Raw genomic sequence first — 72,089 nt, 5'->3', positions numbered from 1 at the left:
CTAGAGCTCGAAAGATGAAATTTTTCATATAGCCAAAGCAAGTTTCAACTTCCATGCTTCCCAAAACTCTCACACTTTGAACTTTCAACAGTCAGTTACTGAGTGCTTCATTCAGGTAAAAGAAATGAACGCTCACCTTTGACCTAAGGAGTGCCAAACTCAGATGTGTCAAGTAGTCAGGGTTTTTACTCCGGTATCTCTGTACCTGTTCTCTCAGCACCTCTACAAAGTTCTTATAACCATCCGGGGGAACATCCTGAAGGGAATGTGGGTTCCACTGAGGTTTTATTCCCTCAACAGTACAGAGAAAACACTTCCCTCCTGGGGTCAACTGAGAGGTGAACACATTCTGTGCTTTCTGTTAATTAGATCCTCGGGTCAGGGAGAGTCACTGCTGAGCAAGATGCTTCCAGATCCTGCTGAACATTGTCACACCCTTTATCAGTGCTATGGTTTTTAAAGTCATTCTCCATTTAGATATGACACCAAAAACTGCTGTGACAAAACAGCCATGGAAGGATGCTGTCATTATTCTGTGTTGTAGAAAGAAAGGAGAGCTATATTGAAGGTGATTTTCTGACAAGGATCATGAATAAATTAGTGAATAAAATAGAGAGAAATTTCTATTAAAAATTTTACCCATTAGAAAACAATGCATGTTTCAAAGATTAAAATGAAAAAAGTCACTTTTTATTTTCTCAAAGCCTGCATGAAGTCTGTCTAACTTTGTCTTATTGATCAGCTGAATGCTTCCTGACTCTAATTTTTCACCAGAAATTGTGTCAACTGTTGACTTCTGTTTCCCCTATTCTAGAGTGTGTCTTCCTACTCATTTTCTTCTTTTACTTCTAGATCCCCACCCCACTATTTTTCAAGAGGAGGCAGCACCAACAAGTTATGACTGCACTAAATTACCATCAACAATGGAATTGATTTTTCTCCAAGGGAAGAATAATTATCATAAAACATTATTTGTTCTAATAATGACTACTGGCCTTCAGAAGCAAATTCAATAAAATTGTGTGTGTGTGTGTGTGTGTGTGTGTGTGTGTGTGTGTGTGTGTGTGTTGGGATCAGTACTTCATAAAATAATTGGAAGAATTAGAGATCAGGTAGATGACTCTGAGATAAAATGGAAAACTATGATGTATTTTATAATAAAATAGTAGCAGAGTATCACAGGGAAAGAGGACTCATTTCCTACATGACCTAAGTAGGTAGCAATAGAAACATAGTAATAAAACATGTTTGTCTTTCAGCATACCTACTACTTTCAAAAATTAAGGAACAATGAGACAAAACAAAATCATAATTAATGAAAATTTAGGAGTATACATAAACATGATTCAGGAAAGAATATGTCTGCCTGTATGTCTATCTGTATACCATGTGGGCTTATCTAAGGCCCATGGGTTTCCTGTGACGGCAATTATAGACACTTGTGAGCTTGCATGTCGGTGCTGAGACCTGAACTTCCAGCCTCTAGGGGAGCAGCTGGTGCTCTGAAATGCAGAGCTGACCCATCTTTCTAGTCACGTGTGTTCTGGTTTGTTTGTTTGTTTGTTTGTTTGTTTGTTTGTTTGTTTTGAGATCCTCTGTGTGACCACATGATTAATACTAGCCACTGAAGCCTGGTGGGCTCCTCAGTGGAAGTAAAACTGAGAACCATGACTATTCCTCTGCCGCAGTCCAGTAGGCAATAGTTCATCAGGGATATTTAGGGAATTAGAAAAGTCTCTCCAATCTATGATTGATTGTTGATAGGTCCAATCTCGTATAGGTCCATTGAAGGTATCCACAGATCCTGTGAGATCCTGACAGCACTGGCTATGTCTTACCCATAGCATAGCATTTCACAGTTCTTTTGCTTGTTGTTTTTTCGATCTTACATTCTTTTTTCTGTGTTTATTCCCTGAGACTTAGAGAGGGTAGTGCAAATGTCACGTATAGGAATGAACACTCAATTGTCTTTTGTTCTCACAAGCATGAGAAGCCAGGGATCTTTGTACTACTAACACTGTACACAAATACACACTGCTGCTCTCATTAAAGGTTGGAAGAGCATTTGTCTGTGGCTATAAATATAAATACTTGTAAAGCAGTTTGGCACCAAGTCAATTTAGATAAACAGTAGTAAATTTGCTTCAAGGGAACAAATACTTCTTCAGCAGGTTTTTTTTAAACTAAATTCACAGTAGTATGCATGAATTCTCTCTTGTGTGCTCAAATTAAATCAGATGGTGGCTGGTTACCCATAACAGTCATGCCACTGTTAAATCAGTGGATGTGCGTGGTGTGGCAGGTTGCTATGGTAGTTTCTAGGGTAACAGTTGAGTAAAGTTGTTTATGCTTATGCTGTCCCAGCAGCATATATAACACATGTTGTCAGTGTGAAATATAGACAGCATGGAGCTTCCATGTGTGATAAGAATTTAAATTATATCAATTTTTCTATTACGTGAATGTAAGATTTTCCCCTGTGTTTGTGTATGTACTCTTAACTTTTCTTTTTGTCCCATTTATCTATCTATCTATCTATCTATCTATCTATCTATCTATCTATCTATCTATCTATCTATTTCTTCACTTTACATTCGGATTGCAGCTCTCCTCCCAGTCCCACCTTCACAAGTTCCTTTCCCATGAACCACCCACCCCCCAACCCCCGTCCTTTCCCTCAGAGCAGGGGAAGCCCTCCATGAGAACACTCTGCTCTGGGACATCAAGACACAGCACGTCTAACTACATTCTCTCTCACTGAGAGGATATAAGGCCAGGCAGCTAGGAGAAGGCACCAATAATATTTTGTGCTTTTTTTTTCCAGAAAGGAGCTTTTACTTCCTTGGTTACATTTCTTTCTTTGTATTTCAATCTTTTTAGTTGCTTGGAACCATATTGCTTTTTACTAATTTTTATTTTTGCTTTGGTTTTGAGAATTGAATCCAAGGTCATGAACATACCAGTCAAGAGCTTTACCACTGATTATATTCCACTGTGCTTCCCAATCCTTTCATAATTTCTTGTCGATGATCTAGATTTAAGAATTCCAGATTAAGAAATGACTGAGTGCAATAGCAAGGAGAGTAGAAGGATATAAGAAATCTGTTTAGGGAAATGGGAAAAAGGAAGCTCTAGTTAGGGATGTTAGAAGAAAGTAAATACAGGAGGAGGAGAGGGGCAAAGTTAAAGAAAGGATATACAAAAATATCACAAGTAAACATACTATTAACTATCTCCCATAAAAATACCTAGAATATACATTTATAGTTTAAATGTAATTTTCTCATTTGGGCTTACAAGATCCCTCCAAGAGCCAAGACCATCTAACAAAACCTCAACACCAGGTATAAGAAACTCTCATTTGAGTTAGTGCTCAGACTTGTCCAAGAGACTCCCAAAACATTACAGACCATTGCTATTCTCCTTTGCTCTCCCCAGAGGTGGAAGGTGAGTCCTTATTGCTGACAACATAATACACTTCAGACCTTAGGCCCAGAGGCCCCTAAACTGGAACTTACTGAATGCCTTGTCCTTGAAGACTAGTGTTCATGGTAGAAGAAGGCACCATGCAAGCTTGCAAAGGAGAAAAGCAACCAAAGTCTTATCCTGCATGCTGCCTAATAACCACAATGACCATCATTACACTCTAACTCTAAGGGTGCAAAAGTGACAAAATCACTTCTTTGGAAATGAGCGCTTTTTAATTGGACTTACGACTTGCTCAACCAGAAAGAAATCATTCCTGTTACTGGAAACCTAGCCAACTACTCAGGGCAACTGATGCCGTGCATCTTTGAGGAAAATTAAACTAGCACAAGTAGCATAAACTAGCATAAACTAACTATATTCTAAATATTCTTCCTTATACCCACAGGTAAGTATAGTATTCACTCATAACCAAGGAAATGTCTCTTTATAGCACATAGAAACCCACAATCCAACAAAGTGAAAAATGGTAAGATCTAGTTCCCATAGATAGATAAACCTACAAACCAAACTCCTGTAACTAAGGCTCAGGGAACATTGCAGAAGGAGGGCCAGAAACATTGCAAGAGCCAGATGATCAGGGGAGTTGTGAGATTGATTCTGGGCTGGAGGGATGGCTCAGCAGTTAAGAGCACTGACTGCTCTTCCAGAGGTCCTGAGTTCAAATCCAAGCATCCACATGGTGGCTCACAACCTGTAATGAGATCTGATGCCCTCTTCTGGTGTGTGTGAAGACAGCAACAATGTACTCACATAAGTAAAATGAATAAATCTTAAAAAAACAAAAAAGAATCCAATGAAGAATTAATAATAATAAAAAAAGTCAGAAGATACATCCATGAAGTCTCACTATCATGACTCCTAAACAGAAGCAGAGTCAGGGCAACAGTAGACATGCTAGTGGGGACAAGGAGAAGCCCAAAAGACCTCAACATTACACATAGAAATAGAGGCAACTAATGAATACAGAAAGTGAGAAAAATGATGTTGCTCAGGGACAAGCATACGAATTGGTTACCCAATTCCAAATGGTCATTCCTGAAAATACACTTACAGGTAACATTATACAGAAATCATGTTCTATTAAGAGATATATGCATTTATTTATAATTATGCATTATTTATAATTTACCAAAAGTTCATGAGTTTAAAAGGGACCAAGGACGGGTATGTGGAAATGTTTGGTTTGAGGAAAGAGAAAAGAAGAGATGAGATACCTAGATTGAAATCTCAAAAGTAAAATCAATAATAAAAAGTAAAATATAAAGTATGCATTTAAAATGACTAAATGAAATTATAGATACTCTAAGAAAAGTTTGTCTCCATGTAGGAAACAAAATAAAAATGAGTTACACAGGATAAATAAATGTAAAGTGTTTTTTCTTAGTAAAAGCAACGACCAACCGACTGTAGAATGGGAGAAGATATCTGCCAAAGACTTAATGTTTATATTACATGAAGAATTGAATGAAAACAAAATTACAAAAAAGCAAGCAATCTAATAAAAAATCAGAGAATATATAAACAGCTAACAAAAGAATAAAATTAGCATAAAAGTACATGAAGATTCTCTCAATTATGAGCAAGATGTGCAAATAAAACTTCAGTTTGATACCATGAAATCCCAGTTATAATGGTGATTATAAAAAAAATCACAAACAATTAAGTAAATGCCATCCTAAAATCCCTGCTGATGATCTACAGAAAAAGAAACATCACTGCTTTGGCCATGGGAAAATAGTTAATACAGCCACTAGGGAGGTAGTATTGGAGGTTTCCTAAAACCTAAATGTATCTGCCTGTTTGTCTACTTACCTATCTATCATCTATCTTTCATAATATTTATCTATCAGTCAATCATCTGTCATCTATCCATCTATCCTCTATCAATCATCTATCAATCTATCACATATCTATATCTAGCTATCATTTCTAAATCCCTCACTTGTCTTTATTTATCTATTTATCATGTATCTATTTATCTATCTATTGAGGGAAATAGGATTCTATATTGTGTTATTACCTAATGAGGTAATTCATGACTCATAAAGTCTTTTTAAATCTTAGATATATTGCAAGAATGGAGACACCATACCCCATTGTACAGTAGTAGAGTCTAGTTAAGCCATATAATTCTAATCTCAAAATCAATGAACAAGGTTTTTAAGAAACATCCTGTAAACAGAAATTAAAGTTACTGAAACACTTAAGATTCCCAATCATATTCAGAACAAACTTTACAGTGATGACGCAGAGAATAGTAGTCTTCTTTTATATTAGTAAAAGACATTTAGTTGACAGATTTCAAGCTAACAAAGAGCTAGGTATGGATAAAAGAATATCATGTTCTATAGTTTAAATAATAACAAAGAATCTGTGGCTTAAATTTAACTTTCAGATGTGTTCAAAACTTTGTGAAGGCAGAAGAGTCTTTTAATTGCATTCTTCATGTTCTTGTTTCTAGGACTATAAATGATGGGATTGAAGAAGGGGGCAAGTACAGTAAACATCAGTGCAATTGCAGTCTCTAAAACTGGGGGATAAGTGACATTGAAACGCAAATACATGAGTGACACGCTACCAAAGAATATCAGGAAGACCATGAGGTGACCAGCACAGGTAGAAAAGGCCTTTCTCCTACCCTCAGCAGAAGGAATTCTCAGGATCACGATGACAATTCTTACATAGGACAGAGCAATGATAAGAACAGTGATGATAATGGCTACTGCATGGATCACGTCCTCAATGACAATCATAGAAGTGTCTGTGCAGGCTAAGCTCAGCACAGGGACCAAGTCACAGAAGATCTGATGGATCTGGTTGGGTCCACAGAAAGGCAGAGTGGAAATCATCACAATCTCAGGAAGCAAGATGAGAAAACCAAAGGTGCAAGAGGCTGCAGAAAGCTGAACACAGAGCCTGGGTGTCATGATCATCTGGTAGCAAAGAGGGTTACAGATGGCAATGTATCTGTCAACAGCCATGGTGATGAGCAAAATCCCCTCTGAATTCCCCAATGAATGAAAGAAATACATTTGTAAGAGGCAGCCAGTGATGGTGATGGACTTCTTTTCATCGATGAGATTGGACAGCATCTTGGGAATGGTAGCTGTGGTATACCAGATCTCCAAAAAGGAAAAAAATACTTATAAAATTATACATGGGATTATGAAGATGGCTGTCTAGCCTTACAGCAAAGAAAATCAACAGGTTCCCAATGACAATGAAAGCATAGATGAAGAGCAAAGGGAAGAAATACAGTAGACTGCCATACTGGAGTCTGGGGAAGGTGGTGAAGATAAACTCTGTCACGGCTGAAAGACTTCCATTCTCCATGTCCCCAGGAGAGCTATCTGCAGAAGAAGAGAACACACTTCACTCATGAGAGACGGAGAAGAAAATAAGCAAAATGCCCAGCTAAATGGCTTGAAGGAATCGTTGGGAGTAAGCTGAAGTGTTTGTGCACACTTTTCCCACCTTCTTGCTATTCTGCATAGTGACTGCTATCTGGTATTTCCTTTTTTACTCCTTGAAGAAGTAGAACTTCAGGCCAAAGTGTTTTCAAATATTTTAAGGGCATAAAAATTAATCAAAGTTATCTCAGCATTTCCTCTATGTATCCCTATTAACAATTTACATATGCTATATTGTATTGTATTATTGCATTGTTCTGTATTATAACACATTTACATAACAATATTAATGATATGAAGCATAAATTAAAGATAATAAAATAAACATCTTTTTATGTGCTTTCTACACCAAACTATTTTTATACACACTAATTTGATATATTGATTCAAGCAAATTAGAGTGTAAACTTAATTTTACTAGTAAGACAGGTACAAGTATTTGCTATGCAAGCTTGGTAACCTGAGTTCGGTTCCAGCAAGTAGTAAAAATCCAGGTGCAGAAGTACACATTCCTAATTCCAGTATGCCTATGTTGATATAGGAGGTATAGAAATTAAAATGATCAGGATGTTGGCTTATACAACACCCCAGCAGAAAGTCAAGGGGATTTCTACCTCAACAAAAGGGGAGGTTGTCCTCTGACCTAGCTAGACATTTGACATGTGGGCCATGTTATGAATGTGCCCCCTACACTCTCTCTGTCTCTGTCTCTGTCTATCTGTCTCTGCCTCTCTGTTTCTCTGTCTGTCTCTGTCTGTCTCTCTGTCTCTCTGTCTCTCTGTCTCTCTGTCTCTCTGTCTCTCTGTCTCTCTCTGTCTCTCTCTGTCTCTCTCTCTCTGTCTCTCTCTCTCTCTCTCTCCCACACACACACACACACACACACACACACACACACACACAGTGTTTGGAAATTACTAAATCTCTCAGTCTCATTTACTCATTTAAAAATGCTATTTAATGTAGAATCAAGGGATTTGAACATAAACATAAATGTTTGGTGTTGTTTTGTTGGTGCTAGGACTTTTGTTTGCTTGTCAGTTTGTTTCTGAGACAGTTTTCCTATATAGCCAAGGATGCCTTGGAATTCACTATGTAGTCTAGGCTGATCTCAAATAAAATATCCCTCCTCCTTACCTGTTCAAATGCTTGGGCTGCAAGTGTGCTAGCACAATGGGCACTGTGGCTATGGGTGTACCAGGACATTAAGCAGTGACGTAGACTCCTGTGGAGTAACAAGATTCAGATCACTTTCTTTCTTATGCACCTTAACCCTTTGCTACATACTTCATCCCTCAGCATCCTGCTGGTGCTATTCTGCCAGTCACTTGTGGTTATTACTCAGTCCTGCCTGGCATGTGGCACACTCCATTTCTCTTCCTCACGTACTATTCCTTCTCTTTCAATACCTCCAGCTCCAAATGCCTCTCAAAGGCAGGCCTGCCTTGTTTTGTTTGTTTTTAGATGCAACTCCCGTTCTCACTCTGCCTCTTCCTTCTTACGTCAATAAGCATCATCTTAAAGTCTTCTTCAAGAATCTATTTCCTAAGTTACTTCCCTAATTTCTTGTTTTGTACACTGCTTGCTAATCTCACTAACTTATAGGATTTCATCTAGAAATGCCTATAAAATCTACAAATGTTTTGTTCTACATTTTTTCTCATGTGCTCTAAGATAACGTACCTGACCCATTAAGACTCTGTCATTTCACCTAGCATCCGCCTACTCTAGTCTTCCTTCTAATTTCAGTTTTCTATAACTGCAATGACTTCCTCTGTGTGCTGGAGCCTCCGACTTATATATACCACGTCTCTATCCTCTGCTTTGTCTCATAACATAAACCAATGCATAGCAGTGTTTACATTTTGGACATTATAAATGAAATGCTAGCACTTAAATCCTTGCTATCATTTGCATACCAGTGACATTTCGAATTATTCAGCTTCATTGTGTTTTAAACCTGCTCCAGTTTCTAAGAGGGCAGTGTTCATATTTGCTCATAATGTTCTGACAATGAGAGAATATGTTGGTGATAGCACTAATTAATTAATGTATATTACAGTATAACGATTGGCTGCAGCGGACATCGCCCCAGCACACTATATACACTTGCAACCTGATTCTCATGAAGTTCTACAGATAAGACTATCATTTTCATCTCACAAGCGATGAAACTCAGCCATGTGATTTTCTGTGGCACATATGCCTAATTATTCTTCCTTTGCAAGCATTGGCAATGGTACTTACCTCTGACCCAGAACAGAGGAACGCCTCAGTCTCTCTAGGTCTCTTATTGGTCTTTCTTCAGCACTCAAAGGGGAGTTATACTCACACCACAGTCATCTCAGGGAATAGCAAGGAGGGGTCTGAACTCTGTGAGGAATTCCTCCCCTATGGTACCACAAACTTCATTTCTCATGAGGTTAATTAGTTAACTCCTCCATTCAGATTTCCAGGCCAAACTTGTCAATAAATATATTTTTCCAAATTATGCTCATCTTAATAAGCACAGTAGGCACTTTCTGCAGTATTATTTCAATTACTGTTTCTTGTTTTTGAGTCTCCCAGAGTGCACTGCAACTAAGTGATCATTCTGGATTTCCCCCTTTACATGTGCGCAGATAAAGGTGGTATGGTAGAAAATCTGAACAGAAAATTACACCGAAAATCTACACAGAAGAAAATAAGAGCATTTCATTCAAAATGTGTCATTTGGTATTTTGTGAATAATAATAAATATTATATAATGTTAAATTATACATATTAAACATGCATGTTTAATATACGTAGTTTATGCTGTAATAATTTTTATGAGTCCCTCTGTGCAGTCTTTCATGCTGTATATTTGAATGTAAGCTTGGTATGTATAGTGCTGGGTTTATTACCAATTGGACACTGTCTATGGCTTGATGATAATTAAAAACTTTAGATACAATGAGTAACATGAAGGAATTGGAACAACCGTTAGCCTCTGGGTAGAGATAGTAACATGACTGGGGCAGGTATATTGCAGACAGCAGTAAGTATGAAGCATCTTGTGTGCCTTTGGATGTTAGTTATGAAACAATCTAATTGTTTTTAGAACAGAAAGAGTCAATTTCCTAAGAAACCATTTAATTTCAGTCTCTAAACAACTTTCTTTTCAGTAGTCCAATTAATGATTGTACCCTTTGATTGGACTGAAAAAGTTAGTAATATTAAACCATGAAGTTCTATGATGAGAGATTAAGCTCTGTGTGTGTATACCCTGAGAACGAAGGGAGAAAAAGTGGGAAAAGACAGACAGATATGGGACAGAATATAGATTTATGATTGCAAATGTAAGTGAATGTCAATGATCCAAATGCTCATAGCAAAATAAAAGCATGTCCCAAAGTCTAGCAAAGAGATTACTGTTGCGATGTTATACTTTCCAATGTCTTAGAATCCTAGGGGCCACATCTCTAATGTGTGTTTCAGTTTCTCCTTGGACTTTTCCCTCAATAAATCCAAGCATACAGGTCCAGTGTGACCTGGGGAATCCCATATGAATGTTGACTTCATTTTCACCATCCATGGTTCCTCAATAGACCATTACTTCTCGAAACTTTTCTCATCCCTTTCGCAATGCAAGTATAGTTTCCCATCTGGGATCCTCTTCTCTTTTCTGCTTCAACATCTAGCAGATTCCCTTTACCTATTTACATCTCACTTGTATTTTACCTAAAGAAGTAAGGAAAATTACTCGAGGGAATTGATTTCTTCCCTAGGGGTGATAATATTTTGTTTTTGTTTCACTTTGTTATTTGGTTATAATGTTGTGGATGTTGTAAAGTGTATACTTTTGGTTATTAGTGGACCACATAATAGACAGAATCAAATAATTATTGGTTGCATTGTCCAAAACAAACTACTGTGGTTTCCTTTTCTTAAAAAGTGTGATATTCAACATGTCAGAATATTAAAAATCCACAAGTATCCTAGTGAAATTTTATATTTATTTCCCTCTTTGTTATTTTAAATAATTTTCAATACTTATAGTAATCTTAACTTTATGTTCATTGAATTTGGGGAGAAATAAAGTTATAATATATGAGTTTGAATTGTTTTATTAATACTGACATCTATCCTTGAACTGCAGAAAATCAGTTTTGGTGACATTGCATGAAACACATTTCAAAGGACACAAAATAATGCAGTTCACAGGAGGTTCCTATTATCTATTAATAATCAGTCTATCTATTTATTTATTATGTCATCTAGCTACCTATCCATCTGTCTATCATCTATCACCATCATCTAGCTATTATCTATTTATCTATTTTCTATCTATCATCTATCTCTAGTTTTTGTGAATATGTAAATATCATTTTGAGTAAAAAAATCCAATTATTAAGTTTGACAAAGGAGTATACATGGACAGACCCATGGCTCCAGCTGCATATCTAGCAGAGGATGGCCTTGTTGGGCATCAATAGGAGGAGAAGCCCTTGGTCCTGCCAAGGCTGGACCCCCCAGTGTAAGGGAATGTCAGGGTAGGGAGGCAGGAAGCGGTGGATGGTTGGGTGGGGGAACACCCTCACAGACGAAGCGGGAGGGGGATGGGATAGAGGGTTTATGGATGGAAAACCAGGAAAGGGGACATCATTTGAAATGTAAATAAAATAAATCCAATAAAAAATAATCCTAGATACTGGATATATCTCAATGTCAGTTGTCTCAATGTCCCAATAATAAAACACAGAGTAACAGAATGAATGTAAGAACAGGGACTCTTCTCCTTCTGTGTCCAAGAATTACTCCTCAAAATCCAGGATAGACTTTACCTCAGCAAAAAGCATTAGAAAAAGATATATCAAGCAAATGGACCCAAGAAGCAAACTGGCATAGCCATTTTAATGTCTAATGAAATAACCTTCAAAACAAGGAGATGGGGAATGACACAGCATACTCATCTAAGGAAAAGGTCCACCAAGATGACCTTTTTCTATTGTTGTTGTTATGAATTAAGTGCCTGGTAACACCCACCGCATGACACTCATAATTTATTTTTATTGGATTTCTTTTAATTTAAATTTCAAATATTATTCCATTTCCTGGTTTCCCAAACATAAGTCCTCTATCCCATCCCCCTCCCTGTCTTTGATAAGGGTGTTCCCCTCTCCAACCACATTTCAATACTTACCTTCATTGCCTCAAACACAAGGGCACCAAAGTTTGTAAAAGAAACACTCCAGCTTATATCACATACTGACCCTCACACCCTGATAGTGGGAAACTGCAATATTCCATTTTCAATGATGGACAGGTTGTTCAGACCAAAACTAAACAGAGAAATGCTGGAGCTAACAGACGGTATAACCAAGTGTACCTAACAAATATTTACAGAATATTCTATCCAAATGCAAAAGAATACACCTTCTTCTCTGCTCCTCATGGAACTCTCTCTAAAGTAGACAACATAATGGAGCACAAAGCATGTCTTGACAGAAAAAAATATAAAATAACTCCCTGCATCCTATGAGACTCCCATGGATACCAGAAATGACAGATATGTTAGAAAGCTTATGAATTCATGGAAACTGAAGAATTCACTACTGAATGTAAAATGGCTCAATAAAGAAAAGAGTTTTTGGAATTCAATACAAGTGAATATACACCATAACCAAATTCACAGGACACAATAAAAATGGTAGTAAGAGGAAAAGGAGACATATCATAGACGTGGAGAAAATCAGGAGAATCATTTTACTGTATTTTATTTTGTTGTATTTGGTTGTTATCCCTTAGATGCCTATTATTTTCTTTTGATTGACAGAAAGGGAGTAGAAACAAAGACCAGCAGAGGTGAGGAGGAAACGAGAGGTGCAGATGGAGCAGAAACTAAAATGAGCTTAGATTGTATGAGAAAATAATCTATTTTCAATAAAAAGAATAAAACCCTATTCAAAATAAAAGGACAAAAAGTTAAAAACAAAATTAAGTTGGATAAATTCAGTCAAAAAATTTAAAGGGAATGAAGATGGAATTTTCCTTACTTCAGATAAACAGTAGAAACAGAAACTGTGTAAATAATAACCACATGTAAGATTTCTAAATATATGGTTTTAATATATTTATATTATAGCATTTCTTAAAATATCCAAACCCTTGTCAATGGCAAGTAACAACAGCTGACAATTGGCTTTTATTGGCCTTTTATAATATTCCAAAGGGGTTTGCATAGCTCACTTAATTTTAAATTGATGTATGAGGTCTTAATTTTAAAATATATTACTTTTAAACTTACAGATTTTAAAACAAAGAGGCAAAGAATTAACTAGTTGATTCTTCGAAGTCACAAAGTTAGTGTGTAGTACCATTTCAGAGTAAACTTTAACAACTGTAGATATTATGATTCTAAGTACTATATTTCACAATCTGTGTTTGTTACTATTGCTCATATAGATTAATCATTTTATATAAATTCAAGTTTACAAAGCATGAACTGCCTAAATATTCATATTTGCTTTGTATAGTTCACCCCTCACTGTAATCTAGATGCATATTTTCTATCTGATTTAAATATGTTCAACCAGAATAAATACAGTTAGATCCCCAATAAAGACTTGAAGATTATCAGTGTACCAATGAATAGTTATGTGCTAATTTTATGGTTTGATATGTTGGAATAAGGTCTACAGAGCTATAAGCAGTTTAGCTTGCAGAGGTAGGCAGCATCGTCGGAGAGGAGAGAAGCTTCTTAATTGCGGTCTTCATGTCCTTATTTCTCAGACTATAGATGATAGGGTTGAAAAAGGGTGCAAGAACTGCAAACATTAGTGCAATCGCTGTGTCTAACACTGGTGGGAAAGTAGCTGAGAAACGCAGATACATGAGAGAGACACTGCCATAGAACATCAGGAAGACACCGAGATGGGCAGCACAAGTAGAGAAAGCCTTCCGACGCCCTTCACCAGAGGGAATCCTCAGGATCACAGTGATGATTCTGATGTAAGAGAAGGCAATAACCAAGACAGAAAAGATGATGGCCACGGCATGCACCACATCCTCAACCAGAATCATGGAGGTGTCCGTACAGGCTAAACGCAACACAGGTTCAAAGTCACAGAAGATCTGATGAATTTGGTTGGGGCCACAGAAGGGCAGTGTGGAAATCCATGCAATCTCTGGAAGCAACACGAGAAAGCCAAAGATACAGGAGCCCGCAGAGAGCTGAGCACAGAGCCGGGGAGTCATGATAGTTGGGTACCGGAGAGGGTTACAGATAGCAATGTATCTGTCAATAGCCATTGTGGTCAGCAAAATACCCTCTGAATTTCCAAGCGAATGGAAGAAGTACATCTGTAGCAGGCAGCCAATCAAAGAGATGGTCCTCCGCTTACTGATGAGGTTAGAGAGCATTTTGGGAATAGTTGCAGTGGTATACCAGATCTCCAGAAATGAGAAAATGCTGATGAAATTGTACATAGGGTTGTGAAGACGGGTATCCATCCTGACTGCAAAAAACACAATGAGATTCCCAATAACAATGAATACGTAAATGAAGAACAAAGGAATGAAGAAGAGGAAACGGCCATCTTCAAACTCGGGAAGCCCGGAGAAGAGGAATTCAGTCACTGAAGTGGTTCTGTTAATTCTCATTATACTCTGGGTCAAGTTTGTCTTCATGGGGGGAAACACACAGCTCAAATCCTAGGTGAAATGTACAACGTCAGACATATTTGTCATACAAGAATCAAAAGGCAAACAAGTTTTAGGGAAATCATGTGTTTCTCTTTATCCTAGAATTAATGAACAGACATTCATTTAGAACCAATAATATCCCTAAGGTATCTATGTATCGGTTGTTTTCACAAATGAAGAAAAGAGACTCTCCATAAACTTACTCCCTAAAGAAGAAGACAAATAGAAAACAGAGTGTGGATGTAGCTCTTTGGTTTAGCATTTTTCTATCAAGCACAGAAGCCTGGATTCAATCCAAGCATCACAAAACAAACACACATATGAAATTAACACATCAAAAATGTCAGTTTTGCTGTGCCATGGTGGTGCATGCCTTAATCCCAGAACTCAGAGCCAGAGCCAGGCAGATCTCTGAGTTCAAGGCCAGTTTGTTCTACAAGGCAAGTTTCAAGACAGCCAGGGCTACACAGAAAAACCCTGTCTCAAACAACAACAACAACAACAACTCAAAACAAAACAAAACAAAACAAAACAAAAACAAAAAGAAAAGTTTATGAGCTACATTAAATACAATAAAGTAGGATAATTTGAGCACAATAAAAATTGCCTTTTATATTAATTTTAAGGTTGTTTTGTGCTACATATCAAAGAATATTTTCTGAAGGCTCTTCAAAGATTAGATAAATTACATGCTTATTAAAAAGTGTCAGGGTGGGGAAGCAGGATGGGGTTTGTTGGGGAGGGGAAACAACCTTACGGAAGAAGGGAGAGGGTGTGGGATAGGGGGTTTATGGACAGATAACCGGGAAAGGATATAACATTTGAAATGTAAATTTAAAAAACTATCCAACAAAAAAAGAAAAAACTGAAAATCGTGCAAGTCTGAAGATTACAATTTTCATAGACACAGTTCATGAAGATGAATATTCAAATGTATGTATATTACTTTTACATAATACACTGTGTTAATTTTCTCATTCTTATTTGTTTAAATTACTTTTATAATGAATCCCTTCAGTGTGGGCTTCAATTTCTTTGTACTACCAGACTTGTAAAATCTTTGTATTTTAATGTGTCTTTGTAGCACACAAAACACATTACTGAGGGTTTTTAAGAAAGTTTATCAATATCATATTCAATGAACCAGTTTTGAAAATTATTATTTTAAATATACATTTTGAGTTGAAACCTGATGACATAAATTGAATTAGTGAACTTTACTTAGCCCATGCTTACTTCCATGAGAGAAAAGATACACAGGTGACTCTGAGGATTCGGTTAAAAGCTTTTACTGATTACAAGGTGATTTTGCAAGAATTAACAGTTTATTGATAACCAAAAAGAAGAACATTAATAATTCCAATGGATACAGTCAAAGACTTAATTTTGATTCTTTTCTGTTCTGTTTTTCTTTTGTCTTTTGTAGAAAGTGATAGCTAAAATTGGGCAAAGCATATCAACAGTTGCTTCATTAGTCATTAATTAAAATATCAATATTGTATAACTACAAAATGACTATTCTATAAGTTTTATCAAAATGCCTGATAATACAGAGTCTGAGAGGAGCACAGAATAAGCAAATCTCACGCACTGCTTGTAAGACTGTAAACTACTCCAGCCACTACAGAAGCAGCTTCTTATAACATTGCATTCATATTGGCTATTGATCCACAAACCCGTTTGAAGGTATTTTTCCAAGAAAAATGAAAATTTATGTTTACCTCCAAGCTTGCCATAAAATAGCTAAGATAAACTTGCTTATAAAACTCAAAACAATCATCTAAATGGCAGATGATTGGCAACCGTATAAACTGATACATGCATGTATCATTCAACGACTAAAATGAATGGACTGTTGGTACTCACACTAGCACGAATGAAGGTCAGACTCAGTGAAAGGAGTTAAAGTCTGAATGCTGCCTACTTGTTTTATATGACATTTTGGAGAAGGTAATAGCACTATTACAGAAGCATAACTTTGCAGGGTACAGTAAGATGAGGTTTCAGCTTTAAAGGACACTTTGAGAATTGGGGGAAATGTTGCCAACAGTGAACTTGTCCTCTATTTTGATTCTCCACCCTCCATCTACCTTACCCATGTCACCAGATAAATTCAACATCTGCAATGATCTCTCTGACCCTCAATTTCGATTTAATATGGGTGGTGGCTGGCTTTCTCTACTTTCTCGTTTGTGTAATTTCATTGAATGACTAAGGACTTTATTGTCAGTATTCTCAGTTACAGTTGGCAACTTCACAGCTGAGGTCCTGGCAATTTGGGTCGGCTGTCATGGCAATAATGGAATATGATGCCAGTAACAGTGTTGGAAAGCACATGTCTCTCTTAGTTTACCAGCAGTAGGTACAAGATTGCATGTAGCATATTGTAGCTACCTTATTGTTTTCATGAGTCTTAGAATCACTCAGGGACTTCCCAGTGGGTCTTGGTGTAAGCAGATTCTGCAAAACACTTCTCTAATCATCTTAGTGTATCTGCAGAAGTCGTAGCAGAAGCAACGGATATTCTTGAAGGATGTTAGCGTATTGTTCACCTTAATACTTTTGTCTAAGTGAAATCTCTGATGAGTTCACCTGATAGATTAAAGAATGAAAAGCAAAGGTGCTAAAAGCCAGGACATTTTGTCAGGAAGTTGACAGATCCCAGACAACTTGGATGAAATAGTCCATCTACATGCTTTGACTGCCTCACATGTCCTTGTATTTAGCTGAGAAAAATATACGAACAAATACCGACCTTTGGCCCCTAAAACTGACAAGTGTCTCTCTTCCTTCTGGCACTCTTTATGTATTTGAATATGGTTAGAGGATCCCACTGGCATCCATCCAAGATATCTCAGTGTTCAAAAACAAATAATATTGGGTGTTAAGTCAACTTTCTTCTGTCCCTAAGGTTGCCTGGAGATACTAAGTCTAAGTGAAATATCAAACAGAGAAGGAAAGGTCTTGATCTGCAGTTCAGGATGATCTGGAATTCATCATGATTATGTAGCTGGCCTACAACTCATGGCAATTCTCCTGCTGCAGCCACCTGAGGTCTGCCTCAAATGGGTTTCCTGAAGTTGTACTTCCTAATGAACCTTATCATCACTGACATCAAAAGGAAGAGAAAACACAGAACACTTCGTTCCCTAGTTCCCCCCACACCCTCCCACATGCCTGACAATAATGATTCTCGTTGTCCTCTCTAATCTCTACCATGGTGATTCCTGTTATTAAGCTCATTACTGGTATCAATGCACTGTCCATACACACCTGTCTGACCCAGTCCCTGGTGATTGCTGCAGTCTCAAACATCTTAGTGAAGCACATGAAACAGTTAAAACCCAGTTAGTTGCTGCTCTCAGCCCTCAATGTGACCACTCATGCGACAGTTAACAGGTCCAGGACTGACCTATTTAAGTTCTCTTATTAGAGTAATATAATTAGATAGAAATCCGCTCTGCTTCTACTACGGTTTTTACTCATATAGAGACTCAGAAGAGAGTGGAGTCTCAATGCTGACAAAGGAAACACAAGCAAGGGGAAGGACGCATGTGACCTCTAAACACAGAGACAAGATTAGCTTAAGCTGCAGAGCAAGCTGATCGGTGACTGACCACACACCGATCTACGTATATGGATTGGAATTATGAGAAGTTGTCAAAGCAATGGGAAATGCTGTAGCTTGTCCTTGGATTCTAATTTTGTTTCGAAAACCCCGAGGATGTCGTAACAGAGGGAAATGGCAGCAGTAAAAATATTCATTATTCTGATGTGCCACATAAATGATGTGATATTACCATTGGTTTCTGTTTTATGAATGTTTTTCTTTCCCAAGATAAATACTAGTCCCCAATATTATTCAGGTCCTGGAAGGAGTGCTAGCTAAGTGACTGTTCCCCTCTACCAGCTTGGAGGACTATCTTCATGACAATGGTTCACGTAAGTCGCAGACAGGTATGGATCCTTCTCTTACCTCCACCCGGAACAATGAGTTCCCTTCTTTTCCCTGGATGTATTCAGTTTAAATCTCTCTAGTTCCTGAAGAGAGACTCTTATACCTATTTCTGAAGCCTTCTCAGCAAGATTTATCTGCTGCAGTATTTCTCCCTAGTAATTACGGGAAATGAACTTGATTTCCCTATGGTTTTAATTACTAGTAAAGATCTTTTGATAGTTTCTCATGAGTTTTCCTTAATGTAATGTGTTCCAAAGAGTTTCAATGTAGTATAACTTTCCGTATGTATGTATGTATGTATGTATGTATGTATGTATGTATGTATGTATGTGTATACACATACATATAATTATGTTAAACAAATATATAAGTAGCAAGAATGGCTATCAGTAGAATTGGGAGCAAAAATTTTTAGCAGTTACCTGTTTCAGAAGTACTTAAATGTTTCAAATGCTATGGATATTTCTCTGAATATTTCATTTTTTTAAAAACTGGAATACATTCTAAACAACAATCCTTTGAAAGTGTTTACTTTGTTCTAAATTTTCTTTAATCACCTATTCTAAATTGAGATCAGCGCTTCCCATTTTAGGTCACGTCTAGATAAGTACATTGGAAGTTCTAATGTGGATTTCAGCATAGTTTGAGAATGCTAGAAATTTATACACTTCAGAAACTGCAAACTATAACCTCTCCCTATATCCAATATTCTTGAAAGGTGAATTGCACCTTTTCCTATCGGAGGATGAAGTCTCCCTCCCCTCCTAAGTCCCCTTGACTTGGCCAGTGCGATGTAACAGGGAGTCTGTGGGCCACTTCTTAGACGAACCCTCCTGAGACCCTGCATACTAATACACTGCTACTCTACTTAGTCACTGGATGAACAAACGCAATTACTCCATTATAAATGAAAGACCACAGGTGGAAAACTACTTCAGCAAGCTGCAGGCAAACAATTGATTGATACAGAAGTAATGATTGAGAACTAGAAAATAACCTATTTGCTTTTAGCCCAAGTTGTCAATATATGAAATTATGAGTTTTTTAAGTCACTAATTTTGAAAGAGGATTTGTTCTGTAGCATAAGATATCTGATTAGATCTCTTGAATCATTACTTCTACTTGCACTATCAAAATAACACATTTATTGTTATTTTAAATTCATATGTATGTGTTAAACATATATCTATAACATATAAACAACTATATACATGTTAAAATACTCATCAGGGATATTGTTTTTTACTTTTATTCACTATTTTCTTATTATTTTCAAATTTCCATACATGTATAATATGACCATGTCCACCCATTATCCTGAAGCCCATCCAGATCCTCCCTGCCTTCATGCAGCTATTTTCTTATTATTATTATGCTTCTTCTTATAATTATTCTTCTTTTCCCCCACTTCTTGTTCCTCTTCATTAATTCCCTGGCCAAATTACTGCTAGCACGAGGACATGAGTTTATGGCTATCCACTAGAGCCTACCAGTAGCCATACCTTTAGAGAAGAATGATTCTTTTTCCTTCAGCATCAACCAATGTTCAATAATTCCTCAGAAAGGCATGAGCCTAATAACACCTTCCTTATATATGTAGGAATTTGTGCTAGCATGTTCTTGTGAGGGTCTTATGCAGACAAGCACAGCTTCTGTGAGTTCATGAATGCTGTAGTCAGAAGAGAACTTGTCATAACTCTCTTCCTTGTTCTCTGACATTTTTATTTCCCTTCTTTAGAAAGACGTAGATGCTAGCCTATGAATACAATTTATTGCTCAAATGCATTCATTTGATTGTTGTCATAGGCATATCATATTAAATCCAATATCTGACATCTGATGCATATTGTATTTACCCAGTTTTATTTCATGACTCTTCGTCATTTTCAAATTGGCCTTTGGTTTACAGGGTTCATGCAGCTGTTTCCAAATTAAGAGCATTGTCAGGGCTGGAGAGATGGCTCAGCAGTTAAGAGCCCTGACTGCTCTTCCAGAGGTCCTGAGTTCAAATCCCAGCAACCACATGATGGCTCACAACCATCTGTAATGGGATCCGATGCCCTCTTCTGGTGTGTCTGAAGACAGCAACAGTGAACTCACATGCATGAAATAAATAAATCTTTTTTTTAAAAAAGAGCATTGTCATAATGATTCCGCTTATCTCATTTTCATGACTCATTTGTCATGAGGTTTTTAATTTCATCAGAGAATGCTCTTTGTTGACTCCTCCTGTTAATCCTTTTAAATTTATTAGTAATTGTTACAGAAAAGATTATACTATTTGAATATCATATTGGTATGGCTAAAAAGTTTGTATCTCCTTTATTACATTTAGTTATTATATTATGTAAATAGGATATACTTTATGGTCAATACATTTACATTTATCAAAAGTTTAAAATGGAAACTGTTATATTTTAAGCCATAGATCACAATTAGAGAACTAATTTAATATTGTTTACAAATTTAGAATAAAGCTACATTACTGTACAGTCACATAAGGTTAAAAGATTTTAGTGGTCAGGGATACTTCAATGACAGAGCCCTTGTCTTGTTTGTATTATGCCAGGGTTTGAATCCCAGGATAACAAAAACTATTATTTCTAATGAAATGGAGTAGGACATAGGAGAAAAGATGAAATATAGCATAGAAAACATCAACATGTTCTATATTTTTTTCATTTAATAGAAATAGAATGTATAAACATATGCACTTCTATCTAAATTACTTTTCTCATTATTGAAAGCAATAATTAATAGAATTTTCCTTTTTTCCTTTTTCCTTTTCCTTTTTTCTTTTATTGATAATAAATTTTCCCTCACACTGTTGATTGTTCTTTATTCTTGAGAATTAATAAATGTAAACAATGAAATATGACCACATGCATCTCTTCCTTCTCCCACCCGACTTACTGAATTTCCACTTGTTTTCTGCTATTCCAGTTTTCTGTTGCATGTGGTAATAAAACTTCATGAAAGCATTGTCTATTTGTGAAATTTCCATTCCATGTATGAGCATAGCAGCATCAACTGTTAAGCTTTGCATCAGTAGTATCTCTCCTTCATTTCAAATGCTTCAATGCTCCCTAATTTTTTAGAGTAAATTAGGGAAATCTAAATTTTATATAAGGCTCTCAAAATCCAGTGATCAATCTCTCTTTCATTTCCCTGAACTCTAGTATTCTATAACCCATAGCTAGCACATTCCTTCAGAGCTGATAGACTTTGATTTCTTAAGCAGCCCCCTTAATGTCTTTCTTCTGGCTGTTACAGTTGCCAGAATCCTCTCTCCATGTAGTTCCACCATTTTGTTCAGAGTTTTATAGCATTCCAAATGAGTTTCAGCTTGAGTCATCTACTGAAATTTACAGATCCCCAATGAGCTCTTGGTAAACTTATTCTTACAGATGTTATTTCCTATTTCCCACAGAGCATATAATTGCATGCTCTTGATAATTTCATAAAATTTTGCTTGTTTTTGTAAAAAAAATTCATTAAAAATTTCTCTCCTTTTTCATGTGGCAGGTGGCAGGTTTACAGGGCAAGGAAATGTGTGTTTGTGTGTGTGTGTGTGTGTGTGTGTGTGTGTGTGTGTGTGTGTATGGATATATCATATAATATGTATTGTATTGTTTTTATTCTTGAGAATTATTGCAAGTAAACAATGAAATATGACCATATCCATCTCTTCTGCCATCCAATATATACATAAAACCTGCATGTATAACTACATAGTTACATAGTGTGTTAGAATCATTTTAATTTTTATACCTTTAAATCTGTGTACATAATAGTTTCAGAAAATCAGAACCTATAGTTGATGTTACATGGGCTATTTCATGGCCACTGGCACATATGTAGCAGAGGACTGCCTTGTTGTCCAAAGTGGGAGATAATGTGCCTAATGCCCCAGGGAAGAGGGATGGAGGTGGAGGAGGTAGGGTAAGCACTCTCTCAGAGGCAAAGTGAAGGGGGATGGGATGAAGAACTCTTGGAGAGGGGACTGGGAAGGGGGGCAACATTTGGAATGCAAATAAAACAATTTTCAAAAAACAAAGTCATTTTTCAAGTAACAAAAAATTAAGTACACTCAGTGTTAAATATATTATTTAAGAGAGACTTTGACTTGCACTCTTTTAGGGGATTTCTAGGGAACTGTGTTAGAACAACAATATTCATTAGCTTAGAAAATTGCAAAGAAGCCAGGCAATGGCAATACACACCCTTGGGAGGCAGTGGTCTGTGGATTGTAGCTTGGTTATCCTGTACGTTATGGCTAATATCACTTATAAATGAGTGCATACCATACCTGTCTTTTTGGGTCTGGGTTACCTCACTCAGAATGATATTTTCTAGTTCCATTCATTTGCCTGCAAAATTCATGATATCCTTGTTTTTAATCGCTGTATAGTATTCCACTGAGTAAATGAACCACATTTTCTTTATCCATTCTTTAGTTGAGGAATATTTAGGTTGTTTTCAGTTTCTGGATGTCTGCGTGTAGAAGAATGCCAATAGATCCATATTTCTTATTCTGCACAAAACTCACATACAACTGAATCAAAGGCCTAGACATAAAACCAGGTAAAATAAATTTAATAGAACAAAAAGTGGGAGATAGCATTGAACTCATTGGCATCGGAAACAAATTACCCAGCAGAGCACCAATGGCCCAGACACTAATATCAACAATTAATAAATGGAACCTCACGAAACTGAAAATTTTCTATAAGTCAAAGAACACTGCCAATAGGACAAAATGAAAGCCTACAGATTAGGAAAAGATATTCACCAACCCTACATCTGACAGAGGGTTAATATCAAAATATATGAAGAATTCAAGAAATTAGAAACCAACAACTAAAATAACACACCTCCAAAATGGAGTACAGAGCTAAACAGAATTCTCTACTGAGGTAACTCTAATGGCAGAAAAACAATTAAAGAAATGGTCAGTGTCCTTAGTCATAGGGAAATGCAAATCAAAACAATTCCAAAATTCTACCTTACACCCAGAATGGCTAAGATAAAACTCAAGAGACAACCATGCTGGTGAGGATGTGGAGCAAGGGGAACACTTCTAGATTGCTGGTGGGAGTGCAAACTTGCACAACCATTCTGGAAATCATTTTGGCAGTTTCACAGAAAATTGAGAATAATTCTACCTCAATTCCCAGCTATATCACTCCTGGGCATATACCCAAAAGATGCTCCACCATTCCCAAAGGACACTTGCTCAACTATGTTCATAGCATATTTACCTGTAATAATCAAAAACTGAGAAGCTAGAATTTTTAAATCAGGGTAGATAGCAGATGGAATGGATACTTGGTTTTCTTTTCTGTATAATGTATGAAAGAATTGTTTCTGTTACAGAATGTCAGGTAGACTGAGACAGGGGATGAACTAAGAACAAAAGGATTGAAGCTCACAGCCTGTGGTTCAAACTCCAAGTTTTCTTCTTCAGTAGTCATTGGAACAACTGTGAGTACAGCATGATTTGAGAGTACTTTAAATAGTTTCAGTTTCACCAGAACTTTGTTAGAATGGTCCAAAACACCAATGAGTTATTAGCAGTCATGGAAGAAATGGGGTCTCCTCTGAAATTTTTCACTTTTTAGTCATCCCAGCAATCTCTTGTGAAAGAAACACTTCCAAGGATAACCATTCCTTCTCCATAAAATTTGTGTTGAACCAGGATTATAAGTCACAATAAGATGAGGCACAAACCCTCAGTTCAAGGCTAGGCCAGGTAGCCCAGTAGACAGAAAAGGGTCCTGAAGCAACAAGTCAGAAATAGCCCTTCTCCCACTGTTATGAGACCCACAAGGAAACCAATCTACACAACCACTACATATTTACAGAGGGCCTAGACTACCCATGCAAGATACCTGATTATAGCTTCTATCATTCTAAGGCATCATATTTGTTGGTATATTTTCAAAAAATATTTATTATAAATGTTTGTGTGCTTTATGTGTTTGTACATATCTCTTAATTTCTTCAACTGGGATGATGATCATTTCCTTATTAGTTTGAATTTACTCTTTGTATTCTGAATAAAAAATTTTTAAGTTAAGGATGATGAGAATTGATTCATGACTGTATATTTTATCCTTTTGATTTATAATGAACTCGTTAAATTAATCTATTCAAGCTTAATTTAAGTTAAACTGTTAATCTATATCTATATCTTCAGTGAAATCAGTAAGCAATTTGGTTTTACTGTAATTTTCTCTTAGACTGAACATGAATTTGAGCGGTGTAAATTAGACACATTATGTCAGCTTTGTTCATCATTTCCCTGTTGTATATACTTGTGTCTACTCCATAATGTGTCATATTTCATTAGTCTTTTTCAATTGGTTTATCGCTGCTATTGACATTTTATTACTTTTAATGATATTTGAAAAAGTAAAATAACCTCACTATTGCAACCTTCTCCCTTAGTGTGTCCAGTTCTTAGGTTTTTATCTCTCCCTGTGTCATTTTTCAGATCCCAAAGTGGATTTTGATTAGAACTACATTGAAATAATAGACTGAATTGGGGGAGATTGATATATTTATGTCTCTGAAACATTCTACTCGTGAAATTCCTTCTGTATAGATTTATGTAGAGATTTGCTATCTTCCAACACAGCATAATGAAATTTTGCATGTATTTGGGACACATGTTTTCAAACTCTTGACTTTTGTTAATTTTTTCATTCCTTTTAATGGCTCCCTGAATTGACTGGTACTTGGAAATAATAGCATATTTTTCAAATGCATTGGCCTGTACACATTTCCCTGCTAAGTATTCTCTTAATATTTCTTCTGTAACTTTTAATATCAAATTATGAACTGTCTTTAATGCAGTTTTCTCTTTGTATTTTATGCAGTATATTTCTTTGTTTTCCTTTGAAACATATATTTCTTTCACGAAAATATAATTATATTCATTCTCTCCTCCTATTTTCCCACTCACACCCTCCCAAATTTGTAGCTTTCTCCTTTTTAATCATTGCTGTTACATATAAATGAACAAATATATAAAAACAACCCACTAAGTCTTAATTCTTGCTTATGGTTCTAGGGTTGACGACTTGGTATTGGTTAAATATCCAGGGACCTCATTTCTGGGGAAGATTAAAATTTCTCAGCAGTTTTTAATTGCTTGCTGCTCTTCATCTAGGAATGGAACCCTGAGATATTTTTCGAACTTTGTTAGTATGTCAGCTGTTGTTTGAATTGTCTGGTTTTTGTTTAATCAGCCATGATATTTAGATTTCATGGGTATAGTCTTCATGTCATCGCAAGAAGGCACAATCTCACCTCTTCATGGTCTTTTGGCTGCACATTCCTATAGTTTTCTTGTTTAAACAGTTAATATTCACTCAGTTGATATTCATTGAGTTCTAAAAATAATCAGACGTAATTGTCATTTACACCTTCAGTGAGAAGGACAATCAGTTTTCTCCAGTTGGATGACACTGGATATATCTACCACTATGGGGAGGATCTCATGTTCAGGAGCAATTGTGTGTGTGGGATTTTATTTCGTAATGATTTGATGTTTTGATTGATGTCATATCTTGTTCTCTAGATTTTGGGTGTTTCATTGTTGCTATTGATTTTTGGTTTAATTTTTGAGAAAGAAGTTAGGTGAGTAAGGAGGAGGAGAGAATCTGGAATAACTTGAAGAGGAAGATCATTGTCAAAATATATTTAAATTGTAAAGTGGTTTTAAAAGTAAAAAAAATAAAAAACAACTAAAACAAAATAATTACACTTATAACTTGGTGTCGATTCATCTCATAAGTATGGTTGGAAAGTTTTAAAACATGTACGTGTATAGGCAGGGAAAGAAATAGACAGGAATGTGGAACTGAGGGAAAAGCCATGTTTTCTGAAGGGTTCTTCCTTACAGTCTACAGTAAATTCTTTCTTTGCTCTGTTTCCTGGTGCTTCTGCATGATAGGCAGGCTTTGTAGTCACAGGAGAATGCATGGGAATGACCCTGGGGGATGAATCATTACTATGCTACACTTTCCTCTTAATTTGTCCCTGAGAGAAGCATAGGACGCCTCCTTTAGACATTATATCATCTAAAGAGAAACACCCAAGAAAGGGTATCTTTCCATCCTATATATCCCACAAAGTCATCTTCAGAGAACCTGTATACTCACCAGGGTGTACAGAAGTGACCCTGGCTGCAGAGACTGAGGAGTGCTTGGTGGCCTCAGGCAGGGTGAGTTGTGCAGGGAGGACAGGGTAGGTTGTGCAGATTTCTGAAATTCAACCTGCAGTGAGACTTCTGCTCTCCAACTGCTCCTTCTTGCAGGCCTTCTACACTTTAGAGTCTAACTGTTTATTTTTGGAATTTCATTACATTTGTAAAGAATTTCAGTTGTGGGACATGAAATGGGCAGTGGACACTAAGAAGGAATCGAAGTCAGCTATCCAATGAAGATATTGATATCTAAAGTCTTTTGAGCATTGTAATTCTGTTGGTCCATACAATTCCAGCCTTCAAGGGAGTCATCGATCAAGGTAACATTTTTATTTAATCACTAAATGCTAAATCAGATCATTTTACTGTCCAAGTCATATTTGTAGACTGACCTTTTTATATTCTGCTAGTTTTCTATTATTCCATGAATTATTTTTACATTATTACATTATTGTTACATTATTTTTATATTCATTATTGTTCCAAGTGCAATAATGATTTTTGTTGAATTGCATATAGTTCTGAAATCTTTGGGAGAAGTTGCCACACATCAGACAATCTTGTGTGTCAGCTGAACAATTGATGAATGATGAATAATGAGACAGTTTACTGGTGGAAGAAAGTCCAGGCTTAGAGCAACAAAAGAATCATATTTTGAGCTTCTCTGAGATACTTATCACTGAACTTACTTAGCCATTCCCATAGCTCTGTGCTTTCCTGCTATGCAGAGTCCGTGCACTTTGCTACAGATGAGAAATTACATACAAAGCAGGGCAGATAAATAAATAATTTAGTCAGAGGGCACCTCCAGTCTTTCATGTTTTCCTTTGCGTGCTCCCTCTCTGCTCTGTGGCTGAGCATCCCAGTTTATTTCATTTTGAAGCCTGTTTCTCTTTTCTTCCTCTCTCAAAGCTTGGCATGGAAAGCCAGAAACACCTACTGTGAACTAATTTTACTAATATGCAATGCATTTTTTGAATCTACTTTGACCACCTAAAGAAAGCACATCATATCTGCACCATAAAACCAGGATAGGTATAAATATACATGTAAAGATTCACAAAACAAGGCCATAGACTTTTAGGACAAACATACCTTACTTTTAAATTACTGTTTTCAGTAATTTAAAACGGTTATTTCTCATTTGCTCTCAATTTATCTTTTGGGTAATATTAAGTATTAATTTAACATGAGTAGAAACACATTACATAATGCATATAAAGCAAACATGTATAACTAGATTTAGTATCACTGCACAAAAATTAATTAGTGACATCTTAATTCTCCTGTCATTCCTCTTAAAGAGGTTTTAGCCTACTTTAGGGAGATAATGCTGAAATGTGAATATTTGAAATGCCACAAATATATATTAGATGTCAAATAGATATCAGTCGAAGTACAGTTGAACAAGAGAATATTTGCTCTGGCAGTAGAAATTACAGAGATTTCCATGACCATAGGGAAATTAACACCCAAAATTTCAATAAAAGTAGATACAGAAAGTAAAAGATATGAAATTGCCAAAAATTAAACTAAGAGTGTGGTCTTATTTTTGCTGAACTATTGATTTTCAAAATAGTTGGATGCAAATTTGGTTTAGAACTACATTAGTGATGGCAGTGATTGTGAGGCAGAGAGCCTTGAATGTTTGGAGAGAAAAGGAGAGACAAAGGTCACAGTCAGGAAAACTCATCTCCAGAATGACTCTTTAGACATCTGGATACCAGGGGATAGAATATGGAGATGGTAAGAGAGTGTGGATTCAGCACTCACTAATTCGAATTAGCTTTGCAAGAAAGGTGATTCTTTGTCATCTCACCAAGTAGAGATAATGTAGTTTTACTGAAGGTCAACTTTAGGAGCTTCCCCATCCCCCAAGATAGCCATCTTAAAAACTGTGTGATTGTTAAAACTGAGAACGATGCCTTTCTTTTGTCTATTAACATAGCCTTTGTAGGGGAATGATGGTCAGTGTTCAGGGGTAGCTCTAAGTTTGTGCAGAGATGGCTACTAATTAGGTACAAGGTAATTCTGGAGAGACTCTTAATTTGAGCAATTGTCATAGTGATCTGAAGAGGGAAAAGGGAAAGCTACAGAGAAAGTAGAGAAGGTGAGGGTAAGTCTGCACAATTAGCACCTGGTGAAATACAGAAGTTCCGGTGCAAAGCAAACAAATAAGAAATCCAGAAACTGATATTCAGCCAGCCAGCATCAGGGGCAGTATTGCTTGAGGGAAAAGTAAAAACTTAACAAAGAATATTATTGTTAAAAGTGTTCCTCATAATTACTTTGTGTTTTACTTAACTTCCTCCCTGAAGAACAGGAAAAGGAAACATTTAAAATTCAAACTGAAAGGTTTGAGACCAATCACACAGGGGTTATGGGTAACTCTGAAAATGGCTGAATTTCCAGAAAATATATTCTGATACTAAACTTCTGAGTCATTTCTTTTTCTTTTCATAAATCTGACAGTGAGAGAAGGTCACTCAGAAATTAGATTGTGCTATAAATATTTCAACTGTTCTGGCATGGAATTATAGTTTGGAAATAGTTTTTAACTGGCTTCTTTAGGATCCAGTTTTCAATATAAGTAATTGAATGTAGAAAGGAATCTGTGTGTAAACAACATTGATTTTCCAGGAAATCCCTCATGTCTTTTTTTTACCTTCATAGATGACCCAATTGGTTGCCAGCCAGAACCAAACCATGGTAATTGAGTTCCTCTTCTCTGTGTTCCCACCTCTGCATGAAGGTGGCCTGTTATTTTTTATTCTATTAATTCTTGTCTATGCATTCATCATCTCAGGGAACCTAGTGATCTTTGTTGCTGTCCAGCTGGACTTGGCTCTGCACACACCCATGTATTTCTTCATCAGCGTGCTGTCGTTCCTGGAGATCTGGTATACCACAACTACCATTCCCAAGATGCTCTCCAGTCTAGTCAGTGAGAAGAAGACCATCTCCTTAGGTGGCTGCCTCATGCAGATGTACTTTTTCCACTCACTGGGTATCACAGAAGGCTGTGTCCTGACAGCGATGTCCATTGACAGGTACATAGCTATCTGCTATCCTCTCCGTTACCCAACCATCATGACTTCCAAACTTTGTATCCAACTGACAGCTGGCTCCTGCTTCTGTGGCTTCCTTCTGGTACTCCCTGAGATTGCATGGATTGCAACCTTGCCTTTCTGTGGCTCCAACAAGATCCATCAGATCTTCTGTGATTTTACCCCTGTGCTCAGGTTGGCCTGTACGGATACATCGTTGGTGGTTATTGTGGACGCTATCCATGCAGTAGAGATCCTGGCCTCCTTCCTTGTGATTGCCTTGTCATATATCCGGATCATCATGGTAATTTTAGGGATGCCCTCAGCAGAAGGGAGGCACAAGGCTTTCTCCACTTGTGCAGCCCACCTTGCTGTTTTCTTGCTGTTTTTTGGCAGTGTGGCTGTCATGTATTTGAGATTCTCGGCCACCTATTCAGTCTTCTGGGACACAGTAATTGCTGTCACTTTCGTTATCCTTGCTCCATTTCTCAATCCCATTATTTACAGTCTAAGAAACAAGGAAATGAAAGATGCAATTGGGAGGCTTTTTCATCGGAAGCGAGATGCTCGGGCTCAGAAATAGATCTCAATTCTTGATAGTAAAGCCCTCCTTGAAGTTCGGAGTCTCACTGTTGTTTCTTTGTGTCCTGATGATTCTTTTTCTATTGCCACAGATGTTTTTTCTTCTGCTGTTAACAGGAATGATGAACTGTGACTCTAGGTCACTGGTGACCACTTGTTTACATAACAAGTATCAGACTCTTGACAGGTGAAGCAGTACATGTGAATTCTCCTGCTTTAAGCACAAATTGACATATGTCTCATATCATACTAGTTTCATTCCTTCCCTTCATTGTTGTGATTACATGTGTTGATGAGGCCACAGCTTAGAGGACAAGATGAACACTACATAAAATAGTTCCAATAGTTGCCAATGTTCACATCCCTCTTACCTTTCTAGCTCTAGATTCCTCTGTCATCCATCATTGCTCAACTACCGTTTTCTGACACAAAAGACAAATTTTCTCTACTTTCAGCTTATTTAATTTAATTAACTACACACTCAGTTCATTAAAAAATGTACTGGTTACTGCATAATGTATTATAGAATTTCAGGCTCAAAGGGTTTCAAAGGAGTAAGGTGAATAGTCTTCTATATTTCACATTACTCTTTAAAAACATGAATAAATTGCTTTGTAATGTAAGCATTCTTACTTAAACTTGTCAGAATCACCACTATTTAAATGTGAATAAATAAAATTTGGATGTAGAGTTCAAACATGTTTATGACTTTCTGAATTATTGTCTAACAGCTGTTTTAAATTATTTAATCTTATGCATCTCTCATGTATATGTGCATGTGTGTATATGCATGTGCAGGTATGAGCATATCATGTGTCAAGTTCAGAAGACAACTCTAGGGACTTGGTTCTCTTCTACTACCTTCTGAGATCTAGCAATCAAGCTCATGCATATGAAGCCTCTTCATAAGAACCTCTATATGCTGACTTACTTCACTGAACTGCAGATGTCATTGTACATTTATACATCAAAGTTTACCTAGTTATAAGTTGGAATGTAGTTTAGCCAGCTGCAAGCAAACACCTGGTTGATCCAAGAGCACATAGGGACAATAATAAAAGACTGGAAAAAATTATGGATTCCATTCTATCCTAAATGGCTAATATATGAAATTATGAGAAATTTTCTATTTTCAGTCACTTATTTCAGAGTGATTCGCTCCATAACCAAAGATGTCTGATTATGTATTAAAACACCTTTTCTATTTCCACATCACATGCAAAATATGGTTTTTAATTTTCCTGTATTTTTTTATTTTAGTATTTTTCTTCTTCGAGAATCTCATACATGTGTGCACTGACGAATATCATATCTACCCTGGATCTCTTACTTTCTCCATATTTCCCCATGACTTCTTGTCTTCTCCTTTCATTATTATTCTTGTTAAGTAAGTCCAGTTAGTGCTGTGTCTAAGTTGACAAGGGTGAAGTCATCCTCTGGAGTACGGAAAGTCTACCAGTGGCCACACTCTCTAAAGGAAGAATACCGCTTATTAGTAGGTGCCCACTGCCAATGTCTCCTTTGTAAGGTGTGTGTTTAGAAAGCACCTTTCCATCCATGTTCATATTTTGGCTGACTTGCTCTCCTTTATTTCTTTTGCAGATAAACATACCTACTATGAGTTCATGGGTTCTGTAGGCATGTCATGTTCAGCAAGTCATTATTTCACAATCATATTTCACTCCTCCTCACTGTCTGTCTCTTGCATATTTCTATCTTCTGATCTGCAATGTCAAAAGCAATACTCTGAGGATTGAATTACATGCTTAAATCTATTCAATACTGTCAGTATTTCATAGCCTATGGAATCTCCATGGTTTTTAGTTGCCTTTTACCTCATGACTCTTCCTTTGTCCTTTCTGCATTTGTCTGTATCTGCTTCATGTGGCTCATTAAGCTGTTTTCTAAAGAAAGGACAAATGAAGAATGATTCCTCTTAGCATATTTTCCTGGCTAATTCTGCGTAAGTCTTCAGTGTTCAGTCCACTTCATCAGCAACTCTTCATTTTCTTCTATCTTTGTTAGTTGTTTTGAATTTTATTATGAAAAGTTTCCAGAAATGAGTGTACCACGTGAGCATCATAGTAGCATTATCAAGCCATGTGTAGCTCCTTCACTACATTCAATTATCCTATAGAATAAAATGAAAACCCTTTAAGATAAAAGATTAGGAAGCCATTGACTTTTCAAAGGTTAAAAATAGAAACATATGGGTTGGAGAGAAGACTCATCAGTTAAGAGCACTGACTGCTCTCCCAGATATCTTGAGTTTAATTCCTAGCAAGCACATGGTGGCTCACAACCACTTGTAATGGGATCTGATACCCTTTTCTGGTGTGTCTGAAGACAGCAACAGTGCACTCACAAACATAAAATAAATGAGTAAATCTAAAAAAAATAGAAACTCATTTTAGGGCAAATATAATCAGAGTTAGAGGCCAAATTTAATTTGTTTACAGGGTAAAGATAAATTGCAAATGGTAAAATCAATTTAAAGATGGTTTTTGAGACATGGAACATTTCTTGATTACAAAGCACTTTCTCGCACATCTAAGATCCTGGAATTAATATCTAGTATTCAAAAAAATTAAAAATTAAAAATGCACCCAGCTAAATAGAATGATAAAAGAGATGAAAATGACCACAAAAAGCATGCACACACAATTTTTTATAAAATGCTTTTTATCACTGAACACTGACTATTCAGATGCACACATGTTTTTAGCATTGTGATTAAAATGTATCTTTATTGAAATCACAATCAATAGAGTCTCACTTACTTTTTAAACCTTTGTTATTCATCATGAGAATAAATCATGTAATGTGATCATATCCATTCCTTATTTTTTCCCTCCAGATTCCTCTGTCTTTCCACTTATTTTTATGTTAGCAAGATTTTCTGCTAGATTGGCAGTAAAACTTCATAAAAGTGTTGTTCATTTTTGAAATTATCCCACCATACAAACTTACCTTCATACACTTAACAACATCACATCTCACCATAATTACTTGAAGATTGCCATATCAATTAGAGGTTTCAGCTGTGCCACCCTGTACTGTTGGCTCCACGTGGAGGATGATTCTGCAGGCCAGACAGCACCCCTCATCTGCTCCAAACTGTGCCCTAGCTCCTCCATGCTGAGAGTAAATTACAAAAGTCTAACTCTTACAAAGGCCCTCAAAGCCCTATGATCTCTTCCCCTTTCACTTCCCAGCTCTAGTTTTCCTTAGATCTATCCAACACACTCCATTTCAGACACAGGAGAATCTGATTCTGGCTTTAGGCTGGCCTCCTTGGTGCCTGAAAGTTTTCTGCTTAAATCTATTGAGCCATCCACTTTCCCTCAAAGCTTTGCTCATCCTTAGCACTTTCAAAGGGTTTCAACTTAACCAATCTTAAACTAAGAAGTCCCCTACTCACTCTAGATAAACTTACTGTACATTTCCTTTTCTGTTTCCTACGGAACACATAGTCATATCAAGGATAATGTTCTAAATATTGCTTAGTTTTTTTACACTTAAAAAAAAATCTCCTCTTTCTCAACTGGCAAGTTTTAAGAACAAGATTTTTTTGCCAGTTTCATATCCTTATTATCTTACATATTATAGAAGTATATTATATCAGTAAACATTTGTTTCCTTAGTAAAAGATCACTCACATGATCATGATGAGGTACGTTAGCATTTTTTAATTTCCATATAGCCTTAGAACTCAGTACAAAAGTGTTAGAATCAAAATCTGTGATTTGTGATATAGAATATAACCTCAAGTATATTTACTATTTCAACATATATTTTGATGTTTTTTATTTGCATTTCAAATATTATTCTGGTTCTTGGATTCCCTTCCATAAGCCCCCTATCCAATCCACCTTCCCTTCTTCTATAAGGGTTTTCCCCCTCCAGAACAACCTCCATTTCTACCTCCCCACCCTGATATTCCCCTACATTACAGGGTTCAGCCTTGGCAGGAACAAGGGCTTCTCCTCCCATTAGTGCCCATGAAGGCTATCCTCTGTTACATATGCAGCTGGAGCAATGGGTTTATCCATGTGTAGTCTTTGGGTAGTGGTTCAGTCCATGGGAGCACTGGCTGGTTGGTATTGTTGTTGTGGGATTGCAAGCCCCTTCAGCTTCTTCAATCCTTTCTCTAATTCCTCCAACAGGTACCAGATTCTCAGTTCAATGGTTTGCTGCTAGCATTCGCCTCTGTATTTGTCACACTTTGGCTGAGCCTCTCAGGAGACAGCTATATCAGGCTCCTGTCAGAAGGCACTTTTGGCTTCATCAATATTCTCTAGTTTTGGTGGCTGTATATATATGGGCTCTATCACCTGGTAGGGCAGGCTCTAAATGGCCATTCCTTAAGTCTCTGCTACAAACTTTGTCTCATACCCCTTCCTATGAATATTTTTGTTCCCCCTTTTAAGAAGAACTTTGGTTGTCTGTCTTCTTGAGATTCATATGGTGTGGTTGTACCTTGGGTAATTCAAACTTTTGGACAAATATTCACTAATCACTGAGTACATACCATGTGTGTATTTTTGTGATTGGGTTGCCTCACTCAGGATATTTTCTATTTCAATCCACTTGCCTATGAATTTCATGAAGTCATTGTTTTTGATAGCTGAGTAGTACTCCATTGTGTGGATACCATAGTTTCTGTATCCATTCCTCTGTTGAAGGGCATCTGGGTTCTTTCCAGCTTCTGGCTATTATAAATAAGGCTGCTATGAACATAGTGGAGCATGTGTCCTTGTTGTATGTTGGACCATTGCTGTATATTGCTGTACAGCAGTGCTATAGGTAGGTCATCAGGTAGAGCTATTTCTGAGGAACCTGCACATTGATTTCCAGAGTGGTTGTACCAGTTTGCCATCCCAACAACAATGGAAGAGTGTTACACTTTCTCCACATACTTGCTGACATGTATTGCCACCTGATTTTTGGATTTTAGCCATTCTGACTGGTATGAGGTGGAATCTCAGGGTTGTTTTGATTTGCATTTCCCTGATGAGTAAGGATGTTGAACATTTCTTTAAGTACTTCTCAGCCATTCAATATTCCTCATCTGAGAATTCTTTGTTTAGCTCTGTATCCCATTTTGAATACTGTTATTTGATTGTCCGGAGTCTAACACCAGTGTCCTGCCCCACATGCCCCTTCCTTTCTCCTCTGAAAGAGTTAAGTTCCTTTGTTATCCCTCCACCCTGACACTTCAAGTCTCTGCAGGGTTAGGTACATCTTCTCCCACTGAGGTCAGACAAGGCAGCCCTGTAGAGGAAAGGATTCCATAGTCAGGCACAGCTTTAGGGACAGTCCTTTCACCAGCAGTTAGGGGATGCACATTGAAACAGAGCTGTATATCTGCTACATATGTGCTATAAGCCTTGGTCCAGCCCATGTATGCTCTTTGGTTGGTGGATCAGTCTATGAGAAATCCCAACAAGAGTCCAGGTTAATTGACTCTGTTGCTCTTCCTATGGAATTCTTATCCCTTTAAGGGCCTTCAATCCTTCTCCCAACTCTTCCATAAAAGTCCCAACTTCTGTCCAATGTTTGACTGTGGGTATCTATCAGTTTAAGTCAGCTGCTGGGTAGAGCGTCTCTGAAGAGAGTTATGCTAGGCTGCAGTCTATAAGCATAACAGAGTATCATTAATAGTATCATGGATTGTTTCTTGCTCATGAAAACATAAACATTGAGTTAAAAGTTTTGTGGATCAGTTGGTGTTCTTATCCCTCTACTGAGGGTCCTGCCTAGCTATAAGAGGTGGCCTAGTTAAGGTCCAGATCTCCACTCTTATGTATCTCTGCTAAAGTTACTTTCATTAACACCTGGAAACCTCCCCTTTCCCAAATTTCAGGGACTTCCTAGAGATCTCCCCACCTCCTACACCCCTGGCAGCTGAATATTTCCATTAACTCATTTGGCCCTCTGGCCCACTCTCTTTCTTCTCCCCACATCTGACCTGACCCACACCATTCTGTTCCACATCTTCTCTCCCGCCCAGTTCCCTCCCTCCCTCTGCTTCCAATGACTATTTTATTCCCCCTTTGTGAGATTCAAGCATTCTCACTTGGACATTTCTTCTTTGGGTCTATGGGGTTTATTATGTGTATTCTGTAATTTATGGCTAATATGCGCTCACCAGTGAGTACATACCAAGCATGTCCTTTTAGGTCTGAGTTGCCTTACTAAAAATGGCATTTTCTAGTTCCATCCATTTGTTGCAAAATTCATGATACTCATGCTTTTAATAGCTGAACAGTATGCCATTGTATAATTAAACCATGCCAGGGGCCATCCCTGGTGGGGGTCTTCTTTCCTGTTAGTTCTTCTTGAGGCAGTAGAGGGGGAAGAGTGTCAGCAGAGGGTAAGACTTTGTCTTACAAGATACATATGGGGACAAGACTTTGTTTTCTGAGATAATTATGGTTGCTGGGATAAAAAGTTTACGTATCTAAGTCTAAGTTACTATGCTACTGTAGCTGATCTGCCTTTCCTGTCCCTCTGAAGCCAGAAACTTCAGTCCCTGGCACTTAGCACCTCATCCTAAAAACAGCAGGAGATAAAGTAAAGGATTAACTGCTAGAGCCTTTTCCCTTTTTCCAGATGCCTCATTTATAAGGCTAGGGGAAAGTTTGGAGCAATAAACTTCCATTGGACCAGGAGAAGAAAATAACACAGAAGGAAAAACTTTACATAAGCAAATATGCATAAACTCACATAAGTTCATATACAGAATCATGCATGTCCATTTACACAATTTCACTCGAACCAGTTGGGTCAAACTTGCATGCTTTCTCACAATTACATACTTACACACACACACACACACACACACACACATGCATACATTCTCACAATTGCATACTTATACACACACAGACACACACACACACACACACACACACACACATCTGTATTTACATATCCATATGGACCAAAAGGCCAAACACCAGTGCAGAAAGAACTCACTCATTCTGAATGAAAAATGAGCTCCAATCTTTACTGCATAGAGAAAGAAAAAGCCTTTGCCCTTTTAAAGATAAATAAATTAAACCCAAGTTTGTAAGAAAAGAAGCTTTGTTCCTTTTAATAAGACCAAGTGTGCCTTGTTATTACAAAAGGACCTGTTTGGTCCCATAGTAAGAAGCCTACCTGCTCCTTCTACTCTCTCTGCAGCTACTTTTTTCCTGTTTCCCCCTGCATGCTGCACATCGTTCTCTTATTTATTATGTTACCTGTAGTTTCAGGTTATTCTACTCTGCATTTTATTTCTAGTCTTGCTCTCTACTCCTGCTCCAATGTCACAATAATGCTCTTTCTCTCAATGCCTCTTGTCCCAACCCTATGCCTATACTTCTAAGTTCTTGATTCCATTTCTGGCTACAATAACTTCTCCTCAGCTCAGTTCCCTCTCACAGCTCAATGCTTCTCAGCTCAGTTCTGACTCTTCTGCTTGTCCTCAGCACCTAAAACATCTTTCAGAATACATGATCACAAGTTAAAACGTTTATCACAAGTTCACACACAAAAAAATCATAAATCGAAATGGAAATTTACAACAGTGACTGTTTACATGTATATCCATTAGGAGTAATTATCTGGCTAAACACCCATCACCTGCCACAGCTCCACAGGTTCCCTGAAGGTTTAAAACCATAACTAAGTTATTAGTGAGGTTTTGCATAAATAAACCCTGCCAATATTTGATATTCTGTCCTAGCACCTATAATGAATTCTTAGTTGCTTTTTTTATGACCTTTGGTTAATTGTTTTATAACATCTTGGAATGTTCTCTGAGTAGGAGAAAGTCTGGTTACTATTTAAGAGCAATTAACTGGTGACACAAAGGGGAGTGGAAGAGTTCACATTGGAGTTTTGACTATCAGAAAACGACCTAGTAGCAGTGCCACTATAAAAGAGCTTAATAATCACTGATATAATTTTAGGAATTCTTATAGCATCATCATTAAGACTTAGGAAGTCATCTATTTGTCTATATAGCAGCACTACAAGATAGTACATCTTCGTAGATCTGCAGAGATTTGCTCCATAAAGGTGGGCTAAAACCTAGTTATTGTTACATATGTTTTTTTCTTTTATTAGATATTTTCTTTATTTATAATTTCAAATGTTATTCTCTTTCCTGGTTTCCCCTCTGGAAACCCACCATGCCATCCGCTCATCCTCTGCCTCCATGAGGATGCTCACCCACTCACGCACTTCCTCCTACCTCCCAGTCCTGGCATTCCCGTACACTGGGGCATTGAGCCTTCACAAGACCAAGGGTATCTCCTCTCACTGATGCCTGACAAGGTCCTTCCTTTGTTACATATGCGGCTGGAGTCATGGGTCGCTCCATGTGTACTCTTTGATGGTTTAGTCACTGGGAGCTCTTGGGTGTCTGCTTGATTGATATTATTTTGTAAGGCAAAGGACACTGTCAACAGAACAAAATGGCAGCATACAAATTGGGAAAAGATCTTCACTAACTCCACATCCAATACAGGGCTAATATCCAAAATATACAAAGAACTCAAGAAACTAGACTCCAAAAAGCCAACTATCTGCCCACCAAAATGGGGTATAGTGATAAGCTGAGAATTTTCAACAGAACAATTTTGAATGGCCAAGAAGCCCTTAACAAAATGCTCAACCTCTTTAGTCATCAGGGAAATGCAAATCAAAATGACCCCGAGCTTATTTTTAACACCAATCACAGTAGCTAAGAAGAAAAGCTCCAGTGACAGCACATGCAAACAAGAACGTGGAGCATGGGGAACTTTCCTCCATTGTTGGTGCAATTACAAATGTGTACAACAACTCTGTAAATCAATCTGGTGATTTTTTAGAAATTTCCATTCTTTTTTGTTTAACTTTTTTTCAGAATTGTATACATGAATATATTTATGATTTTTATTGTTTTACACACACACATACATCCTACTAGTTTAATGTGGCTCTTGTGCATATGATTTTAGAGTTGACCTTTTGGGATTAAGTAACCTATCAAGGTTCTCACCCATGGAAAAAGCTGATATATATACTCACTCTCTCTCTCTCTCTCTCTCTCTCTCTCTCTCTCTCTCTCTATGGCAATTGGCAATTAATTAATTGGAGTTCTTTTTCATGGGGCAGGGACCTGTGAGATTTCTCATATCCATATTTTTATGTCTTATTTAAGCAACATTACTGATGAGACTTTATGGACGTAGCTTCACCATCATGTATAGAAAACACTCTTCTCACTGAAAGTGCCAATCCTCTGGTTCTTACAATTATTCTGCCTTCTCCTCCCTATAAGATCTTTCATCAGGTCCAAGAACAAGCTTCTTTGATGAAGAACACTAGCCAAACTTATCTGTGGCTATAAGGATTTTAATTTAAAACAAATTCAGTCTTTATATTGGTATAGCAATATGCTAGTTTGAAACTTTGTTTACAAAACCAAATCAAAACCAAATGGGGATAGTACTGATGTTTTTGTTGTCTAGTTCTCTGGTAACTTGCCAGTCATGTTTTTCTCCCCATAGGATGTTGGCAAAATCATTTTCTGGAGATTTTACTCTATATTTTTCCATTTATTTATTTATTCATTTTACATCCCAATATCTGTCTGCCCTCTCCTCCCAATCACCCCCTTCCACATTTCCCCCAATTTCCCCCCTCCCCAAACTCCTGGAGCAATTTTGTAGAAAGAAAGAAGAGAAATTTGAACCAAGTACCCAAGTGTATAAAATTTGGCATGGGACAGTACAAGATCTAGGGAAGAGAATGGAGGAGCAGACCATAGCTAGAAAATAGCAAGAATAAATACAGTGACGTATTTGATGGCAAAGAATTGTAACAGAACATGACACAATGTTAACATTTTAATACTACCAGCAGTGTGTGCGCGCGCGCGCGCGTGTGTGTGTGTGTGTGTGTGTGTGTGTGTGTGTGTGTGTGTGTTGCATGTGTATGGATATTTGTGGAAGCCAGAGGCCAGGGGAGGGTGTTTCCTTAATGTTACTTTCTAGGGTTCTGTATTGGGTTGATTTTCTCTGCCGGTCAATAAATTAAAGGGAAGGAGAATGTTCACAACCCAACAGATAACAGCAGGGATATAGCACACATACAGTGTAAAAACAATGATAAAAAATACTTTTATTAACTGTGAATAAACACACACACACACACACACACACACACACACACACACTGTGCACAAAAATAAGTATTCCCCACAAAGAAGAATGGGAATTCTGGAAGCAAAGCCTTTCTCTTCTCTAGGAATGCTAGATTAACGTGTCTTTATGAGGGTGTCTTCTTCCTCCAGTTGATGCTTGGTCACTTTGAACAAAACTGGAAGACTGATAGCTCATAGTTTTGAGTAAGCATTTCCCTGCCATGTTTTCTGGCAGGAATGCTCTATTGGCAGCAGGAAGCCTCACTCTCAAGCAAACAGTCCTTTTTTTACAGGTCAGAAAGAAGCCGAACATTAGACATCTTTGTTACCTGTCTGTGCCCCTTTCTCATTTGTCTGCTTATAAATAATCTGACTCCTAGTACTTCACGAGGATAAGCTGGCTTTACATGTCATTTTAACATGTCAGACATGGAAGCTAAGAGCCAAACTCGGGCCCTCTATAGAAGGGTCATGACCTCTTATCCACAGAGCCATTGACAGTCCCAGTGTTTTAAAATACAAACTATGCTGTCAAATGTTTTATGATAATGATCTTTAGTCTCAAGCAGTATACTAAATATTTAATCTTTAAGAGCTCTAGGATTGCTATGGGATCCGAAAACAGTATGAAGTCCCACAAGAGATGATAAAAGCAAACTCAAGCTGCTCAGTGTGCACCATAAAATCATGGCATTTTATCACAGTATGGCAAGTGTCTCCAGACAAACATCAAGGAAGGATGCTCCTTTCTCAAGCCCAAATCATCTTAGTTATGTGGATTTTGTTAACATTTTATAAATGACTGTACACATAGCAATCTCAAGGGCAGCCTTTAGATGTGCTGATTATAAATATTATTATTCCTTATATTATGAACCTTGATTGACTTTGGAAAGGGGGTATTGCACTGTTTGTGATTTTGAAATAAGAATATTCTATTGATAATCTGAGTACTACAAAGATGCATATGGCTTCCTCTCTCAAAACAAATAATGATCGTGATGTTAAAAAAACAAAAAGCAATAAAACAAAGGACATACAAAAAAATTATAGTAATCTTGGAAATGGATTATTTACATTTTAAACATTTTTCAGAGGGTGAGATATCTATTAACATGCATGGGTAAACTCACATCAGTGACCAGAGATGGTGAACTTTTTGAGAACAGAGCATTTTCTTAATGGCCTCTTTCATATCTTTGTTTCTCAGGCTATAGATTATAGGATTGAAAAATGGGGCAAGGACAGCAAACATTAGTGCAATCATCTTCTCCAGTAATGGTTGGAAGGTCACAGAGAAGCGCAGGTACATGAGAGACACACTGCCAAAAAATAGCACAAAAATGGTGATGTGGGCTGTGCATGTGGAGAATGCCTTCTGACGGCTCTCACCAGATGGAATTTTCAGGACCACGGTGATGATTTTTAAATAGGAAAGGGTGATGATAGAGACACAACTCAAGATGGAGATAGCATGGATGACATCTTCAACCAGAATCATAGATGTGTCTGTACATGCCAAGAGGAGCACAGGTTCCAAATCACAGAAGAGTTGGTGAATCTGATTGGGGCCACAGAAGGGTAGAGTAGACATCCACACAATCTCTGGGAGGAGCATGAGGAAGCCAAGGGTGAAAGAGCCTGTGGAAAGCTGTGTGCATAGTTTTGGAGTTATAATGATTGTGTAGCAGAGAGGGTTACAGATGGCAACGTACCTGTCAATGGCCATCATTGTGAGGACTAAGCCTTCTGTGACCCCAAAGGAATGGAAAAAATACATCTGCAGTAGGCAGCCAATGAGGGAGATGGTTTTCTCTCTGCTGACAAGGTTGTAGAGCATTTTGGGAATGGTCACTGTGGTGTAGCAAATCTCCAGGAAGGAAAAGATGCTGATGAAACTATACATGGGATTGTGCAGACGGACATCCAGCTGCACAGCCAAGAAGATCATAGAGTTCCCAATAACAATGAACAGGTAGACACAGAGCAGAAGGATGAAGAGCAGGAGGCCACCATCATCAAATTGAGGGAAATCAGAAAAATAAAATTCTGTCACCTTTGTCTGATTCTCCTTATCCATATTTTCAGAAGTTTTTTGGCTTCTTCGAGGAATAAGTAAATTAGAACTCTAGTAAAGGTACAAAGAAAAAAATCAACCATCTAAGCAACCTCAATATTAAGCCAATTAAATCGCATATATGATGAGTTGTTTAGAAAATTATAATACAGATCTCTCAAATTTGCATCAGTTTTGGTATGAATATTTAGTGTTCTGCCTATCTGTGTTTTACAAGAAGTACTTGTCTATTTAGAAATATAAATTTATATATGCTATTTAATTATACTTTGGCAACTTCTATTATAAAGGAATAGTTTATAACTGCCTTTCACTATATAATATAAGGAAAGTTATTTTACATAAAATAATTTACAGAAACTGTCATTGTGATATTAATTTTCCTAGTAATATTGTAACTTTTAAATACACCCTTTGGGAAGGAACATTGAGGACTAAAAAGGAATGTTAATAAAATAAACGATTGTGGGAGGGTCAACAGGAGAGAATTGTAAAGTGAATATTTTAAAGACTGTAGGGCAGGTGTTTTTTCCTAATTCCGTATTTTTGTTACATTCTCATTAAAAACAAAAAGTGAAATATACTGGGTGTAACTTGCTTGAAATGCCACAGTGTATGCCATTTCTGTGTATAAAGTAGTCTAGTCTGTACTCCAAATGAGAGTTTTTAATAGCTTCAAAAATATGACTCAGATGATGGGTGGGATAGTAATATCTCAAAGGCTTTAATCAATAATTCATATCCAGAGACAGGCCTAGCCATGTATTCAGATATTCTCACCTGTGTCCTTATGATATAGGGACCATTGATCAGCATGCCACAGAATTTATCATATTTAACACTATGGACATTTTTGATCACACAATTATTTACTGGGGATTATGCTTGCCTTCCTAAGTGTTTAACAACATACGGTATGCCAATAGCCCAACCCATTCCTAGTTTTGACAAGCAAAACTGCTGTGCTTGCAGGGAAGTGAGCATAAATGTTTGCTGTCAAGACTCTTCCCTATATGGAAAATAAATTTTGATGCTACACCAGTTGATCAAGATGTGAAAACTGAATAGGAATACACTTGGCCCTTTGCTTAAAGGGTACAAGAATATGAGGAGACAAAATACCTCCCTAAGTGTACATCCATCAGGCCCATGACTCATTCAGTTCTGTGTTCTTTTCTGAGGCAGGTGATCCATCACCGACTTTCAACAAAAAGTTACCTGTTTTATCTGTGAAAGTTTTGTGCATATAATCTTTCTGAAAATTCCACTCAATCTACTAATCTAAAGCTAGAGAATACAGCGAACCTTCTAACGACAGGTTTGGTGGTATTTTTATGACTGCTTACTAAAATATTTTTGCATGATGGAAGGGTAAGCTGTGTCTTGTCAAATTCAACTCCTTGATGGTGAGAGATCTGAAGCCTGGAAAAAGCGAAAGCTATTGATAGCTACTGAAAAGAATCAGTCTTCTGGGAACTGATTTTAACATAATATACACACTCTTGTAACCACGGAACACGTATCACACACAAAGAAAAGTTATCCTAGTAAGCACAAAAGCAAGGCTTGTGAATGCTTTCTAGGGATTCTGTAAAACATTAGATGAATAACTAAAATAAGAAATACAAAGAACACAATCCCCTTTGGTGTTTCTTCATGAAAACTTTTTACTAAAAATTGATTCTTACAGATAAAATAATCTAGGTTATAATTATCTCTTGCTTTACACTGTTATCTGAATCTATTGATTTCAAATATGTCTTGGTCCAATTCAATCCCTCAGATACTGAGGTGATTATATTTTTTAAAGATTAATTTATTTATTATATATAAGTACACTGTCGCTGTCTTCAGACACACCAGAAAAAGGCATCAGATCCCATTACAGATGGTTGTGAGCCACCATGTATTTGCTGGGATTTGAACTCAGGACCCCTCAGAATAGCAGTCAGTGCTCTTAACCACTGAACCATCTCTCCAGCTGGATTATTATTTTTTACATGCAAACATGTGGGTATGTTAAACACAAACAAAGAAAGAAACAAAGAAACAAAAATTACTGCAAGGGTGAGGAATGATTGAAAGGCTCCAAAGCTTACCTCTTGGCTTAAAGAAATAGTGTGAATTTCAATATCTGCATCTTTTACATTTAGCATCTGGTATTTTTTCTGTTTGGTATGACATAGCACATGTATAACTGTGCAATGAGTCAAATAGTCAGTGGTACACCTCACAAATCACAAGATCGAAGCGTGGCAGAAGGAAAAAGGGGGAAATTATAACAAAAAGATTCTTCTATTTCCTGGGGAGGGGGGCAGTCAGAATCTTAAGTAGCAAGTTATAATTATTGTTTGAAAATTTTGTTAAGTAGTAAGTCATAATTATTGTTTGAGAATTTTGTAATTCATAGTTATCTTTTCTGACTCTAATGTATAATTGAACTCAGTATTCAATATCAATGAGAAATGCTATAAATTCAGTGTCACAGATGCAATTTAATCGGTTGATTCACATAGAGTAGGTTGATTTCACGGATGAAATGTAAGAGATCAATTCTTCTCGTATTTGTTGGGATTCTCTGCAGTCAAAGAACAGACTGACCTGCCTAAAGCTCCAGCCTTGAGCTACAGTCTTCCCACGTCAGTTACAGTCCTCCCACCTCAGCTCAGTCCTCCTACCTCAATTAAAGTCCTCCCACCTCCTGTGTTTGCATCTCCTTGACAATTACTCTGCAGGTCTTTCCATCTTATATCCACCTCTTCCTGAATCCCCTTTCCAAAATATCTTCATTTCTTTGCAGACGAACACATAGGAAAGTTATAACCGCAACACTGGATTTCTTGGGGATAAACATTAGATAAAGGCTTTATTTTGACACACTCTTTTCAGTGCCTAGGGAAAAGCAACTCATACCCCAAGTGCCTAATTAGGGAACTGTTGTTTCCACACTTCTGTTTCACAAAGACTCCATACCTATGGGAAGCTAGGGTTTTAAGTCATGCTAGATAGCAGAAGAAAGTTGACACTTGTTTATCTTTCCTGGAATTGTTTGGAAGAATTGTTTCTGACAAACAATGTCAAAAGTCTGAGTCAGAGGATGAACTAGGAACAAAAGGGTTGATGCTCACAATGTATCTTTCAAAGTGTAAGTTCTCTTCAGCATTAGTCATTGTAACAGCTATGAGAAGAACATGATTCTGGAGTACTTGAATATATTCAACTTCAGTAGAACTGCACCAGAAAGATCCAGAAGATCACAGGACCATTAACAGTAGTGGCAAAGGTGAGGATCTCCCTGAGATTTACCATATTCTAGTGACCCCAAAAATCTCTCCATGGTTTGGAAAAGTCCAAATAATATAATGGGTAGGATATATAAGTAGAGGAATATATTTATATACCTTTACTCTTTTTTTAAAAAACTGAAATTGGACCTTATATTTACTTAGAGGAGGATAATGCCAGAAGAAAACTAAATGAATAGCACATTAAATTTTCTTCTCCTATAAAAATATATATGCAATGAGAATAAAACCTCACATGTAATGATAGCAGTGGGTGTAGACATGGGATAACATTTGAGTATTGTGCACAAAGTGTGCTTGTGTGTTTGCTTGTGTGTGTGTGTGTGTGTGTGTGTGTGTATGAGAGAGAGAGAGAGAGAGAGAGAGAGAGAGAGAGATGCCTGTGAAAACATCTTGCACTTTTATTCAAAAATTAGTTCTTCATACAAATTACTAAGCACGGAAAAAACATTCACAGCTTCCACTCTTACACTAGAAAAGTGAATTATTTTAATCGCTACTTAAATCTGCCTCCTGCCTTCAGAGAGATATGCATATTTATATATTTTATATATACTTATACAGCATATACATATTTTCAATTTGCTTTTAATTTTTTCTAAACAGTTTATTGATTTTTGGGGGGATTTCACACAATGCACCCTGATCATACTCACTTCCCACTACTAAAATCAGGAGCAAGACCAGGTTGTCCAGTATATCTGTGCCTATCCAGTACAGTACTTGTAGTCTTGGCTTGAATAATAAGACAATTGATGGAGATCAAGGGGATACAAATTGGAAAGGAAGAAATCAAAGTGTCTTTATTTGCACATAATATGATGTACAACAGTGACCTCAAATATCCCACTGAGAAACTCCTACCACCAATAAACACTTAATGCTAAGTAGCAGGGTACAAAATTAACGCACAGAAATTAGTGGCCCTCCTACTACAAACTAACAAACTAGAAATACACTGAAAAATAAATCAGAAAAAACTTTAACAATAGCCTCAAATACTATAAAATATCTTCGGAGTAATTATATACAAGCAAGTGAAATACCTGTATGCTAAAAACTTAAAGTCTTCAGAGATAAAAACTGAAGAAGACAGCATAGGCTAAAAAGATATGCAATGCTCATTGATTGGTAGGATTAGTATAGTAAAACTGGCCATTCTCCCAAAAGCAATCCATGTATTCAATGTAGTCTTGATTAAAATTTGAATGTAATTCTTCACAGATTTTGACAGTTCTGAACTTCATATGTAAACACAGGAACCCCAGGATAGCTGAAGCAATCTTTAACAATTGAACTGCTAAACGACCTGCCATTTACAAGTTCAAGTTGTACTCCAAAGCTCTAGTAAGAAAAGCAGCATGGTAATGGTTGGCATAAATACAGACTTGCAGATCAATGGACTGGAATTAAAGATCCAGACATAAGTCCATGCACCTATGGGCACCTCATTTCTTTCTTCTTTCTTTTCTTTTTTGCAATGTAACTAGAAATGTACAATGGGAAAAAACTGGATCTTCAACATATAATGCTGCTCAAAATGGATGGCTGCATGTAGAACAATCCAAAGAGATTCATACTTATCACCCCGTACAAAACTCAACTGTACATGGATCAAAGACCCCAACATAAAACCAGGTTTACTGAACTTGATAGACAAAAGTGGGGGATAGTCTTGAACTCGTTGGAGCGGCAGATCAGCAGATGTTTTGTTTAGAACACTGTGAGTGTAGGCGTTAAAATGAACAAATAATAAATGGGACATCGTGAAAATGAAAAACTCCTGTAAGGCAAAGAACAGCATCATGCAGACAAAGCAGCAGCCTACAAAAAAATGGGGAAAAAACTTTTACCAACTCCACATCTGAGAGAATTTTAATATCAAAAATACACAAAGAGCTAAAAAGCCAGAAAACCAAGAAAGCAACCCAATTAAAAAGTGAGTACATATCTAAACAGGGAATTCTTGAAAGTGGAATCTCAAATGACCAAAAAGCGCATAAAGAAATGTTCAACTTCTGTAGGCATCAGGGAAATGCAAATCAAAACTGCATTGAGATTCCACCTTAACACCTGTCAAAATGGCTAAGAGCAGCAGCACAAGCGACAGCTCATGCTGGCAAGGGTGTGAAATAATGGGACAACTATTCATTGCTAGTGGAAGTGCAAACTTGCAGAGCTACTGTGGAAATAAATGTGATAGTTCCTTAGAAAGATGGGGATCAATCTACCATAAGATCTAGCTATACCACTCTTGGGCACATACCAAAAGGACATCATCCTACCATAGAGACACTTGTTCAACCATGTTCATTGCTGTTGTATTCACAATAGTGAGAAATTAAAAACCACCTAGATGTACCTCAACCGAGGAATGAATAAAGAAAATGAAGTATGTTTACACAATGGAGTACTACTAGGCTGTTTAAAAAGATAACATTGTGAAATTTTCAGGTAAATGGATGGCACTAGACAAAAGTCCTTAGCAAGGAAAGTTAGACTCAGAAAGACAAATATGGTATGTTTTTGCTCATATGTGGATATTAGCCGCTAAGTAAATAAATGGCAAGTTACAATACCTAGGCTTAGGGAGATTAGGAAAAGAGAAACTGACAGGAGTTGGAGGACATGGATCTCCCTCAGAGGGAAAAATAGAATAAATTTTATGGATGGACTGGAGGCATTGGGAACTTAAATGGAAGGATCAGGTGGGAAGGGAAAAGACACAGACAGACAGCTAGAATTGATGGGTATATGATGGGCGATGTGGAAATAGTGCAGTGGATACTTTAAAATATATGAAGGCAATAGCAATAAAGTCTCCAAATAATGGAAAAAACAGAATCCCAACTGGCCATCTCTAGACACTAAACAAAGCTTCCAGTACTAGGCATGGATTACAAACAATTAAATCGTGGCTTCAATTGGATCTATCAGATCTTCTGTGATTTCAGCCCTGTGCTCAGTTTTTACTGTACAGATACATCTTTCATGACCATTGTAAAGCCTCCTTCCTTGTAATTGCCCTGACTTATATTCAGATCATTGTGGTGATTGTGGGGATGCACACATCCCACATAAGATCGATCACATGCATGTTATCTACCTTGTTGTGTTTTTCTTCTTTCTTTCTTCCTCTTTCTTTCTTTCTCTTTCTTTCTTCCTTCCTTCCTTCCTTTCTTTTCATTCCTTTCCTCTCCTTCCTTTCTTCTCTTCCTTCTTTCCTCTTTCTATTTTCTTTCTTTCTCTCTTTCTTTTCAGTGTAGCTGTAAAGAATTTGAAAGGTAAATAAAATATCCAATAAAAAATGAGAGAAAAAGCTATGAGAATTTTAGGGTGCAATGACAGACAAGGCATTCATACAGTTCAGAAGAATGATAGCATCCGTGACTTACTTTACTATCATTCTATGTGATAGTAACCCTAAGTCACTTAGTTTCTTTGACTGTCCCCATGTATTATTGGTGGTGAATGAACTCTCCTTCTGTGTTCATTTGGAAATAAAATCTAGTGCAAAGGACATGTGTATTAACCTATCCCTGGGACAATTTATACAAAGATATCAGTAATTATTAACAACAAAAACAACAAAAATAGGCAATAACAGCAGCAGCAGTACTACTATTACTAGTAGCACACACACACACACACACACACACACACACACACACACACACACAAGCCTTATGTAAGTAACCACAAAGAATCAGAGGTAAATAAGTCTTCCTCATTTAAAAGAAAAGAAAGATGAAATGATAAGAATAGATGTTATGTCAGGTGCCTAGCAAAAGCAGATTGCCTTACTTGGTTGGAAGTTGAGGTTGAGGATTAGGGAAGTACTTTCAAAAGGACCCAGTAACTCTTGCTGTGATGGGTTTCATCCACATCTGCACATGGCTACCTCACTCTAGCTAGAGTAGAATGGGACTTGCTTTTCATCTGTTAGGTTTTATTTGTTCTTCCCTGTGTGTTAAATTCTGTTTCTCCTTAACCATAAAATCAGGCTCAGTGTTCTTCCTAAATTTCCCTTAAACCACTGGCTTCTATACCAACACAAGTTTCAATAGTGTGGCCCACATTTGCCACTGTTAATCTGCCTACTTTAGTAGTCATCATATGCTTTTATAATTTGTTTTATAGCACAGACTTACCATGTAGCATACAATTTCTCTTATTTTTCGCATTTTCTTACTATTACCCAGAGCAATAATGTCCCTGTAGTTAGGACTATTAAGCTATGTTATTAATTATGTTAAATATTCAAACCAACCATATTATTTCTCTGCTGGCATTTTGGATAAGGCAGATTTTTGTTGTATGAAACTACTTTTCTTGCTGCTCGAGACTCACAGTGCACTAACTTTTAGCATCCTTTCCTCAATACTGAGAGAGCCATCTAGGATACCTCATAGGAAATGTTCTTCCCCAGTAGAAACTCAGTTCCTTCCATGATACTTAATACATCTTGCTGTTATTTTATTTCTTATGTGCCTTATTTGTACTTTTGGAACACAAAATTAAACTTTGAGAACACATACATGCATGCATGCGCACACGCGCGCGCAAACACACACACACACACACACAAGAATTAGAGAATCTCGTCTACTTCTGGAACTAAATAACTTATGTTACCTTTGTCATCCTGGCTCCATTTCTCAATCTCATCACCTGTGGTTTGAGAAAGAAGAAAATGGAATACACTGTAAAGTGACTTTTCCCTTAGTAGAGTAAGTAGGACTGGAAAGGAATGGGAAGTAGATCTGAAGCTTGGAGAATAAAACCCATACTGAAGTGCAGAATTTTACGAGTGCTGTTTTGTGCCCCAATCATGCTCTTTTTCTGTTCTCAAAGATGCCTGTTCTGGTGTTAACAGGAATGATGAACTATGCCTCTATATCATTGGTGCACTTGTTTACATAAACATATACCAGGCTCATGACTGCTACCTGTGTATTCTCCTACTTCCAACACTCATTCAGACTCCTCTCATGTTAACATTATGTTCCTGTCTTTCTCTTCTCTGCACCATGGCATAAGACACGCACTGCACAAAATAGTTCTGAAAACTATTATCGTTCAGCCAAATATGCTACTTTTCCCAGGGTTTAGCCCACTAAATCTGTCTGACTTCCCCTTGTATCCCTTCTTTCCAAACTGTCATATCTAGCTTGGGTTCCACATCTAGTGCCTCAGTCTAGATTTCTGATCACTGCCTAAATTTTCACCAACTAGGTCTCTGGTAGAACCCAATCTATACCCAAACCTGCAGGCATCTCTCATGTCAAATCTAAGCCTTCTTATTCAGGCAATTATTACTATTACTATTACTATTACTATTACTATTACTATTACTATTACTATATTCTAGCCTTGGATCAAGAAACACAAAAACTTCCTTTATACAAGCCAACTGCCCTCTGTCATTCCACCCAGGCGCTTTCAAATCTTACTCACCTCCACATCCACTTTTCTTTGTGAAACTGTTCTGATCGTGTGAGAATTAGAACTAACCAAAGAGTCTACAAGTCTACAGACCCCCATCCCATCATGAAAATACCATTATGAAATATCAAGCAAGTATCTATCCAAACATGACCAGTCTCATAGACATATTTGAAATTGAGAACTACCTAGATGAATCTTGGATGCAGAATTTAAAAGAACAATACGGAACTTCATCAAATATTTTGAGGAGTTTCAAGAAGATACAAAGAAACAGCTCAATGTAATTAAGTGAGCTTCTCCTGCCTGGAGTTGAAATTTTTACTGTTTAGTCTTTGGTTTGCAGATGGAGCATTGCCATGTGCGTATTTAATTCACAGATTTATATTGTTACAGATTTATTGGGTAAAGTTTACATATATAAAACTAACATTATTTAGACAGAGCAGATTATAGTTAGAAATATATATATATATATATGTAACAATACTCAGTTAAAAAAATAAGCCATGCATTTTTTTAAGAAAAGAGCAAGGAAAGGTTTATGGAAGGAATTGGAGAGAGAAAGGGGAAAGAAGAAATGATGTAATTACATTGTAATCTCAAATATATATATATATATATATATCCTGTTATTGTTAATGCTTTTCTATTGCTTCACCAGCAATAAATTCCCTTGTCATCCATCATTCCTCAAATACTGTTTCTTGACACAAAAGGAAAAGTTTTCTCCTTGTGCAACTTATTTAATCTGCAAACTCAGTTCAGCAACCACAGACTGGCCACTGTATGGTGTGAAATAGAATTTCAGCCTTAAAGGGGTTTCATAGAGATTTCTAACCTAGGTAATCCACCACATTTTACGTTACCATTCCCAATATTTTCTTTATATTGACTCTTTTTTTGTAAATAAAAGCACCCTGAAGTGAATTTGCCAGAATCATCATTATTTCGACCCTGAAACTAAATCAAATCTAGAACTAAAGCCCAAATCAGTTTAATGACTTGATTAAGGTTATGTAAGTATCTATAACACTTTTTAAATTTTCTAATTTTTGTTATTCACTTCCTCTGTATGTGTATGTTTGTGTGTGGCCATTGCACATGATACCAGGTATATGGAGAAGTCAGTGAATGACTCTGAGGGGTTACTTCTGTCCTGTCATCTTGTGGCATCTGGAGATTGAATTCAGGTCCTCAGGCAGACAGACATGTGCTGAACTATCTCATAGAACATAGTAATGCACTCCTGGGGTCTCTACTATAATTTCTGTCTCCAAAAAATAGGTCACTTTACTTAATATACTTGGAAAAAAATGGAAATTTGTTTCTTTGAATATTTTAAAGAAACTTAGTAGTACTTAATGTGTCTTTGAGTAACTAGGTTTTTCTTCTCTGTGTTTCCTAATCTTTCAGTGACTGTGAATCATGAGAAGTCCATTGAATAAAGAGATTTTATGACCAGGAGTTATAGATTTCTCGTTGGCAAAGTAGCATAGACCCAGGGTGTGAGCCTATATTTTTATTCTAGTAAATAAACATAGCATTAAAATATGCCTAATAACTAGTCACTATGCTCTTAAATCAATGTATCATTTAACCATCATTGGAGATGTTTCTCCTTGTAGTAGATGGTAATTAAAATAGAGACTCACAATTGGTCAAAGTGTAGAGGATAAGAATTTGGAGTGTGCTGCTCCCAATAAAGGAGGTTCCATAACACCCATTCTGCTCAAAGATCAAGAATCTATGCAGAAGTGAAGGCAGAAATATAAGAGCTAGAGGTGATGGATAAATTCAAGGAAACAGTGCTTTCCAGACTCAAAAGGAGACACGGGAACTCGCAATGACTGTGACAGCATGGCCAAGATCTCAGCAAGCTTCAACCAGATAAAATATCAGCATGATGGAGGACTGGTATGCACAAAGTCTTACCAACAGCTGACAAACTATTGCATTTGATAGATTCTGGGACAAACTCAGTTTTCCTTAATAATATGAGCCTTGGTTTATAAAGCACACTCAAGGGTAGGCCCTATATCCAAAAACAGTTAGCCTACACAACACAAGTTTTATTTAAGATTTTAAAAGAAAAGAAAGAGAAGAGAGAAGAGGAGAGAGAGAGAGAGAGAGAGAGAGAGAGAGAGAGAGAGAATAAAGTTAGAGATGGAGGAAGCTGAATGTTGGGTGTAGATCTGGGAGAAGGTGGATGAGTGGTTTGAATATGATCAAAATGTCTTACATGAAATCTTCATATGTGAAATAAAAACATTATTATAAAATGTGTTGCATTGAAATTATAGAAGGATAGGTGGTGGGTGGTAATCTTTATGATAGTAGAAGTGCAAGTATTTGGGGAGATCCTTTAGATCTATAGAATTAGTAGTATTGCTTTTGAAATATTTATTTAGAAATAAATCTATGTTGTTTGGGTTTCTGTATATGAAAATGTAAGAAGTAATTTAACCCCATGGAACTGGAGTTATAGATAGTTGTGAGCCACCTTATGTGGGTGCTGTGATCTGAACTCCACTCCTCTTCAAGAGTAGAAAGAACTCTTAACTGAAAAACATCCTTTCAGTCGTCTTCATATCGTCAAGATTTTATGCTCTACTTAAAAAAGTATTCAGATGCATAAGCATTTATTAATATTGGTTTGTAGGTAAGCCTCTACTTTCTGGTAGTCTAAGTTTTAGTATTATTTTTATTTTAGAGGAAACAGCTAGTTAAATAAAATAATTAGAGCAATGTAAACCTGTTTCCTAACAGCAGCCCAGCTCCTATGCTTTCACACTTTAGGATGTAGACATATAGAACCTTTAACAATGACAGACTAGGACAGACAAGAAGACACCCCACTCTTTTCACAAGGATGCTCCCTGACTGGTTATGTTTTAATTTGAGAAATATTTTGTTACACACACACACACACACACATATAATATATATATATATATATATATATATATATATATATTCACAAATGTTATTCTAAATCTCAGGATAAAGATGAACTGGGTGGATTAAACTTATTAAGTCTAAGAGAAGAATTTTTACTATCAACCATATGCTAGAAAGTATGCATTGTGTTTACAAGATTTTTGACATCACTCTCAAAAAATACTTGTCATAAAACAAGTGATTGCATAATGAAATTAAGATTCAAGGGGTTGGTTTATCTCATCAATACCAAGTAAAATGTGTCATTCAATAGAGACAGAGCTTAAACTCAAGTCCATAGAATTTCAAAAATATGTGGAAATATGTGTAGACTGGTGTTTTCTACATGAAAAAATGGTAAGTAATATAATCCATATTTAATTATTGTTTTACACATGCTCACACTCACATAATGAATGCATACATGTATAAATATACACACTCACACAGGCACACACTCATATACACACAGACACACACACTCACACACACACAATTCTTTCTCTCACACACAAAATCTATTTAGTCAATTTAGGGTATATGTTTTTATGGTTGATCTTTGAGGAATGAATAATCTATCAATGTGTTCATCTTTTAAAAAAACTGATATTTATTATTCTCTCTCTCTCTCTCTCTCTCTCTCTCACACACACACACACACACACACACACACACACACATACACTCAGTGGTAACTGAGTGTTCTTTATCAAGGAGCAAGGACCTGTGAGATTTCCCACATTCACATTGCTGTATCTTATTTAAATAACATTATTGATGAGACTTCATAGATGCAGGTTACTATCACGTCTAGAAAACATTTTTCTCACTGGGAATGCCAATCCTCTGGTTCTTACAATCATTCTGACTTCTCTTCTCTATAAGATCCTTCATCTGCTGGAAAAAAAAAAGCTTCTTTGATAAATAACACTAGCCAAAGGTATCTGTGGCTATAAGAATAAGAATTTAAAACACAGTTTTTCTATATAAAACCTATATTTATTTAGGTTTTAGTCTTTAAATGGCAAAATGAAATTTTGAAATCTTGTTTACAAAAACAGAAGAAAACTGTTCTTTTCATTACCTCATGGTAGCTTCTCTAAAATCGACCATATAATTGGTCACAAATAACCTTCAACCGACACAAGAAGATTGAAACAATCCCATGCATCCTATCAGACCACCATGGCCTAAAAAGCTGGTCTTCAATAAGAGCAAAACCAACAGAAAACCCACATATATGTGGAAACAGAACACTCTTTACTCTGTGATAATTTGGTCAAGGATGAAGTAAAGAAAGAAATTAAAGACTTCCTGGAATTTAATGAAAATGTTGACACCAACCTATGGGACACAATGAAAGCAGTGCTAAGAGAAAATTTCATAGCACTAAGTGCCCTTGTAAAGAAAGTGGAGAGATCTTACACTAGCAGCAAAATGACACACCTGAGAGCTCTAGAGCAAAAAGAAGCAAGCTCACCCAAGGGGAGTAGAAGGCAGGAAATACTCAAACTCAGGGCTGAAATCAACCAAATAGAAACAAAGAGAACAATACAAAGAATCAGCCAAACCAGGAGCTGGCTCTTTGAGAGAATCAACCAGATAGATAAACCCCTACCCAAACTAACTAAAGGGCCCAGAAGCAGTATCCAAATTAACAAACTCAGAAATGAAAAGTGAGCATAACAACAAAAATGGAGGAAATTAAAAAAAAATCACCAGGTCCTACTACAAAAGCCAATACTCAACAAAATTGGAAAATCTAGATGAAATGGATGGTTTTCTAGAAAGATACTACATGCCAAAGTTAATTCAAGAGCAGGTAAACTTTCTAAACACTTTCCTTATTATCCCATAAGTAAATAGAAGAAGTCATTGTAAACCTCCTGACAAAAAAAAAAAAAAACCAAACCAATCCCAGGGCCAGATGCATTTAGTTCAGAATTCTATCAGACCTTCAAAGAAGACCTGATACCAGTATTCCTCAAAGTATTCCATAAAATAGAAACAGAAGGAACACTACCTAATTCATTCTATGAAGTCACAATTACTCTGATACCTAAATCACACGAGGCCCTACTAAACAAAAGAGAACTTCAGACCAATCTCACTTATGAATATTGATGCAATAATACTCAGTAAAATTCTTGCAAACCAAATCGAAGAGCACATCAAAACCATCATTCACCACGGTCAACTAGGCTTCATCCCAGGAATGCAAGGTTGGTTCAATATACAAAAATCCATTAATGTAATCTACCATATAAACAAACCCAAAGGAAAAGAATCATATGATCATCTCCTTAGATTCATGAAAAGCATTTAGCATTTTTCCCTTCATGTTAAAAGCAGGAAAGGGAATTTACTGCAAACCAACAGCCAATATCAAATTAAATGGAGAGATGCTTGAAGCTATCCCATTAAAATCTGGAACAAGACAAGGATACCCACTCTCCCCATATCTATTCAATATAATATTCAAAGTGCTAGCTAGAACAATAAGACAGCAAAAAGGGATCAAGCGGATACAAATTGTCAAAGAAGAATTAAAGGTATCACTATTTGCAGATGATATGTTAGTATACATAAGTGATCCCAAAAATTCTACCAGAGACACTTTTCCAGCTGATAAACAACTACAGCAAAGTGGCCGGATATAAAATTAACTCAAATAACCTTTAAACAAATGCTAAACAGGCTGAGAAAGAATTTAGGGAAACAATTCCCTTCACAATATCCACAGCTAATATAAAATGTCTTGGGGTAACTCTAACCAAACAAGTGAAAGACCTTTATGATAAGAACTTCAAGAAATTGAAGATCTCAGAAAATGGAGAGATCTCCCATAGTCATGGATTGGTAGAGTTGACATAGTAAAAATAGCCATCCTACCAAAGGCAATCTACAGATCCAATGCATTCCCCATCGAAATCCCAACACAATTCTTCAAAGACATGGAAAGAGCAATTCTCAAATTCATCTGGAAAGGCAAAAAAAAAAAAACAGAATAGCAAAAACAATTCTTAACAATAAAAGAATGGCTGTGGGAGTCAGCATTCCTGACCTCAAGCTCTACTACAGAGCAATAGTGATAAAAACTGCATGGTATTGGTACAGAGACAGACAGGTTGATCAATGGAATAGAATTGAAGACCCAGAAATAAAACCACACACTTGATCTTTGACAAAGAAGCCAAAATATACAATGAAAAAATAAATGGTGCTGGTCTAACTGGATGTCTGTACGTAGAAAAATGAAAATAGACCTCAGGTGACAACACATGTTGGTGAGGATGTGGAGAAAGAGGAACACTCCTCCATTGCTGGTGGGATTGTAAACTGGTGCAACCACTCTGGAAATCAATTTGGAGCTTCCTCAGAAAATTGGAAATAGACCTACCTAAGGACCCAGAAATATCATTCTTGGCGAATATACCCCAAAGATGCCCCACCATGCCACAGGGGTACGTGTTCCATTATGTTCATAGAAGCCTTATTTCTGATAGCCAGAAGCTGGAAACACTCAGATGTCCCAGGACAGAAGAATGGATACAGAAAATGTGATTCATTTACACAATGGAATACTACTCAGCTATCAGAACGAGGATATCCTGAGTTTTACAGGCAAATGAATGGAACTAGAAAATGTCATCCTGAGTGAGGTAACACAGACTCTAAAGGACATGCATGGTGTGTACTCACTAATAAGTGGATATTAGCCAAAGAAAAAAAAAGTACAGAATACCAAATATACAATCCGCAGAACTCAAAAAGGTGAACAAGATGAGGGCCCAAATGAGGATGCCTCAGTTCTACTTGGGAGGGAGAAGAAAACAAGCAAAAGGGGGGAAAGAAGGAGGGACAGGGAGGGAAAGTGGATAGGGTTGGGGGGAGAGGGAAATATGATCTGGTATTGGGTGGGGGAAAAAGATTGAAGCCTTGAGTGCCAGCAAAAATAATGGGAAAAAGTGCCCCCAGGAAAAAGGAGGTTGGGAAGATCCTCTAGAATGTATCAGAAACTTGGGGAGTGTGAGAATCTCAGGACTCAAAGGGGGGAGACCCTAGATGAAAGGCCATAATGGGGAGAGGGAACTTATTGAATCCACCTCCAGCAGAAAGACCAGGCATCAAGTGAGGGATGGGGTTGCTATCCCACAGCCAAAGCTCTGACCCATAATAATTCTTACTGTCTGAAAGAAATGCAGGGATGGAAATGGAGAAGACCCTGAAAAAAGAAGTCCAGTGAGAGGCCCAAAGTGGGATCCAGCTCAAGGGGAAGCCCCACAATCTAACACCATTACTGAAACTATGGGGCATTCACAAAAAGGGACCTATCATGACCGCTCTCCAAAAGACTCAACAAGCAGCTGAAAGAGTCAGATGCAGATATGTGCACCCAACCAATGGACAGAAACTGCTGATCTCTTTGGTTGTATTAGGGAAAAGCTGGAGGAAGCTGAGGAGGAAGGTAATCCTGTAGGAGGACCAGCAGTCTCAATTAACCTGGAACCCTGAGATCTCTTAGACCCTGGATCACCAACCTGGCAGCATACACCACCTGATATGAGGCCTCCAACACACATACAACAGAGGATTCCGGGTCTGGGTTCAGTCAGAGAAGATGCACCTAACCGTCAGAAGACTGGAAGCCCCAGAAAGTTTGGAGGTCCGGTGGGGTGGTTGACTTGGGGACATCTTTTTGGAAACAGGGCAGGGTGGGTGGGCAGGAGGCATGGGATGTAAAACCCTCAGGGGCTAGACCAGGAGAGGAATAAAATCAAATACAAATACAAACTGTGATACTAAAGGGATTTCCACTGCAGACTGCATTTCTATACCACTAGATGGCGTCTTGCTTTTTTAAGATGTCTGGTAACAGTGGAAGGGGAAGCCCTTGGTCCTGCCAAGACTGAACCCCCAGTAAGTGGGATTGTTGGGAGGAGGGTGGTAATGGGGGGAGGATGGGGAGGGGAACACGCATATAGAAAGGGAGGAGGGAGGGGCTAGGGGGATGTTGGCCCGGAAACCGGGAAGGGGAATAACAATCGAAATGTAATAAAATACTCAAGTTAATAAAGATGGGGAAAAAATTAAAAAAAAAAAAAGATGTCTGGTAACATTCCAGTGTCAGTGTGTTTTTCTCCTCATAGAAGCTAAGCAAAATCATTTTCTGGAGATTTTACTTTATTTTTTTCAAACTCTTGGAGTAATTTTGTAGCAAGAAAGCAAAGAAGTTTGAACTAGGTGCCAAATGTACAAAATTTGTAATGGGCAAGTGCAAGTTCTAGGGCAGAGAACAGAGGAGCAGTCTATAGCTGGAAAACAGTAGGAATAAAGAAAATGACTTAATATGATGGTCGAACACATTAATAGAGTGTAATAAAATGTTGGACATTTTAATACTAGCCGCATTAAGCCTTTTGTTGTTGTTATTGTTGTTGTTGTTGTTGTTGTTGTTGTCTTTGTTTTTGTTTTCTATTGGTTGGAGTGATGGCTCAGCAGTTAAGAGCACTGGCTTCTCTTCCAGAGGGCCTGAGTTCAAATCCCAGCAACCACATGGTGGCTCACAAACATCTGTAATGGGATCTGATGCCCTCTTCTGGTGTGTCTGAAGACAGCTACACTGTACTCATATACGTAAAATAAATAAATAAATTTCAAAAAAACATTTTTTAAATTTGCATTTTGTATGTTTCTTTGTAGGCATGTATTTGTGTGTGCGTGCGCACTGCATGTGTATGGATGGTCAGGGGGCCAGAGGAGGCTGTTTCCTTAGTCTTAACTTGTATGACTGTTTTGGGTTCATTTTCTCTGCAAGTCAAGAAATTAAAGGGAAGAGTAAAGCATGCATGCAACCGGTAACAGCAGATATATATATTAGATTCATGAGGTAGAAGCAATGATGAAAAATACTTTTATTAAAGGTTAAGAAACACACAACCATACCTGCACATACACATACGCACAGTAACATACACACGCTGTACACACCCATATACTCACACAGGTACACACAGACTCATACACACTAAGTGCACACACACACACACACTCACACACAATGCATTGCACACTAGAAAGGTATACAGAAATAATGATACTCTACAAAGCAGAGTGAAGGCTCTGGAAGTAAGGCCCTGTCTCTTCTCGATTTATGTGTCTTTATGTTGGTGACCCGTCTTCTTCCTCCAGTGGATGTTTTCTCAAGGGAATTCTCAACAGAGAAATATCTGATGTATAAGAAGCTCTTCAGGGGTTGGGGATTTAGCTCAGTGGTAGAGCGCTTACCTAGGAAGAGCAAGGCCCTGGGTTTGGTCCCCAGCTCCGAAAAAAAGAACCAAAAAAAAAAAAAAAAGAAGCTCTTCAAGAAATATTCAACAACCTTAGTCATCAGAGAAATGGAAATCAAAACAATGCTAACATTCCATCTTATATAAAACATGAGGGCTAAGATAAAAAACACAAGTGACAGCTCATGATGGTGAGGATGTGGAACATAGGGGACATTCCTCCATTACTGGATGGAGTAGAATCTTGTACCATCAACTTGTAAATGAATTTGGCAGTTTCTCTGAAAATTTAGAATAACTCTACCTCAAAACCTAGCTGTATAACTCCTGGTCATATATTCAAAAGATGTTCTGGGACAAAGATGGGCTTAAAATATAAAGAAATGGCCAACCAATGATTTAAGACCATACCATAAAGAACAGCCCACCCCTGACACTATTAATGATATTCTTTTATACTTGCAGTTGGAAACAGATACAGAGACCCACAACCGAACATTAGCCAGAACTCAGAAAATCTTGTGAGAGGGAGGAAGGATTGAAGGAGCATGGGCCCAACTACCACAAGAAAACCTACAGAATTAACTAACCTGAGCCCACAGAGGCTCGCAGAAACTAAATCACCAATGAAAGAGCACTCATGTGACAGATCTAGATCACCTCTATATATGTAACTAATACACAGCTTAGTTTTCATGTGGGACTTCTAACAGCAGGGACTGTCTCTAACTTTCCCTTTCCAATAAGTGGGTTGCCTTGTCCAGGCTGAATAGAAGAAAATGTGCCTGGACCTACTTCCAGGGCGGGCTGATATCCTTGGGAGGCTTCCCCTTCTCTGAGAAGGATGGACTGTAAAGAGAGCAGAGAGGGGAAAGTATGATTGGGATGTAAGATAAATAACTTGATAGATAAATTAAACCAAGAACAACAAAAGCTTAAAAAGCAATCTTGTAAATAGATTATTTGCTTTAAAAAAACGTACCCAGAGGGTGAGATATCTATTAACATGCATGGGTAAACTCACATCAGTGACCAGAGACAGTGAATATTTTTGGGGAACATACCATTTTCTTAATGGCATTTTTCATATCTTTGTTTCTCAGGCTATAGATTATAGGATTGAAAAATGGGGCAAGGACAGCAAACATTAGTGCAATGATCTTTTCCAGTAATGGTTGGAAGGTCACAGAGAAGCGCAGGTACATGAGAGACACACTGCCAAAAAATAGCACAAAAATGGTGATGTGGGCTGTGCATGTGGAGAATGCCTTCTGACGGCTCTCACCAGATGGAATTTTCAGGACCACGGTGATGATTTTTAAATATGAAAGGGTGATGATAGAGACACAACTCAAGATGGAGATAGCATGAATGACATCTTCAACCAGAATCATAGATGTGTCTGTACATGCCAAGAGGAGCACAGGTTCTAAGTCACAGAAGAGTTGGTGAATCTGATTGGGGCCACAGAAGGGTAGAGTAGACATCCACACAATCTCTGGGAGGAGCATGAGGAAGCCAAGGGTGAAAGAGCCTGTGGAAAGCTGTGTGCATAGTTTTGGAGTTATAATGATTGCGTAGCGGAGAGGGTTACAGATGGCAACGTACCTGTCAATGGCCATCATTGTAAGGACTAAGCTTTCTGTGACCCCAAAGGAATGGAAAAAATAAATCTGCAGTAGGCAGCCAATGAGGGAGATGGTTTTCTCTCTGCTGACAAGGTTGTAGAGCATTTTGGGAATGGTCACTGTGGTGTAGCAAATCTCCAGGAAGGAAAAGATGCTGATGAAACTATACATGGGATTGTGCAGACGGACATCCAGCTGCACAGCCAAGAAGATCATAGAGTTCCCAATAACAATGAACAGGTAGACACAGAGCAGAAGGATGAAGAGCAAGAGGCCACCATCATCAAACTGAGGGAAATCGGAAAAATAAAATTCTGTCACTTTCGTCTGATTCTTCTTATTCATATTCTCAGAAGTTTATCAGATGGCTGAAGGAATAAGGAAATCAGAATTAAAGTAAAAGGACAATGAAAAACATTAACCATCTAAACAGTCAAAGTATTTGGAAAAATGTTAGTAAAGATATTTAGTAGTCAGCTATTCTGTTTTTTAATAACCTGTGCATTTAGAAATGTAGATTTGTATACACTATTGAATGACAATTTGGAAACTTTCATTAAAGGGTAGTAGTTTAGAAACTGCCTACATAATAGAAGGAAAGTTATTTCACAATAAATGATTTGCAGAGACAATCACTATAATAGTCTTCTTAGTAATTTATAAATTTGCAATAACTAGACGTATTTTGAGAAGGAATATTCCAGAAAGAAAATGGATGTTAATAAATTAAATAACTTTGGTTCCACAGGAGAGCATTTTAAAGCAAATATTTTAAAGACTACAGGGCACATATTGCTATACCTTTGTTAACATCTCGCTAAAAAGAGAAAGTCAAGTATACAAGGTACCACTTCCTTTGAAATGCCACCACTTATAGTCCTCTGTATGTGCAATGTAGTCTAGCCTGTACTATCTTGCACAAAAGCTTTTACTATCTGAAAAGCTTTAATCAACAGTCCATAATCCAGAGATTATCCAAAGTTTATCCAAAGTTTTAGATATTCTAACTTGTATCCTCACGATGTGGGGATCATTAACTAGCATGCCACAGACTTTCTCATATTTAACAGTCTTGACATTTCTGGTCATAAAATTATTAACTGGGAAAGATATGTGGCTTCCTATGTAGGTTGTTTGCAATACCATTTAACAATCTATTGTTAATAGCTTGTAAGTCAATAGCTTACCCATTCCTAGTTTTAACAAGCAAAATTGCTCTGCTTTCAGGGAAGTGAACATAAATGTTTGCTGTCAAGAACCAGCCATATATGGAAAACAAATTTTGATCTTACACCAGTTGATCAATATCTGATGATATCTTTGCTTAAAGGGTACAGGAATATGAGGAGACAAAATACCTCCCTAAGTGTGCATCCATCAGGCCCATGACTCATTCAGTTCTGTTATTTTCTGAGGCAGAAGATTCATTGCCTACTCTCAACAGAAAGTTACTTTTGTTACCTGTAAGAGTTTTGTCACATATCGTCTTTACAGAAAATTCCATTCATTCTATCAATCTAAAGACGGAAAAGAGTTACCTACTAACAACACGTTTAAAGGTCTATTTGGCACTATTTGCTAAAATATTTTGCATGATGGAATTGTAAGCTGTGTTTGTCAGACTCAACTACTTGACAGTGAGGGATCTGAAGACTGGTCCTGAAGAAAGAGAAAGCTATTGATAACTACTGAAAAAAGTCAGCCATCTTGGAATTGACTTTATAGACACAGAACAAATACTCTTGAAACCACAGAAAAAGTATTCACACACAAAGGAAAGTTTTAGCCTGGCAAGTAAAAACCAAGGATTGTGTGTGCTTTCTAGGGATCCTTTAGAATATAAAATGTATAATTAAAATAGAAAATGCAAAGGACAAATTTCTTTCAGTATTTCTTCATAATAACTTTTGCTAAAAACTGATTTTAACAGAAAAAAAACAGAGCCTACTCTCTCATTATTTCTTGCTTTATACTGTTACCCACATGCATTATTAGCTTCACATATGTCTGGGGTCCAATACAATCACATAAAGACCGAGTCCCATTTTTTTTTTACAGGCAAACCTGTAGGTATGCAAAAACAAACAAAGCAAATGAACAAGAAAATTTAAAAAATATATTTGCCCAGGAGAAGAATAATTAAAAGTCTCCAAAGCTTCCTCCCAAGCCTAAATCATAACATGAATACATATAATATTCCTAAAACAGTTTCAATATCTGAATCTTTTGCATCTATGATCTAGTATTCTTTGCAGGTATGGCATGGTATAATACATGTATATGCAATGTTTCAAATTACTCTATAAATAGTATACTTCACAATCACAATATCAGAGCCTGGAAAAATGAAGAAGGAAGAATTATACAAAAAGACGCTTTTCTTTCGTGGGGAGAAAGTAACAGCTAGAAACTCAAGTAGTAAGCTAAAATTCATTGTTTAGGGAATTTTTTTATTGATAGTTCTTTCCTGACTCGGCAGTACATCATATAGGCACCTAGATTATAACTGATCTCAGGATTGAGTATCAATGAGAAATGTCATAGATTCCGTGTCACTGATGTAATTTATTTGGTTAAATTCTCACACAATAGGTTGATTTCACTGATGAAATTTAAAAGGTAAGTTCATCTTGAATTTGTTGTGATTCTCTGCGAAGAGCAGACTGACCTGCCAAAAGCTCCAGCCCTGAGCTACAGTCCTCCCACCTCAGCTACAGTCCTCCCACCTCAGCTACAGTCCTCCCACCTCAGCTACAGTCCTCCCACCTCCTGTGTTTGCATGTCCTTGAAAGTGACTGCAGGTCTTTCCACCTAATACCCACCTCTTCCTGAATCCCTTTGACCAAATGTTTTCATTTCTTTGTAGCCAAACATATAGAAAGGTTATAACCACAACACTGGATTTCTTGGGGATAAGCATTAGGCAAAGGCTTTATTTTGACACACTCTTTTCAGTGCCTAGGGAAAAGCAACTCATGCCCTAATTAGAGTGCCTAATTAGAGAACTGTTGTTACCACACTTCTGTTTCACCAAGACTCCATACCTATGGGAAACTAGGGTTTTAAGTCAAGCTAGATAGCAGAAAAGATTTGATACTTGGTTTTCTTTTCTGTATAATGCATGAAAGAATTATATCTGTGACACAGTGTCAGATAGACTGAGTCAGAAGGTGAACTAGGAAGTAAAGCAGTCAAGCTCACAGTCTCTTACATAGTAGCCACTGTAACAGCTTATGAGCACAACACAGTTCCGAAGCATATGATATAGAATTAGCTTCGGCAGAATTTCTTCAGAAATATCCAGAAGACCTCAGGGTCATTGGCAGCAGTGGAAGAAGTAAAGTTCTCCCTAAAATTTGTCATATTTCAGTGACCCTAAAGATGTCTCCATAGGTTTTGATTAAGGAAATTATTCAAGAGCATTTTCTTCTACATGAAAGGTATATTGATAATCACACGAATAAGCACATAGAAAGGTTGGAAAACTCCCTCATATAATGGGTAGAATATACAAGTAAAGGAATGTGTTTACCTTTTAATTCCTTTATTCTCTTTCTCCACTAATATTTTTATTCACTTTACATCCTAATTACTGCCCCCTCCCAGTCCCCTCTCACACAGTTCCTTTCTCCACCCTCTTACTTTTTCCTCTGTGCGGGTGGAGGCCCCCTGGTTATCCCCTTACCCTTACTCTTTTGTTAACTGAAATTAGAGCTAATATGCATTTACAGAAAGATAATGACAGAGTAAAACCACATAAATAAGACATTAATTTTTCTTCTATAAAATATATATACAACAAGAATGAACCATTAAATGTAATAGATGCAGTAGGCAGAGAAAGGGAATGTGTATATATATATATATATATATATATATATATATATATATATATGTATATATGTATATATATATATCATCTTGCATTATTATACCTAGATTAGTTCTACATGCAAATTAATAAGCATGGAAAAAGGTTCACTGATTCCATTCTTTATGCTAGAAAAGTAAATTATCTCAATAGCTACTTAAATCTGCCTCCTGCCTTCAGAGAGATTAATGTACTTCATATACATATTTTTAACTTTTAAAATCTTTTTTCCAACATAATTTTTATTGCTTATTTGGGAATTTCACATAATGCATCCTAATCACACTCATCTTCCCCCCACTAAAATCAGAAACAAGACAAAGTTGTGCAATATCTCGATGCCTATTCACTACAATACGTGAAATATTAGCTAAAACAATAAGATAACTGATGGAAATCAGGGGGTACCAATTGGATATGGACATCTGATATCCATCTTCTGAACACATCCCCACAATTCCACAGTGATATGGATATAAGTCAGGGCAACTACTAGAAAGGAGGCTAGGATCACTACTGGATGGATCCATGCACAATGACCACTAGCTCTGTAGCTGTACAGTACAGACTACCACAGTGCTGGAACCACAGAAGAATTGATGGATCTGTTTGGAGCAACAAAAAGGCAGAGAATCTTACAATCTTAGAGTGTGCTAGGAGGAAGCCACAGAGGTAGTAGGATCCAGCTGTTTGTGGGATTCAAAGTCATGGTTGGGCCACGGAGAGGATATCAGCTAGCTATGTATCTGTCAATGGACATTCCTGACAGGGCACAGGATACCCAATGAGTAGAAAACGTATCATAAACCAGAGACTAGAATGTTGGGGTGAAGGTTTTATGGAGGCAACAGTCCAAGGCATTTTGAGTGCATTCTCTTGAGCAATGGGGCCTTGCTATCAGTTTGCAGAGAATGACCAGTTGTCTTGGCAACAGCCAGGATTGTCTGGGTATTTCCAGAGGAACTGTTTGGACAATAACTCAATTGTATGTAACCCAGTCCTGGTAACTGAAGTTTTGTTTGGTGTCTAGAGCTGTCCAGTTGGGGACTCTGTGTCTCCCATTATTTGGAGACTTCATTACGATTGCCGTCGTATATATTAGAACACCTGCATTGCACCAGCGTCCCCACCGCCACTCACATGTCCCTCAACGCATGCTGCTTCGTCCTGCCTCCCACGTAATGTTTCCATTTTAGTACCCAGTTCCCCCAAAACACCTATAACAGTTATTCTATTATTTCCTCCAGGGAGATCCCTGTGCCAGGACCCTGCCACTTTCTTTATTCTTAATCTTACTAAGTAAGTCTAAGCATTGTAACTTGCTTATCACTTATTTAATGACTAATCACATATAAACAAGGACATGCCATATTTATCTTTCTGGGTCTAAATTACCTGGCTCAGGATTTTTTTAGTGCCATTCATTTACCTCCAAATTTAATGACATCATTTTAAGGTAAATGTTACATATATATATATATATATATATATATATATATATATATATATATATATATATATTGAGCAGGTTAAATTTAGAAATCTAGGTGTATATAAACATCTAGGCATGTAAAAATACTCAATTTAAAGAAATAGCTCATTCATTTAAAAAGGAGCAATGAGTGGTTTATGGAACGGTTTGGAGAAAGGTAAAAGAAAAAATGGCATAATTATATTATAATCTCAAAAATAAAAGAAAATAATCTGATCCTGTTGATGCTTCCTCATTGCTCTCCTAGCAATAAATTCCTCTGTCATCCATCATTCCTCAAATACTGATTCTTGACATGAAAGGAAAAGGTTTCTCCTTGTGCAGCTTATTTATTCTGCAAACTCCGTTCAGCAACCACAGACTGGCCACTGCATGGTGTGAAATAGAATTTCAGATTCAAAGGGGTTTCAAAAAGATTTCCAACCTTTGGTGGTCCAGCATATTTCATGTTACCATCCACAGTATTTTCTTTATGTGGACTTCTTTGTAGATCAAAACACCCTGAAATAAGTTTGTCAGTATCATCATTATTTCAACACTGAAACTAAATCAAATCTGGAACTAAAGCGCAAATCAGTTTAATGACTTGATTAGCCTTGAAATTAAGGTTACGTGAGTAGCTGTAACAGCTGTTTAGGTGTCCTATTTATTTATGTTATTCCTTTCCTCTGGGCATGTAGGTTTGTGTGTGACCAGTGTATGTAACACAAGGCATATGTGAAAGTCAGTGAATGACTGAGGGGTGGGTCAGTTCTCTCCTGTCATCTAGTGGCAGCTGGAGGTTGAAGTCAGGTTATCAGGTAGGCATACCCATGCTCAACTATCTCTCAGAACACAGAAATGCATCTTTGGGGTCTTCCCTTTATTTTCAGTCTCCAATAAATAGGTCACTTGCTTTTTTTACAAAGGAAAATTTTAAGTTTTCTTTCTTCAAATATTTTAACCTTAGCAGTTCTTGCTCTTTCCTTGAGTAACAGGTCTTTTATTCTCCTTATTTCCCTCTAGCGTTAGTGACTGTTGATCATGGGAAGACCATTGAACAAAGAGGTTCAGTGACCAGGATTTATAGATTTGTCATTAGCAAAGTGGTTATAGACTCAAGAGGGGAGCCTACTATTATTATTCTAATAAATAAACATAGCATTAAGATGACTTCTAATAATTTATCACTATGCCCATAAATCAGAGTATCAGCCATCATTAGAGAAGTTTCTCCTTGCTGTAGATGGTAACTAACACAGAGAAGCAATGGATCAATGTGAAGAGAACAAAAGAATTTGTAGAGTTCCACTTTTAGAAAACAGGTTCTATAGCACAAGTATTCTTCTCAAAGCTCAAGAATATATGCAGAGGAGGAGAGAGAAATATTGTAAGAGACAAATGTGGTGGATGAATTCAAGGAAACAATGCTTTCCAGACACAACAGGGCACAGTCAAAGGGACTCACTGTGACCGTGATAGCATGGCCAAGATCTTGGTCAGCTTAAGGTAGAGCAAATCTCAGCATGATGGAGGGGTGGTAGGTACCAAGTCTTACCCTATGCTGATGAATTATGTCATTTAATAGTTCTGGGACAGAGTTAGCTATCTTTAAAAATATGATCCCTAGTATGTAATCCACACTCAGTAGTAAGTCCTATGCCCAAGAGCAGTAAGCCCACCCAAGTTAGACTAAAGGAGAGAGAAAGGAGGGAGGGAAGAGAGAGAGAGAGAGAGAGAGAGAGAGGAAGAGAGGAAGAGAGGAAGAGAAAGAGAGAGAGGGAGAGAGAATAAAGGTGGAGAGGCAAGAAGTTGGGTGTAGATCTGGAAAGAGTTGTAGGAAGAACTTAAATATCAAAATGTATTAAATAAAATTTTTAGAGGATAAATAAAAAGCATTATTGCAAAATGTCCATTAAAATTAAGAAAAAATGGATATGTGACTGGAAATCTTTAAGGTAGTACAAATTCAATGTTTTGGGGATTCTCTAGATTTATAGAAGTAATAGTGTTCTTTTTCAAATATTTATTTTTAAGCAGTGTTTAATTTGTGTGTCTGTGTATGGAGATGTAAGAAGTAATTGAGTCCCATAGAGCTGGAGTTATAGAGAGTTGTGAGCCACCTTGTGCAGGTATTAGCATCTGAAGTCCAGTCCTATACAAGAATAGAAAGAACTCTTTCACTGCTAAACACTCTCTTCATTCTCCATTTCTTATAATCAAACTTTTACCCTCCACTTCAAAAATAATTTAGATGCATAAGCATTCCTTAATATTGGCTAGTTTATACTTCTCAACTTTCTGGTAATTTAAGTTTTAGTATTATTTTCATATATTTTTTGTTTTATAGGAAACAGCTAGTTAAATAAAATAATTAATGCAATGTAAACCTGTTTCCTGACACTAGCCCAGCTCCTATGCTTTCACACTTTATAAGGGATGTAGACATTTAGGACTATTAATGATGACAGTCTGGGACAAAAAAACAAGACACCTCACCCTTCCCACAAGGATATTCCCTGATTGGTTATATCTTTCTTTGGAGAAATAATATATATATATATATATGTGTGTGTGTGTGTGTGTGTGTGTGTGTGTATTGTATTATATGTGTTCACAAATAGTTGTTCTAAATCACAGAATAAAGATGAATCGTGCACATAAATGTTAGTAAAACTAAGAAAAGAATAATAATTTTCACTGTCAACCACATGCCAGAAACTATGCATTGTGTTTTAGAAATTTTTGTTGTCACCATGAAAAATTCTTATCAGAAAACATTGTTATTGTATAGTGAAATCAATATTTCATGACAATAATTTATTTTATCAATACCGAGTAATTATAATTCATTCAATGAGATAGAACCTAAGCAAAATTTCATGGAATTTCAAAAATGTGTTGTTAAAAATATATGGTCAGTAAGCTTGTGTTTTCTGTATGAAAATAATTGTTAATGTAAGAAACATTTCATTTTGCTCCAAATTTTATTTAATAACTATTACCATTTAAGGTAAAATTAAATTATTATGCTAAATCAAGTAAATTTGAACCTGAAAGTATTATGAATGAGACATATTTGGCAAAATTTCTAAGCTTGATTCACAAATATCTGGTTAGAAAATCGCAGCCTCCTAAGAGAGCCTTTTACTTCAAAGTCCCTGGGATTAAGCTGTAGATTGCTCCAGCAGATGTTTTAATGTTATGCTAATATTGAAGGCCATGCATCCCTTGCCCCAGCTACAATACCAGACATGAGAAGAATGGAATGCTTCATTTACACTCCTTGGCTGTTAATCTCTTAGCCATCATATTATCAAATCTGCCTTCATTTTGTCATCTCATCACCCCAGCATCCCTGTTCTCATCAGCTGCCTCTTCAGGGCCTCCTTGATTTCTTTGTTGCGCAAGCTATAAATGAAGGGGTTCAGGAAAGGGGTAACCACGGAGTAGACTACTGCCAAGGCTCTGTCGTAGTCAAGGGAGTAACTCTTCTTCAGCCGCACATACATGAAAAGGATGCTCCCATAGAAGATGAGAACCACAGTGAGATGGGAGGCACAAGTCGAGAATGCTTTCTTCTTGCCTGCAGCTGAAGGAATCTTGAGCACTGTGCGGATTATCTGCAAGTAGGAGCTCAGGATCAGCAGGAAGGTGGCCAGGATCTTGCAGGAGTTTATAATAAAATCTACCAGGACATTCACTGATGTATCAGTACAAGCCAAGCTCAGCACAGGTGGGAAATCACAAAAGATGTGTTGAATGTGATTGGGGCCACAAAAAGGGAGACGAGACACCAAGGAAATTTCTACCACTGGCCCAGCCAAGCCTCCCAACCAGCAACCAGTGGCAATCTTGGCACACAGTGTCTGGGTCATGAGGGTAGGATAGTGAAGAGGCCTACAGATGGCTAAGTACCTGTCATATGCCATTGCAGTCAGGAGGTAGCACTCAGTAGCTCCAAGAGAGTGAAAGAAGTAGATCTGTAGGAGACATCCAGAAAAGGAAATTGTCTTCTTTTCACTGAGCAAATTTGCCAGCATCTTAGGAATGGTGGCAGCTGTGTAGCCCAGCTCCAAGAAGGAAAGAATGCTGACAAACTTGTACATGGGTGTGTGAAGTCGAGAGTCCAGGTAGACTACCAAGAATATCAGCAGGTTCCCCAATATAGTAGTGAGGTAAATGGAAAGCAATAAGACAAAGAGGTAAGTCTGGACACCTTGGAAATAAGGGAATCCCAAAATGATGAATTCTGTTACTTGGCTCCAGTTTCCAGTGCCCATTGCTCATCATTCCTGTACAATCCCTAAATTGTAAAATATACAATATTTTAGAGATAAGGGAGAAAGTAGCCATTGGCATCCTATCAAGAAAATGTTTAATGCCCCCGTCTTCTAGAGTAAATTATTTCTACTGCATGCTTTGCAAAGCAGGTGTTTCAATTCCACACCACCGACTCCTGCAGTCAACAACCTTCATCAGAATTTCTACCCATTGACTCAAGTTAAACCGCCCTTTTTTGAAC

The 72,089-nt window shown here is 37.2% G+C and overlaps 5 protein-coding genes and 1 pseudogene across 6 annotated transcripts; 1 reads left to right on the top strand and 5 right to left on the bottom strand.

Moving 5' to 3' along the window:
• Or6k3-ps1 (olfactory receptor family 6 subfamily K member 3, pseudogene 1) lies at positions 5,868-6,822 on the bottom strand (annotated as a pseudogene).
• Or6k4 (olfactory receptor family 6 subfamily K member 14B) lies at positions 13,572-14,519 on the bottom strand. The gene has a single exon (NM_001000085.1). It carries the CDS (start codon positions 14,517-14,519, stop codon positions 13,572-13,574), a length of 948 nt encoding a protein of 315 aa, NP_001000085.1.
• A 14,918-nt stretch (positions 14,520-29,437) lies between these two features.
• Or6k6 (olfactory receptor family 6 subfamily K member 6) lies at positions 29,438-30,361 on the top strand. Its single transcript, NM_001000084.1, has one exon. The coding sequence runs from the start codon at positions 29,438-29,440 to the stop codon at positions 30,359-30,361; it is 924 nt and encodes a 307-aa protein (NP_001000084.1).
• Positions 30,362-41,666: 11,305 nt separating this feature from the next.
• Positions 41,667-42,617, bottom strand: Or6k14b (olfactory receptor family 6 subfamily K member 14B). The gene has a single exon (NM_001000912.1). The coding sequence runs from the start codon at positions 42,615-42,617 to the stop codon at positions 41,667-41,669; it is 951 nt and encodes a 316-aa protein (NP_001000912.1).
• Positions 42,618-57,352: 14,735 nt separating this feature from the next.
• On the bottom strand, positions 57,353-66,030 carry Or6k14 (olfactory receptor family 6 subfamily K member 14). Of its 2 annotated transcripts, XM_063272526.1 has the most exons (2): positions 65,045-66,030; positions 57,353-62,590 (listed from the first exon to the last, which is right to left on the bottom strand). In XM_063272526.1, exon 2 carries the CDS (start codon positions 62,565-62,567, stop codon positions 61,620-61,622), a length of 948 nt encoding a protein of 315 aa, XP_063128596.1. In that variant the 5' UTR covers positions 62,568-62,590; positions 65,045-66,030; the 3' UTR covers positions 57,353-61,619. The 2 variants fall into 2 exon arrangements, with proteins under 2 accessions (XP_063128596.1, NP_001000995.1); NM_001000995.1 differs by lacking the exon at positions 65,045-66,030 and having other exon boundaries at positions 61,620-62,567.
• A 4,878-nt stretch (positions 66,031-70,908) lies between these two features.
• On the bottom strand, positions 70,909-71,847 carry Or6n1 (olfactory receptor family 6 subfamily N member 1). The gene has a single exon (NM_001000083.1). The coding sequence runs from the start codon at positions 71,845-71,847 to the stop codon at positions 70,909-70,911; it is 939 nt and encodes a 312-aa protein (NP_001000083.1).
• Between the last annotated feature and the right edge of the window lie 242 nt (positions 71,848-72,089).

The sequence above is a fragment of the Rattus norvegicus genome, chromosome 13 (assembly GCF_036323735.1).
Source record: "Rattus norvegicus strain BN/NHsdMcwi chromosome 13, GRCr8, whole genome shotgun sequence".
NCBI classification, from domain to species: Eukaryota; Metazoa; Chordata; class Mammalia; order Rodentia; family Muridae; genus Rattus; species Rattus norvegicus.
Note: the sequence above shows the minus strand (reverse complement) of the source record. Positions and strands in the feature narration are given on the sequence as shown.

Coding starts and splice junctions, on each gene's coding strand:
- Or6k14b (NM_001000912.1), bottom strand. CDS start 42,617: ATGGATAAGGAGAATCAGACAAAGGTGACAGAATTTTATTTTTCTGAT.
- Or6k6 (NM_001000084.1), top strand. CDS start 29,438: ATGGTAATTGAGTTCCTCTTCTCTGTGTTCCCACCTCTGCATGAAGGT.
- Or6k4 (NM_001000085.1), bottom strand. CDS start 14,519: ATGAGAATTAACAGAACCACTTCAGTGACTGAATTCCTCTTCTCCGGG.
- Or6n1 (NM_001000083.1), bottom strand. CDS start 71,847: ATGGGCACTGGAAACTGGAGCCAAGTAACAGAATTCATCATTTTGGGA.
- Or6k14 (XM_063272526.1), bottom strand. CDS start 62,567: ATGAATAAGAAGAATCAGACGAAAGTGACAGAATTTTATTTTTCCGAT.